Source organism: Meles meles, chromosome 10 (genome assembly GCF_922984935.1).
Source record: "Meles meles chromosome 10, mMelMel3.1 paternal haplotype, whole genome shotgun sequence".
NCBI lineage: Eukaryota > Metazoa > Chordata > Mammalia > Carnivora > Mustelidae > Meles > Meles meles.
The window spans coordinates 5,746,547-5,815,915 of NC_060075.1; the positions used below are offsets into that span (position 1 = coordinate 5,746,547).

Genomic DNA, 69,369 nt, shown 5'->3' on the forward strand with positions numbered 1-69,369 from the left:
GGAGAGGTTGCCGAAAGATGTTGGATCCGTGGGTGGGGGCCCCAAACCCCCAGCACCAGGAGAGCGGGAGCGGGTCGCCTAGGACCCCGCGGCCGCTCGCACGGGTGAACCTGACCTCTGCGGGAAGCCCCATCGCGCCGCTCTTCCCTCGCTCGCCCGCCGCCACCCCACTTGCGAACCGGGGCGTGTGTGTAGCCTCCCGGCGAGAGCGGACTAGGAGCGCTCTGCAACAAGGGGGCACCCCAAAGTCCCCCGAGGACCTCTCTGGCAGCGTCCTTAGGCTGGGAGCCTGGAGCGGGGCAGACTCGCCGGGTAGAGGCGCGCAGCCGCCAGCCCGAGTGAGCTCCGGGGCGTGCGCGTCTCACCCCACCCGACCCTGCGTCCACCTCCCCCGCCTCGTCCCGGCCTTCGGTGGCCGCACGGGGCAGCGGGGACAGCCGCACGTGCGCGGGTCCCCGGCGTCCCCGGGGAGGGCGCTGCGGCCGCGCGCCGTGGAGGGTCCGGAGCGCCGGGTGCCGGGGTGGGGCAGCGGGGTGGGGGCTGGGGCGCCGGCCGGAGAAGTGGGAGGGGACAGGTTGGGGGGTGGTCTCCGAGGAGGAGCCAGGCTGGCCTGTATTGTTCCACACTCGCCGCCCCCAGCGCGCGGCGCCCGGCCGCAGGGCGCTCTGCTTGCCGGGGTGCCCCGGCCGCCGGACCCCGCGACGAGGCCCGAACCTTGCGGCGCGCGGGGAGACGCCTCTGCCCGGGGGTCCCGGCTCCGAGGACCGGCCCGCTCAGGTGGGGCGTGGGGAAGGGAGGCAGGCGGGGCCGCGTCTCCTCCAGCGGGAGCGGGAGCGGGAGGTCCCCGCGGGCCGCCCCCCACCCCCCGCTGGTCCGCGGGTCCGGAGGCGGCGCGGGCGGCGCGGGAGCGAGGGCCCCGCCTCACCTCCGCGCACCCCGTGCCCCGCAGGGTCATGGCCGCGGGACGCCGCCGCCGAGAGCCGCCGCGCGGATGCCGGGGCGCCCCTCCGTAGCGGGGCGCAGCCTCCTCGTCTCCCGCCCCGCCGGCCGCATGGGGGGCGGAGGGTCGGCCCTGAGGGTCTGCGCCGACCACCGCGGGGGCATCAACTGGCTCAGCCTGAGCCCGGACGGGCAGCGCCTGCTGACGGGCAGCGAGGACGGCACGGCCCGGCTCTGGAGCACCGCGGACGGCCAGTGCTGCGCGCTCCTGCAAGGTACGCCCTCCTGCCGTCCCCGCCGCCCGCTCCGCCGCCGCGGACCCCAGCCCTGCGGCCCGCAGACCCTGCCTAAAGCCCCGCCCCGCGGCCCTGAGGGGGGAGCGCTGGGGGGGGGGCAGCGTGCGAGCGGCCGAGCGCGCGCGGGGTGGGGTGCGGTGCGGAGCCCGCGGGGCCGGGGTGCCCCCGCCGCGGGGGATCCCTTCACCTGTCGGCCCGGTGCAGGAAGTCGCTGCGATCACAACGGCCTTAAGACTCCCCCGGAACCGCACCTCTGCGTACTCCCCGCGCTAGGCAGCGCCTTCCCCCGTCTCTCGCTGCCCGAGTGGCCTTTGGCCGGACATTTCCTCCAGGAGCCATTGTGGTCACCACCGGCGCTTGCGAGGTGCGGGCGGCACCGAGCACAGCCGTGCCCGGTCCTCACACTGCTGTTAGCCCTCTCGTGCAGACAGGGAAACTGAGGCAGGAAGTAAGTTGTCCCGGGTCACACAGCCTGTGGGGGGTTGAGTTGAAATTTGAACGCCCCCTTCCCCATCTGGCCTTTCTGCTCTGCTCTCTCGTGCCTGCCTGTTTCTTCTGCTGGAAAATGAAGGGTGGGGGGGGGGACGGATCAAAGTTTCTCAAAAGGGGGATGTTAAACCGATTTAGCATATCTGGAAACGATGCAATGGCAGGAGGCATGCATAGTAGGGGAACATACAGTTTGGGGTTTGTTTGGGGTTTTTTTAAGATTTTATTTATTTATTTGATAGACAGCCAGAGAGGGAACACAAGCAGGGGGAGTGGGAGAGGGAGAAGCAGGCTTCCCAGCAGAGCAGGGAGCCGGATGCAGGGCTGGATCCCAGGACTCTGGGATCGTGACCTGAGCCGAAGGCAGGCTGAGCCACCCAGGCGACCCGACATACATACTGTTTTATGAAAGGTTCACAAGTCCGTACATACGGGTTTATATTTGTGTATAGTCACTGGAGGAGGACGGCTTTCATACCCTGGGTCCCTGTCACATGTCTGCAGGCCGGGGCTGTGAGCGCCCGCTCCAGCTCGGCCCCTGGTGTCCCCTGAGCAGTGGGTACAGCCCCTTAGAGCACAAGGTTCTGCACGTGGTTATTTATCACTGCCTGGTTTTTTTCCACCACAATCAGCAAATCCCGGGTGGCCTCCCCAGGCCTTCCAAGTCCTGTAGGCACAGGGAGTACAAATCAGCTTCACTATTGGCTGATACTGACTCTATTGGTTTTATTTTTCATTTTTTAAAAATATTTTATTTACTTATTTGACAGAGAGAGAGAGAGAGCACAAGCAAGGGGAGGAGAAAGAGAAGCAGGCTCCCCACTGAGCAGGGAGTCTGGGATTATGACCTGAGCCAAGGCAGACACTGGAACCACCGGGCACCCCGACCCTATTGCTTTTAAATAAAAGCAGTTGGTGGATATTTCACAGCCCAGAAGAGATGAATTTTGGATTGGCTGTTACTTGCGGCTGGGGGTGATAAGGCAGAGTCAGTTGCAAACTAACACGTATTCCTCTGGCCACCCCCAAAGTCACCCCCAATGTCACACAGATTGACAGGCACTGAACTGAGGCTGGGAAATCTAAGATCTGTCCAAAGTTTATAATCCAATTGTAGTGCTTTTCCAAACATAAGACTCATCTGGAGGGCTTTCAGATGACAGAAATTCCCAGGTCCCAGTTCCAGTGAGAGCCCTGGTGTAGGACTCTAGAATTTGCGTTTCTAACAAGCTTTTGGCTGGATCTGATGCACCTGACCCCGGGGAGCTCCTGGGCCCGGTGTCCAGTGTGGGGGCCTGGTTCGAAGGTGGGTGACCTCCCCAGTCGAGCTCCCCCCCTCTTCCAGGGCGGTTCTGGCCTGGTGGGCACGGGACTCTGCACCCCGGGCATCTCGAGAGCCTAGGCCAAGCCTCCAGAGCCCACGCTCCTGTCCAGGCCTGCTCTGCTACATCACCTCCCAGCTCATGCCCGGCCACTCCCCTTCCCAGCCATTTTGGTGGCCCTCACAGGGACTTGTCCCCTCAGGACACCAACCCCCACGTCTTGGTGAGACAGTGCCTGCCCCTCTGGTGGCCTGGTTGAGAGCCATCCCACTCCAAGGAAAACTGTCAGAGGAAACACTGCTGCCCATGTCCACCAGAACTGCTTCTGCGGCTGTAAGGGTTGACAGCCTTACCCGGAAATCACACTATTACACTCGACTTGAAAAAGAGTCTTTTGCGTGGCCCACAAGGAAAGCAAGTTCTTGCCAGCTCTGTCCCCAATAGGATTTGTTTGTATTAGTGAAATAATAACCAATGCCTTAGCATTTGTTTGATATCCTCTATTTTATTAATATCCCTCAATACACTTACTTCTTTATCCATTATAATTAATGCTCAAAACCGTGACGTGGGTAGAACCGACACGGGTCTATAGATGGGACTGAGCAGGCTCAGATCTGCTTACCCGCACGCGGAGTGTTCGAAGTGTTTTCTAGATAACCCAGCCTGTGAGGTAGGCTCTGCCCTGAGACCAGAGCCGTTACAGGACTTGGCCTGAGGTCACACTGCGGGATTGCATGGACAGCTCCGCCCCCTCTGTGGCTCCGGCTTGCATCAGGACAACCTACAGATCTGCGGGGCTCTCCTGACCCCGCACTCCAGGCTCTTTCTACTCCCGTTGTGGAAACTGCCAGACTGGGGTGAGAGCAGTGTCTGCTGCAGCTCCGGGCCCCTAAGAAGGTTCTGGAGAAGAGCCTCTTGGCGGGGGGCCAAGCCTGGCTTTCTGGGGTAGCGTGGCCGGTGTGGGCAGCTCCTGCCGGGCGTTCTCCTCTGCTCGTTCCTCCAGGGGGCCAGAGGCAGTTGCGGGACCCAAGGTTTTTCTGTGAATCTTGCAGCTTTTTGAAAGTTTACGCCAAGGGATGTGCCGGAAAGGAAGAATAGGACAGTCCCTTGTGGGTGGGGTCTCGGTGGGCAAGTTGTCACCCTTGGTCCTGGGGAGCAGGCTGAGTCACCAGGGCCCCCCAGCTTCCCTCCCTCGGGAGCTCTCTTTTATCAGTCAGCGGGACTGGCTTTCAACTGTAGGCTTACGGGAATTATTCTGTAAAGGGAAGGGTCCGTTTAATGGAGTTATCCCCTCCCCCTTTTTTTCTTGTATCCCTCGGGTACCGGTCATTCAGGGCACTCCGTTGGCTCAGTGAGATAAGCAGCATGTCCCAAGACGACGGTCCCTGTCTTGAGCTGTTCCCATGTCGTAAGGGACCCGGCCTGAAGGTTCCAGCCCACCGGGGCTGTGCCACCAGCGTCCTTGTCTTCTATAGCAGCATCTCCTGGTATGATGGGGGCTGTTTGTTTTCAATTCCGCGTGAACAAACGGCACCCACCCTGCTGTTTGCTGGAAGCCTGCTGGTGCCTGCCCGATGACCCCTGACCCCTACCTGCCACAGGGAGGGGGCAGGGAGGCAGGACAGCCCGTTACTAGTCGTGAGCCCGGGCTCTGGAGCTGGGCGGCATTGGGCTCAAATCTCATTACTTAACTTCTCATGCCTTAGTTTCTTTATCTGTGAATTGGGATGATAAAATAGTCATCCAGTCTTATGAGGTTATGGGGGGGTGGGAAACCGGTCAGTAAAGAGTTCCTGGCTCCTGTTAGTGGCCTTGCCCTCCAGGCTCACATCAACAAGCCCAGCCTGAGTCAGAGCATCTCCTCGACACGGCGTCCGGCCAGCCCCAAACTCTCCGTCCTTTGCTCCTTGAGGCCTGATTCTGCCGTTTAAGGCTCAGAAGGGCTAATGAGTCCTCCCGTGTTTACGCGGGCAGACGGGCTCTGGGGGGAGCCTGCCCTCCTCCCTCCTGCTCCAGGACAATATTAACTCTAGTAGAAAACTTGTAGCATCAAATTGGCCATCTTAACCATTTTTAAGTGTATTGTTTGAAGATGGTAACCATTGATAACCTTCTGCCATTACCAAGGCCCATCTCTAGAACTTGTCCATCCTGGAAAACTGAGACGGTGTCCCCTTCGAACAATAACCCCCTTTCTCCCACCCCAGGCCCTGGCGCCCACCATCCCGCGTTCTGCCTCTGAATCTGACTGCTCTGGGGACCTCGTACAGGCTCACGTCACTTAGCAGGATGTCCTCAAGGTTCACCCGAGCTGTTGTGGGTGTCAGGATTTCCTTTGGAAGGCCGCGCACTGGGCTGCTGTCTGCCTCTTTTGGCCCATTCTTCTGGCCGCAGACACTTGGGTTTCTTCCACGTGATGCGGTGAGAAATGCCGCCATGAGCTTGGGTGTGCAAATACCTCTTCCAGACCCCGTTTTCCGTTTCTTTCGTAGAGACCCAGAAGTGGGCTTGCTGAGTCATCTCCTATGTACTTGTTTTTCAAAGATTTTATTTATTTATTTGAGAGAGAGAGAGAGAGAGAATGCACATAAGCCAGGGAAGAGGCAGAGGGAAAGAAAGGGGCAAGCAGATTCCCTGATTAGCAGGGGGCCTGACATGGGACTCGATCCCAGGACCCTGGAATCATGACCTGAGCCAAAGGCAGTTGCTTAACCGACTGAGCCACCCAGGCACTCCATGCAGTTTGTTTTAAGCACGGATGTGACTGACGGAAGCACAGGCAGGTAATTCATTCTTCAGCTCTCCAGCGGCCAGCATCTGCAGGTAGTGAGCTCCCCGTGGGTGCCCACTGAGGAGGTCACAGAAGGAGGCCGGAGAGCTGCCTGGTGGAGGGTGTGGGCCGAGAGGAGCGGGGTTGGAAGGACAGGCCCTGCGGTGGCACCAGCCACAGGAGCATCCACCTGTCCTGGCTGGGAGCTCGGGGCAGGAGGCTGAGTCTCCCATGGCTTTGTCAGACACAATTTCAGCCACACCTTCCACGCCCGGGACGTGTGGCCTTCACTGCTGTGGCTTGCTGACATCACACACCCAGCTGCAGTCCCACCAGGCAGGAAACAAAAATGGCACCCTTTACACAGGAGCCCAAGGCCAGTTCCATAAAAAAAGACCCTCGCCAAAGGTGGGCACGGTGTAGGGGATCCCCCGGACCCGTGGCTGGGACCCACGGGGCTCTCAGGGCTCCCAGACCTGGAGGAGCCAGGCCCGGAGCCTTCCCGGCAGCACGGAAATGGCTGTGGAGAGGCCTCCCTCCAGGGAAGTGTGACCGTGGTTTGAGGTTTTAGTGGCTGTGGGCCAAGAGATGCTGACCCAGGTCTCCTGCGGGGCTCCCAGCTGTCTGAGCCCTGCAGGCGGCGGGGGGGGGGGGGGGGGGGGGGGGTTGGTCAGGGGATGCCGCAGGGAGCAGGCTGGAGAGGAGGAGAGGGACAGCAGAGGGAAAGGAGGCCCCACTCTTCATGCCAAGTTAGTCGAGCGAGTGTTCCAGCTTGGCCGGTGCCCACGTCAGCCCACCTCTGTGGTCGCAGACCCCGGAGGCCCGTGGCCCAGTGGCTCCTCTGGCACGTGGAGGGGCGCTTGGACCCCCAGCTTCCAGCGAGGCCGAGGGTGTGCGGCCGGGGAGGTGGGGAGGCGGGGAGGGCCGACGGCCTTGGCAGAAAACCCTGAGCCTCAGCATGTCCTTTTGAACATAGTAACTGCATCTTATCTGCATTCTTTCTCCCTTCAAAAATGTTTATTTTTAGTTGGGCTTTTTTGCTTATTCTACCCAATTCCAACAGCTCACGGGGGTGGTGCTGTGGTCCCTGGAACGGGATGCGCCCCCCCCCCCTTGTCCCCAGCCTCCCTCCTCCGTCCCTGCCCCGGGGGACCCTGTCTGCTGTGTGCCGTGAACCCTGTTGCACCGTCTGTGGACTGCGGTCAGGGACACGCTCTGCAGCCTCTGCTGGCTGGGCTCGAGCCGGGGCTCGTTCAGCGCGGGTTTTCAGACGCGGAGTCGGTGCCCAGCATGCAGAGGAAGGGCTTGTCCCTGGGAGGCCCTTGGCCGCCGCACGGAATCTCAACCAGACTGGGGCTGGCCCCCGAGGGGCAGAGGGTCAGCCTGGCCCAGCTTCAGAGATGGTTTTTTTTTTTGTTTTTTACATTGCAGAAATTCTTTTCATTATTGACTCTTTAAGCCTTTGTTTATAGGTATTTATATACATGTCTCTGTGTACGTACGTATTTTTAAGGTTTATTTATTTTAGAGAGGGTTGAGGGAGGGGCTGGGGGAGAGAGAATCCCAAGCAGACTCCATGCTCAGCACCAAGCCCGACGTGAGGCTCAATCCCTCGACCCTGAGATCACGACCTGAGCTGAAACCGAGTCACCCTTAACCCGCTGCGCCCCCCCAGGTGCCCCTACGGGTATTTGTATTTGTATCATATACATCGTTTCCCCTACTTGCACGCGTCGTACAGTGGGTCCACATCCCTGGGCTAGTGGCTGTGGCTTCGCTGAGGACGGGTGCCACGGCTTACCGGCCACTCCGCTTTCCAGTGCTTTTCTTCGCCTTATACACGCACAAGGCAGGTCGCCTTCTTGCTGTCAGACTCTGGAGGCGGCCCATGCCCCTGCGGACGCCTCTCCTGGCTTGGCTGCCCCTGGATGGCGCAGCCCCCCCCACCATGTTGAGGACTGTGGGGGAGCTGTGTGCAGGGCCGGCTCCTCCGCACCCCACTGCCCTTGGGGCGCCGGGCTACCTTCCAGCCCTGGGAGCCAGGGGCCTCCTCAGACGCCGCTGAGCACCCCCATGGCAGCTCTGGTTTCAGGGTAGTTTGTTGACAATCTTAAAATATTTCATAAACATTTTGGGATTGGCAAAAAGTTGGGCTGTGTTTTGCCAAACATTTTGCCCTCAACTTTGAAACTGACGTGTATTTTAAGGAAACCTAATCTGCGTCATCTCCCAGTGTTTACTTACTTCGCACAAACGTTTTCTTAGAGGCCTGGTACATGCTCTCCAAGAAGACTGGAGAACATGTCTTCCTGTTTTTTTTTTTTTTTAATTCTCTTTCTTAGAACGCAGGGAGTTGGGTTCTTCCAAGAGTAACTGAGCTAAAACCCCAGGGCCAAAAAGTGCCCATCAGCTGGAAACTGCCCAGAAGATTCTAAATCCCTGTCTGGGGACTCCTGGGTGGCTCAGCCGGTTGGGCATCTGCCTTTAACTCTTCACAATCCCGGGGTCCTTGGATCGAGCCCCGCATCGGGCTCCCTGCTCGGTGGGGACCCTGCTTCCCCCCCTCCCTCTGCTGCGCACTCAGCTTGTGCACACTCTGTTAAATAAACAAAAGCTTTCCCAAAAAAATCCCTGTCTGATACCAGACATCTAGACAGAATTTTATAATTCAGTTGTGATCTTTAACATAATTAATATATCCTACTCGTGTGGATATTTGAATTAATCAATATCATTGTCTGTGAAATGGATCTTCAGTATAACATTCCTTTGATTCAATTGATTTTCTGGTTTCTGAGTCCTTTTTTTTTTTTTCTTAAGGATTTTATTTATTTATTTGAGAGAGAGAGCATGAGAGGAAAGAAGGTCAGAGGGAGACGCAGACCCGCCGTGGAGCTGGGAGCCCGATGTGGGACTGGATCCTGGGACTCCAACACCATGACCAGAGCCGAAGGCAGTCGCTTAACCGACTAAGCCTCCCAGGCACCCCTGGTTTCTGGATTCTTTTCAAATATACTCAGCTTCAGTTTGCTATCAGGACTCGTTATCAGGGGGAATAAAAGGTTGTTATCGGGGCGTCTGGGTGGCTCAGTCAGTTAACCGTCTGCCTTCGGGTCAGGTCTTGATCCTAAGGTCCTGGAATCGAGTCCTGCATTGGGCTCCCTGCTCAGTGGAAGCCTGCTTCCCTCTGTCTCTCTGCCTGCCGCTCTGCTTGTGCTCTCTATCTCTCTCTGTCAAATGCATAAATAAAATTTTAAAAAAAGTCATCTGAGATGGAAACATTTTTTTTTTAATATACATAGAAGAGTCCGTGCAGGTATAGAACTAGTCCAGGCATAGAGAATCTTTGCATATACGGGCCTGTCTGACCCATAAATGCTGATTTTAGATTCTAAGCAGATTTAGATTTTATCATGCAGGACTTTAAAGGATTTTGTTGTTGTTTTTTTGTTTTTTTTTTTGTTTTGTTTTTTTTTTTAAAGATTTATTTTTTTGACAGATAGAGATTACAAGTAGGCAGAGAGGCAGGCAGAGAGAGAGAGAGGAGGAAGCAGGCTCCCAGCCAAGCAGAGAGCCCGATGCGGGGCTTGATCCCAGGACCCTGGGATCATGACCTGAGCCGAATGCAGAGGCTTTAACCCGCTGAGCCACCCAGGTGCCCCTTGTTGTTGTTTTTAAAGTAAACTATAACCAACGTGGGGCTCCAGCTCACGACCCCGAGATCAAAGTCACAGGCTCCGCTGAGCAGGCCAGCCGGCCGGCCCTGAACCAGAGCCGTGTGTACGAGGACGGGCCCTGCTCTGACTGGGAGCTGAGTCCTTCCGGGGCTGCTTTATAAGCCAGGCTGAGAGTCAAAACACCGATCATCGCACCGACAAGGTGGGCGAACAGGTGCCTTTGGCCGAGCCCCGGCTCCGTGTGGCCCTCGGTCTGTCCCTAGACCTCCCCCCTCACTATGCCTGAGCCTTATCCACCATTTCTGCCAAACGCCTAAATTCCGGCCCTAGGGGCCCCCTCCTGCTTTGGCATGGGCCATCTTCTTCCCCCAAGCTCTTCCCCCCTCCCCTCCCCATGCAGGCCCTGCGTGGACCCTGCATCACCGCGGCCCCAAACAGCCGCCGTCCGGCATTCACGCAGTCTGCGCACCCGCCCCACGAGACGGGGACGAGGAGATGGGGGTGTGCAGCGGTGACTCAAGTGGCAGCACCAGGAGCTAGGTCGGGCATCTGGCCCCGAAGGCCAAGGCCCTGGGCCTCTATACTCCCTGCCTCGGTAACCGTGACAGTGGCTTTATTCAGCCGCTGAGTGAATACAAACAGCGGAAGAACCTGGAGACAGACTGGTGAAGAAGGGGGGAGGAGGAAGAGGAGGGAGAGAGAGTCGGAAAAGGACAGAAGGATCCGGGAGGACAGAGAGGGGGCCTCCTGAGTTTCTCCCAGCACCCCGCATCTCCTGAGCCTCCCAGACCGAAATCGGCCTCCGATGGGCTGGTGATCCTGAGCTCGTCTCAAACACGCCCCAGCCCTGCTTTCTTCGCGAAAGGCAGACGAGAGCTGCCGCGCCCCGCGCCCACGGCTCCCCTCGTCCGCAGGGCACGAGAGCTACGTGACCTTCTGCCAGCTGGAGGACGAGGCCGCCTTCACGTGCAGCGCTGACCGCACCATCAGAAAGTGGGACGTGCGCACGGGGCAGTGTCTGCAGGTCTTCCGAGGACACACGTCCATCGTGAACAGGTCAGTGTGGCGGGGGGAGGGGCCTGGGGACAGGGATGTAGGCCGTGTGGCCCCTGCCCCTGGAGGAACTTAGCTTCTCTGGGGAAGCCCACGTGCAGACGCGTCTGAGGCCGCGGGGAGCACAGAGGATGGGGGGCCCCGGACGCATGAGTTTCAGGCACGACATGGGCTGCCTGTGGGGGGTCGGCAGGCAGAGGTCGGGGAAGGGAGGCCCCACCAACACATCGATGAGCCCGGACGCCCCCCTTGGGGACCCGGGCAGCTCACTGCCCACTGCTAGGCCTGGGGAAAAGCTATAGAGGCCACAGCTCCTACTGATGGGGGCTGATTCCAGAGGAAGTGGCCTAATTAGTACCTGATGGTCAACCAGAAAGGGTTGTTGCGAAGACGGAGCCCAGGGTATTTTTAAACCTCTTCTTTCCATGTTGCCGTTGAAATTTCCCACCCCCTCCTCCTCAACAACGTTTGAATTTTTCCTTTCCTTATTGAATTTGGGTCTGAGCTGAGCCATGAAAATTCCTTTGCTGATCAGATCGATTTGACACCATTTATGTAACCTGCAGTGGCCGTCTTAGACTCCCAAGGGATGGTCCAGTATGACCAGGGGTCTGGGCACCTGGCAGGTGCACTCAGAGCTGTGCACCCACAGGGCAGGAGCGAGGTACCGACCCTCCGCAGAGACGCGAGTGTTGTGCTGGCTCGGGTTGCCTTTCAGGGGACAAGGTCACCTTCCCGCGGCCGAGCTTTTCCCCGGCCTCCTTAGCTGGAGCCCGCAGGGTCCCAGGGGCTCAGGGGTGAGCCCACGAGATGGTGCAGGACGTCCCACCTCCTGCTGGTCGCTTCCCGACACCCTTCCTTGAGGAAGACTGTGACTGGGGGAAGGTGTGGGTATGTGGGAGTCTCGTGCCATGAGACGGGGCGGCGGGGAGAGGCCACATCTCAGGGGACAGGGGTGCCGCCCAGCTTGTGACTGGAAACCCTCAGCAGCTCCTCAAAAGCAAACCTGGGTAATCGAGGCCGGAAATTATGCTCTGTGGGGTTGCGACTCTCCTGGGCACACACGCGCCATACACACATGTCCACGCGCCCCACATCTGAGGGGTTGGGGTCCCAAATGGACCGTCCTGGGTGGACACTAAGTCTTGCTTGGCAGCTGGATTGCATTACTGAGTAACCCGTGCCCAGGGAATTGACGGCTCTGTCCCCACACTTGTGACCCATGCCCGGTGCAGCTGCCCCGCCCCTTTGTGGGCTCCCCGGGGGGTCGGGGGGGGGGGCTCAGGGCTTAACAGGGGCGTGTGAACAGAGCCTTTGATGTTAAGCAAAGTTCTATACTGAAGACAAACGCGTGTTTCCTGGGAAGAAGTTCTTAGTACTCATCTAAGCGAGACCGAAAGTCCTGAGTATTTGCTGCCCGGGAGGCCCCTCCTCTCCCCATGGGTGCGCACAGAGCTCCGCTCCGGCCACGAGGTTCTCCCGGCTCATGGAACACAGAGGACACCAGACAAAGGGCCTTCCTGACGGCCTGTTAGGCACCCCTGTGTGGTCTGACCCCTGCCCCTACTCCTGCGAAGTTTGACCCCTGCCCCTTACCCCTGCGTGCTCTGACCCCTGCCCCTACCCTTGCGTGCTCTGACCCCGCCCTTAGCCTTGCGTGCTCTGACCTCTGCCTCTCCCTCTTCCCACCAGGATCCTGGTCGCCGACAACCAGCTCTTCAGCAGCTCCTACGACCGCACAGCTCGAGCCTGGAGTGTGGACAAGGGACAGGTGGCCCAGGAGTTCCGAGGCCACCGCAACTGCGTGCTGACCCTAGCCTACTCCGCACCCTGGGACCTGCCGGGGGCTCCCTGTGCCGAGGAGATTGGGGGGCTCCTGGTGACGGGCAGCACGGATGGCACGGCCAAGGTGTGGCAGGTGGCCAGCGGCTGCTGCCACCAGACGCTGCGGGGCCACACAGGAGCCGTGCTCTGCCTCGTGCTGGACACGCCCAGTCACACCGCCTTCACCGGCAGCACCGACGCCACCATCCGCGCCTGGGACATCCTGAGCGGGGAGCAGCTGCGGGTGTTCAGGGGGCACCAGGGCTCTGTCATCTGTCTGGAGGTGAGATCCTCCTGGCCCTCCCTGTCTGCGGGTCGCCCCCGGGTCGCCTTCTGAGCCGCCACCCTCCCCCGAGTCCTAGTTAGCCTGGGCCGAGGAACAGGGTGCTGCAGTCAGGGATGGCGTACACGACAGGGACAGATGGTCTCACCGCTCTGGGGCTGCAAGTCCGAGATCCAGGGGTCGGCGTGTAGCTGGACGTCTTCTCACGGCGTCGCCCTCTGCATCCAGGTGTCCGCTTCCTACGAGGACTCCAGTCCTATGGGTTAGGTCCCACCCCGTGACCTCATTTTAACTTAACTATGTCCTCAAAGACCCTGTCTCCAAATACACCCGCCCTCACGGATGCAAGGGTCACAGCCATTGTCAACATAGGGATCCCGGTCTCTTTACGTGTTAAGGGAAGGTTATGTCCACCCAGAAACGCTGGTCCCTCATTCCTCAATCCAAAAGTTCTACAACATGAAGTTGGTTTTTTTTTTTAAGGCTTGGCACCAAAACGTCCTTGGCGGTGAAGCCGGGCCCGCACAGATAGGAAGCTCGCTGGAGCTCACCTGACCCCATTTCCTGGGACTAGGCATTCCTTTGCTGTAGAAACACGAGTGTGTTGCTCAAATCCCAAAACTCCTGAAATACATCTGGCTCCAAGGTTTTGGATCAGGGATTCTTTTTTTTTTTTTTTTTTTTTTTTTTTAAGATTTTATTTATTTATTTGACAGAGAGATCACAAGTAGACAGAGAGGCAGGCAGAGAGAGAGAGAGGGAAGCAGGCTCGCTGCTGAGCAGAGAGCCCGATGTGGGACTCGATCCCAGGACCCTGAGATCATGACCTGAGCCAAAGGCAGCGGCTTAACCCACTGAGCCACCCAGGCGCCCTGGATCAGGGATTCTGAGCGTGAAACCCACCTGGTGGTCGTGGGGGCTCCGTGGACTAGCAGTGGGTGTGGCCCAGACGTGAGCCGCGTGCGTGCCTGGTAGCTTGCGCTGTGGTTAGCCGTCCAGCAGATGCTGCCTGCGCTCATATGTGCTCATTGTACGTGTGAGAGGCTCAGAGAGGGTGAGCCACTTGCCCAAGGCTTCACAGCGGGTGAGGGGAAGCACAGAAAGGTATGATGGGGCCTGCACCCTGCGGGGCTGCGGGAACCCCCTCCGGCAGTCTCTCCCCCGAGGCGGGATGTCCAGAGCCCACCTGTGTTCTGCAGCCTGGCCTGGTGGCTTCATTCCCCTACCCCGAGAGCATCCGCGGCCGGGAGCTGAGCAGGGAGAGGCCCACGCCCCAGCGCCCTCCACAGCAGAGGCTCAGGCCTGCTTGGATGGATCGCATAGCAGGGAGATGGCCCCTGAGCCCCATTCCCCCAGAGCTGTCTTGGCTGAGGGAAGTCTTGCAGGTCCTGTCCTCTGTGACATGCCCCCGTCAGGGTCTGTGTGCTTCCCCATGGGCCTCGGGCGTCCTCTGGCCTCCCCGAGCTGCCTGGCTGTTCCCCGTGGACGTCCTCGCAGGAAAGCAGCCAAAGTGAACAGTGAGGTCTTAGGCAGCCAAGGACAACACGCTTGGAGCGTTTCCCGGGCCTCTGCACTCGTGATTTATACTTTGAAATGGAGCTTCTTGGTCACTTGTAAACACAGTGCGACAGGCCCCGCGTTGTTGGGACACACTGTGCGGTGAGCAGGAGGCATCGTCCCTTTGCCGCAGCCACCGTGGAAGCTTAGGGCCCCCCTTGCGGGGGCTGAGTGGCACGGAGAGGCCCAGGGGCCCACGGGGACCTCCAGCCCACAGGCCACACTCACCAGCTTCCTTAGTTTCAGGTGCGTGAGTCTCAGTGGGCAGTTGGGGAAGCCTGGTCCCTGGAGGCCTGGGGCTGCCTCTGAAGTGACGGCTGTTGGGGACGGTCAGGACACACGGGGGCAGGAGGCCATACGTGTTACCCGAGATCCCACCGCCTCTGCTGTAGTGAATGGCCCAAAGCCAAGTCTGACCTGGGCTGTGGCAGGGGTGGAAATACAATCTGGACTGGTCAGAGCCTTGTCCTCCAGGAATTTATAGGGAAACTGGGGCAGCCACGGGCCCTGGAGTGGAAAGGGGCTCAGAGTGTGGTCGTCGTCGGGCGGGTGTGTGCTCGAGGTAGGAAGGCGTGAGGCAGGGTAAGGACGCCGGGGCCAGCCTGTGCTTGCTCCAGGCCTGCCGCCTGGTGCCGCAGCTGAAGGGCCTCCTCTTTCCTAGGCCTCCAGGGGTCCCTGGGCCCCAGCACTGGCACAAAGAGCTCCCTCCAGGGCTCCCCGCCGCCCTCCTGGCGCGGCTTCTGGTTCTCCTCTGCTTTGCTGCTAACCAGAGGGGCTGGGTGGGGACTGTCCTGGCTGCTGGGGATTTGGTCTAGATGAACCTGCAGAATTATTTTAATAGTCTTTGCCCTTCCCTTGGACTCCGACACTGTCTGTCTCCGCCAGGGGAGCTCCTGCAAGGGGCCTCCCCCCACGCCCCATCCCTTCTCTCCCAGGCCCTTGCCTTCTCTCCTGTGACCCCCAGCAGGGGTGTGAAAGCCACTCTGGTCAGCTGGGGCAGGCGGGATGTGGGGGAGCCCATCCCCAGGGCTCTTCCCTCCCCACCAGGGCAGCCCCGGGAGCCCTTTCCTGGGCCGGGACCATCGTGGGAACCACTGGTGCGGCCGGGCCATAGCTACAGGCGGATTCACGGGAAACTTTCAGGCACTGACGGTTCTTCAGCAGCAACTGCGGCTGAGAAACGCTGACGACAGGGACGAACATTCCGTGGCCCTTGCTCCTAGCGCGCGGAGCACTCCCAGGCCTTCTCCCGCCCGCCAGGGGAAGGCTCCGACACGATGCTTCTCTCCCGGTGCCGGGGAGCCATGGGGGCCGTGGCCGAGGGCAAAGCGGCGGGGTTCTCGGGTGCTGGAACGGGCCGTTGGGTGGGTCCCCACGGCGGGGTCTTTCCCGCTGGCCCGCAGTTCCCAGGGAGGCCGACACGCGCCCCTCCCCCACCACACGGAGCGGTCTGGGGGGATCCGAGTCACCTGCTGAGGCAGCGGCCCGGGTCCAGCGCCGCCCTCCCTCCTCCTCCCCCAGCTCGTGAACCGGCACGTGTACTCAGGCAGCGCCGACAGGACGGTCAAGTGCTGGCTGGCAGACACCGGGGAGTGCGTGCGCACGTTTGCAGCACACCGGCACAGCGTGAGCGCCCTCAGATACCACGCGGGCACCTGTAAGTGACAACGGCCCACTGCCCCCCGCTGCCCCCACCTGCCTGCGCTGCCTCTGCCCTTCTCGCCTCGCCCCCACCAAATCCTCCCGCGCTCGGGGCCTCTGCGCCCTACTTCTACCTTCTTCCCTCCTGAGCCTCAGCGGCCCTTTGGGGTGGCCAGCAGTGAGAGCGCCAAGCAGGGGGAGCAGCAGGGGGAGAGGGAGAAGCAGGCTCCCCCTGAGCAGAGAGGACCCGGGATCCTGACCTGAGCCGAGGGCAGAGGCTTAACCAACCGAGTCATCCAGGTGCCCCCCCCCGCCCCCCGCACCCCAGGGTTATTGACAAAGAAGGTCCAAGCAAGGGTGTGCGGCTTCCTCCCCAGCTTCACCCCACAAGAACGAGAAGCAGCCCAAATGCTCAGGAGCCCCAGGGTTAAGAGGGTCTCATGGACATATTCTCATTATTCAAATGAGACCCTGACACCACTTAACTCCCACCAGACTGAAGGGCCACGTGGGTTTGGCTTCACCTGGCATTACATTTGGCAGATAACAGTTAACAGAAAGCCCAGATAACTGTGCCTCGAATGAAAGAGTGGTTCATTTTTCTCAGGTAGAATTTCTGAGGCTGGCGGTGCAGGCAGGAATGGATGGTTCCACAAAGTTGCCGGGCACCCAGTTTCCTTTGATCACTTTGCTTTATAGCCTTTAGCACACGTCTTCTATCTTTTAGGGGGCCTCATAGTTTAAGGTAGCTGCTGAAGCTCCAGCCATCATATCACATTTTAGGCAGACAGGAAGAAGAAGGAAAGGCAAAAGGATGTGTCTCTTAGCTGAGTGAGTCCCGTTAAAGATCTTTCTTGGAAGCCCTACCCAAAGACTTGGCATACATCTCTTTGCTGTCTGAAAGAGAGACTGACTAATAAAATCTCTTATCTGGGGATATTGCTGCCAGCATTAATCAGGTTATTTTGGAAAGAAAGAAGGGCAGAATGGCTTATCGGATAGGCAACAAGCTCTCTGTCCCACAGGTCTCAAACTGACACACCTGAGCTTTGCTGGCTCTGTCCTGAGGCCTGGCTCATGTGCACACCCCAGACACACCCAGAAGACAGACACTGTTCCAGGAAGCCCCCCCAAACCTCCCACACCTCACCATACATACATGAGAGTGGGGTTCCCAGGTTCCTGACCATCTCTTTCCCAAAACAATCCCCAGTATTAAGTTTTGCTGTTGGCCCCCTGTCCCTGCTCTGTTCTCGCCCTCTCTCTCTCTCTCACACACACACACACTCACACTGAAGGAGCAGATGGGTGGGAGGGAGACAGCACAAAATTCAAGTTGACTTCACAGCACGGGTGTTAGATGAAGACAGAATGTGGATCTCTGAAAATAGAGCTTGAGATACCCTCGGGATTTAGGTGTCTGACACGGGAAAATTATTTTTTCCTTCTTCCTGGGTCCAAGCCTGTTAAGTGTGATTCTGGCTCTGCTCCCAAGTCAGGACCTCTGGTTTAAAAAGATTAAAGTCGCCCAGAGCGCCACCCCTTGGCAGCAGCTGGGATGGGCCCCACCTGCTGCCTGCTATTAAGGAAACTGGCCGGTGGCCATTGCCAACAGGCTGTGGGGGGTGATCGGATTAAGTCCTGACCCCCTTCCCCTCCACAGGACGCCCAGCAGCCACACTGGGTTGGGGTAGGGGAAGCAGGAAAGGAAGAGAAGAGACCCAGGAAGGAAACCCCCCCTCTAGAGACCCGTTCACCGGTAGCTTCAGCAGCAAGTCTGGGAATAGGCAGGCGAAGCAGTAAGCAGGGTAAGGAAGACCTCCCTGAGGCTGGGGACCCCCATGGCTTGCTCAGGCTGCTGGGTGGGTGCAGCAGATGCTGTGGGGACCACACCTGGGGCCCTTCTCTCTGCTGCCCCTCAGGTTCTCTGCCCTAGAGTGTTTTCCCGTGAGGAGCAGGTTGGAGGAGGGCTGGGAGCTGACACCCCCAAGAGAGGCCCTCAACCAATGACCTGCCTCCCTCTCCCAGGGGTCTGGCTCTGAGACGTGGTCTGCACCTTCTCGGAGGCCCCCCACCTGTAGTCACCTGCTAACTCCCCTGTATGGACATCCTTCCTTCCTGTTTCTCTCCCCACTTCGTAGAATGCTAGGCCAGATGAAGTACTTGAACTCCAGTCCTAGCTCCAGGGCCATTTCTGGGAGAACGCAGGCTGGGACCCTAAGTAGACAACGGAGTTCTTGTGGTCAGCACTCAGTGTGGTCCCTAACCGGAACAATCGGCGGCAGCTGGAACTGCTTAGGCAAGCGGGCTCGCAGGCCCCGCCCCAGACCTCCTAAGACGGAAACTCAGGTGGGCTCAGCAATCCGCCTTAACTGCCATCCAGGTGACTCAGGTGCTCACTGGAGTCTGAGAACTCTTGAACTAAGTTCTAACGTAGGAAAAGGCGCAAGGAAGGCTGAATCCTGGCCCTTCCCAGGGAGAGGCTGGGCAGGGGCGCTCTAGCGAACGCCAGAGGGTCTAGGCTCTGTTTGGAGGGCCAAGTTCATTACTGAGGATGGGAAGGAACAAATTTCTAGTTGGTCCTAGTCCCAGTAGGCAGCTTAGCTGTTGAGGGGGAGGGAGGGGTAGATGACTTCCTCCCCCCACCCCAAGGCAGTGGCTTTAGAGCAGGGAAGCAGCCCTCACCAAAGGCTTCCACCAAACGGTCTGAGCGAGGGCACCTGGGCCGAGGTGGTACTCAGGAGGCACAGGAGCCCCGGAGAGGGCAGCGGCGGGCAGGTTCAGCAGCCGCGGTCCTGCAGAGCACGGGGAGGGGGTGGTCCCCGTGAGTCCCCAGGCACGCAGCGGGAGAATGAAGGTGCCGCCTCCTTCCTTGCAAGGGGCTCCCGCTAGTTCCCATTTGAAACTTATGACCTCCGGGTGAGGCGGCGGAGGGGCCCTGGCCCGCCCCGCCGCACCCCTGCCCAGGCCCAGCGGCGCCCTGTGTTCACAGTGTTCACGGGCTGCGGGGACGCCCGCGCGCGCGCCTTCGACGCCCAGTCCGGAGCGCTGCAGAGGGTGTTCCGCGGCCACGCCTTCGTCATCAACTGCATCCAGGTAGGCGCTCGCGCCGGCCCGGGCTCTGCCTCGGCGGGGAGGGGAAGGCCGCCCGCCGCACCCCGAGGCCGGGCTCCCCCTGCGGAGAGGCCGCCGGCCAGGTAGGTACCGTTCGCGCCCACGAGCGAAGCTGCGGGCCCCGCGGAGGGGGAGGGCGGCCCGGGCGCCCCCGCAGCGCCGCCCCACGCGCCGCCCCGCGCCCGCAGGTGCACGAACAGGTGCTGTACACGGCGTCGCACGACGGCGCGCTGCGCCTCTGGGACGTGCGCGGCCTCCCGTGCGCGCCGCCGCCGCGCCCCGCCGCCCCCGCGCGCAGCCGCTCCCGCCTCTTCAGCAACAAGGTGGGCTGCGCCGCCGCGCCCCTGCAGCCCGCCTGAGCGCCCCGACTCGGCCCGTCCTCGGTGTCCGTGGATCCTGAAGCCCCCTCCCGCCCCGTGGACGGCGACCGTGCTCGCCCTCGGGGACCACGTCTCCGTCCGCGCCGCCCCCGACCGCGCCCCACCCCCCGCAGAGCGGGTCTGCGCCCGGCCCAGCGGGACCCTCCCGACCCAGGGTCTGCGGCCCCACAGCCCCCAGAGCCCGAGGTCCCCAGAAGCCGAGCCCGTCGGGGGGAAATGGGGTTTCTTCAGAAGGCCGCCCAGCAGCGGTTGTCATTCAGTTCGGCAGATTGTCTTGACGCTGGTGAAGACCCGAAATACACGTCCTTCCACGCGCTCTGGAGTATGTCTTTTGTTCTGCAAACTCAGCGGCCCGGCGGCGGGAGGAGGGGTTCCCGGAACCCGGGCTTCGCACACCCGGCCCGGGCCTGCCCCTCCTCGAGGGGGCAATGAGGGGCGGCGGCCCGATGACCCCTAGGGCCACTCGTGTGGGGAGTGGCCACGGGAGAGGCCCCTCGGCCTGTGTGAGTGACGTCGGGGAGCCGTCACCCCTGCTCGGAAGCCCCCAAGTCGGCCTGAACCGAGGAGGGCTCCCGCCCGCCCCGTCTGGGTCTGGAGTCGAAAGACCCGGGCAGTCGCCTGCCGGCCGCGTGCACAGCGCGGGCGCCCCCGGCGGGACGCGGAGAAGGGGTGGGCCATCCCTCAGCGGAGCAGCTGGAGGGGCTTCCTGGGGGAGGTGGGGCCCGGGCTCCGGAAAGGCCCCGAGGGGAGCCGCCCCCAGCTGCCCCCTCGTCACCTGAAGGGGGCGCGCTGCCAGCCCTCGGCTGGGGGCGAGAGGAGAAGCCGCTGGGCGGTGTCCGCGGTGGAGGGCTCGGCATCTGGCCAAGGCCAGAAGCCTCTGGTGCGGAGGAGCGGGCCGTGCACTGCGCTCACCGACAGCTAGTGCGTCCGCGTGGTGCGCCAGGAGGGGGTGCAGGTCCAGGCCTGACGGGTGGGGCCCTTCCCCTCAGGCCCATGAATAGGTCCGTGATGGGCACCTGGGGCCGTGAGAAGAAGGGTCGCCTACCTTCGTGGCTGCGCGCTAGGCCACAGCCTGGGAACACGGGGTCCTCCCCAGAAAGGGAGGCTGCGGGGGGGGGGGGGGGGGGGGAGAGAAGCAGGCGAGGCCGCGTCCTGGGGCTAGGTCTCGCACGGGCCCGGGGCTGCCTGGCCGGCCTGCGGCGCCCACAGCTGCGGCTGCAGGGCCATGGCCACCGGCGGGGCAGCCGAGGGCAGCCCAGGGAGCGCCGGCACCGGGATCACCTCGAGTACCGGTGCCCGGATTTGTGCTGAGGCCGCAGAGAGGCGGCTGGAGTAACCAGACGCTCCCCGACGCTCCCAGCTGCTGCGCGGTCCTGCCTCTCCTGTTGCCCCTCTGCCACCTCTGATCCCCTCGTCTCCTCCAAGCGCAGCAGAGACAGACACGGGCTAGGACACAGCCGGGAAAGAGCCCCGGGGCGAATGGGGACACAGGAGCTGCTAGAGATCTGCTCTCCCGCCGGCCTCCCCTGGACCTGGACAGAGTAGGAAATGGAAACCTGGTGGGTTTTGGGGTTTTTTTTTTTTGGTTTTGTTTGTTTGGTTTTTTTTTAGATTTTATTTATTTGACAGAGATCACAAGTAGGCAGAGAGGCAGGCAGAGAGAGAGGAGGACGCAGGCTCCCTGCCGAGCAGAGAGCCCCATGCGGGACTTGATCCCAGCACCCTGGGATCATGACCTGAGCCGAAGGCAGAGGCTTTAACCCACTGAGCCACCCAGGCGCCCCTGGTGTGTTTTGTTTGTTTTTTTGGGTATTTATATAGCAGAGTACATTCGGGTAATTTTCATTTCTCCAGCACACAAGGCTCTGTCAGATGTTGACGATGTTAAGACCAGATGACCAGGTATTCTTTGCCCTTCATAAATACAGCTGGATGGGGGTGGGGAGGGAGGACATGTGGGCAGGAAACAGGCAGAAGGTCACCAAAGCCAAGAGCTCACGGAACGTCACGAGAGGGAGGGACAGCAGATCTGCAAAGTGCAGACGCCGGCGTCTCACTCCTGCTCAGAGTCCGTGAGGGCCTGGGGATCCGGCCACTGCAGCCCAGACCCCCTGCCTGCCTTTCAGGGCGCTCTGCGCTTGGACTGGCAGTCCTTCCCGCCTCATCCTCTGCCCCACCCCGCCCTCTGGTGGGCCTAGAACAGCCGTGACCTCATGGATACGGTACACGTGGCCTGTCCTACACCAACTATTACATCCTCGTTGGTCCCAGGTCTGGAATGTTCTCCTCGGAATCTCCAAGGGGAGCCCCTCCAAGGCCCATGTCCTCTGGGACTCCTCCAGCCTCAGCAGTCCCGTTTACTTGGGGACACTTTCATCACGGATGCCCTTTGCTACTTCTCCTGCCCTCCGGAGCCCGGAATGGAACTCCGTCACTGCCTGCTTTCACGCAGCGGCTGGAGGCAAAGCCAGGACCAGAGCCTGCCTCCCGGCGCGGGACGGGCAGCCCTCCTTACGTGAGAGCTGGCCTCTCGGTGTCTCTTCAGGAGCACGTGAAGTGAGGTCAGAGCCCTGCTGGTGAGCTTCTGCTTTCTAGCCTTTCCAGGATCATTAAGGACGCATCTGGGAGCTCGAAGCCACGCCCGGCCCAAGGCCAGGACAGTAACCCGTTAGCCAGAAGCTGCGATTCGGCCCCAAATCCGAGAATGACACGGTCCCAGAGAGTCCCCCTCATCACCTCGTCAGCCACTTCAACGCCAAGGGTGCAAACCCTGTCCCCTCCTGCGCCGGCTCCTTCCCCACCATCAGCTCCAGCTCTGCTGTCCCCGCTTCCTCTTTCTACGAGAGCCGAGAGCCGGCAGCGATGCCCGGTTTCTTCGCAGAACTCCTGCAGCAAACGCCTTGGATCTGAGCAGGCTCGAGGCGGCCCGGGCGCGCTCCCTCAGAACACTGGAGGAGTCTCAGCGACTTACTGCGAAGTCAGGCCGACGATTTTTGAGTGTTTTCCACCTTTTATTTCCATGCGTATCCTCCATTGTAAAAGTTAACAGAAAAGATTCCCACCCACTCAAACCGGACCGCTGTTCAGGCTTTATGACAAGGGTTAGTGAAAAAGTCACAGCATTTTAGCCAGCCCTTGGCGCCAGCAACGGGGCCACCTACCCTCCATCGCAGGAGCTTCCGGCGACCTCTGGAGGACAGGAGGAGGGTCAGGGACACATCTGGCACCGCTTCAGCACACTGCTGCTGCCGGCTGCGTCCTGGGGCTGCACCGGGCTCTCATGTCACTCCCGTCTCCAGAGCGATGTTCAGCGCCGGCAGAGGGCTTACTGGGGCCATTAAGAGGCTAACTACGTCTTCAGAAATTAGTAATGTGACTCAGGTATACCCAAAAGCCCCCACACATCTGGCGAAAATAGATCTTAATCTCGGATAGCTATCTCAGTGAGCAGTGAGTTTCATAGGACAGTACAGCGTCTGAAAATGCTGATTAAAAATTAATTGCTTTGGTTAGCATTTAAGACTTCCCCATTTAATGAAAGATTTTATTTTTGTAAAGAATTTTGAAGAGATATAAATTCTCCACTTCAACCTTGAATTTCAAATACACGTTTTACTAAACTAAGCGTGTAGGACACGGACGTCCAGCCTGCCACAGTCTGGTACAGCTACTGTAGCTGATCCCTTATCCTCAGCCTCCAGAGAGCTTGGAATGGTTGAAGATTTGAAGGACATTTCAGGGAGGGGCCCGCGAGGCCAAAGCAGGCAGGCAGAGCTGCAGCGCAGGAGGCAGGAAAGCCAGCAGTTAGCTCGGCGGGGCAGGAGAGCCGGCAAAGTGAAAAGGAGATGGACGGGTGCTTCCCCCCCATTAGCTCCTCCTGGAGACCCTCCCCAGGGGCCACCTACGCTCCAGAAGTAACTGCTCTTCCCATTTCTCAGTAAAAAGAAACCAAGCAGAGAAGACCGGGTTCGGGCTGCAGCACCTGAAGGCCGGAAGGCTGCCGGGAGGAAGAGGACCAGGCCAGAGGCAGCGCCTTCCCCAGGCTCAGCACTAGGAACCCGCACCCGTCCCTCCCCAGCCCGCCTCACCCTCACAGCAGCCCCTGCTCCCCGCTGCCCCTCCTACACCCAGGGAAGAAGCATTCCTGCAGCAAAATTAGATGAAAAGAAGGAAAAAAAGACCTGCATTCGACTTTTCATAACGATAGAATTTATAAGCAGAAACTCAGTACGTATTTCTGCTCATTATTCAGTTTTTCCTTGTTGCCGACTTTATGTTTTCTACATAGGATAAGTACTCTGCAATAATTATTTCTTCATCTTCCAGAGTTGAGTCAAGGTAATCTTCTTCGTGTTCCGGAATATCTTCCAGTATTTCATTGACAGCTTCTGTCTCCATATCCTCATCTGTTGAGGCACTAGAGGTACCTGCAACGGAGTAGTGCGGTCACAGCCAATAGGGGAGAACAGAGGGAGGACAGGCCACAGAACGATGGAGCTGACCCCCATCCCCAGGGCCCTGGCCACACCTGTGGTGTCGTTCCCCACCCCCCCACCCCCCCCCCCCCCGATTAGCACGCGGCCCGCCAGTCTCCCAGCTCTGAGAGCCCAGACCTACCTGCGGAGTCGGAAGGGGACGTGGACGGCGTGGAGGAAGCGTCTTCGGCCGCGAGCTGCAGGTCCGGAGGAAGACTCCCCCCGTTGTGGGCCAGCGTCTGGGCCGCCAGCTGCACGTTCCCCCTGAACACTCTCAGGGCGGCGTCGGCTGCCACCGCGTCAAAGCCCATGTACACCAGCTAGGGGAGAACACGGGGCTGGGCCACACTGCGCCCACCCCCGGCCAAGCGCTCCCGCCTGTCCCTCAGCCACGTCCCCCAGCCACGGAGAACAGCCTTCCAGGGAATACGCTTCTAACCCCCTGGCGTGCGCACGGCCCCGGCTCCTGCCCCACCGCCCCGCGGCACAGCGTGTGCCCGCCCGCCCAGGAGGCATCAGGAAGCCTGTGCCCAACCCACCCGAGCCCAGTCCTCGAAGAGAGGCAGCGGCTCGTGGGCCGGCGGGACGAGCTCCTCCCGGTGACCAGGGCCTTCAGAGAGGTGGTCCCAACACACCTGGTGCGCAGGTCAGGGAGGGAAGTGGGGACAGAGCGCCACGGTGACATCCTTTGAGGTCACCGGCAGGGACGCGCGCTGAAAGCGGCAGTCGTGTCTCGTACCGGGACACGCGAGCGGAGGAAGGGCTGCAGAGAGAACTGGCAGCTGCTCCGCCTCCTGCTCTCCAAGGAGAGCCCGCCGGCTCCCGTCCCACCTGTCGCCACGGCTGCGAGCCTGGCTGGCCTCCTGGAGGGCCTGAGTCGCGCCTGGAGCCCTGTCCTGCCGCCAGCCTTGTCACCCTCGCCACGCCCCCCCTCACCCGCAAGCTGCGGTGGCGGGCCGCAGGTACGTCCTCCTCACCTGCTCGATGTTCTCCTGGGAAGGACTTTCTTGATGGCTGCTGGTTTCAGGATCTGAATCATTTAACCACCACATCTGAGGATTACTGAGAAGAATCTAGAAACACACAGGAATTTACTCATCGCTCCCACCAGCTCACTGACTCTGTGCTGGGCGGACACGGCCAGAGACACACCAGCAAGTCAAGGGCAGGACACCGTGGGGGCACCGGGCAAAAGGCGCAAAGGAAGCAGAGAAAAGGGACCCCCGAGCCCAGGTGGCAGGGGGAAGCTGGCGTTCAAAGAAGGTTTCCTGCAAAGGGAACACTGAGTTGAGGTCTGGGGAGGAGCAAGACGACCAGAATAAAGATCCCTTCTGAGGAAGCAGGAAGGGACCAGAGCTGGGGGGAGGGGGCAACCAAGAAAACAGCCCTGTGTCAGAGCTCAGCCTCTGGGGCGACAGGTCATGCAGGGCGATAAAGGCTTCCCAGACCCTGCAGGGCTGACCCATGGCATTTCTCTTTGGAGAGTGTCAGGAGCTAGATTTAAAATGTCAAGGAGAGCAGAGCTTTTTGACCGCTGATTTTCATACCACACAACACCTACTCTTACCCTTACGAACCCTCTGGAGAATGTCCCTTTAAATACTTCCGGATTGGCGGCATGTGTCACGGTGCAACTCATGCAGTCAGGCCTATGGCACAGCCTCATCAGTCCCCACCCCAGTTAGAACTTCCTGCCGTTATATTGTTCCGACCCAGGAGGCCACACTCGATACTCAAATCCATTTATAAATTATACATTTATATATGCGTGTGCGCCTATATGCACCCAACGATATAAACATGAACATTTACTTGTGGAAAGTTCTGAGGAAGGGACAGGCGGTCTTGAGAATAAAAGGCCAAGGCAGGGCAGGCTCCTCGCTGCAGGCAGGGTCCAGAGCAAACTCCTCAGCAGGGCAGATAAGGGGACCCCTGCCCACCTGGCCCCAGCCCCAGTGGGCACAGTCTGGGCGGCTCCCCCCAGCTCCCAGCTTTCTTGCGCCTCCCCCCCCCCCCGCCCCCCACTGCCCTGTGTCTGCCCGGAGAGGCACCCGTTGGCCCAGCCTACACATGTGATAGTCTACAGCTCCGCGTCCCCCTGCCCGCCACGTGCCGCGCTCCCACACGGTGGTCTGTCCTCCTCTGTGTTGTCTCCCCAGTACTCTGTGTGCTTCCTGAGGCCAGCATGTGCAGACTGAACCCATAAATAAAATGATATTCAAAGAGAACATTTTAATTAAAAGAAAACCAGCCCACAACGTTCACCACTATGCTCCACATCACTGCTAAACTCTCGGTGTTGCCGACGGACACCTTACACACCGTTCCCCCCCATGGCCTCCGCCACTCTGGCTCTATCACTGGGTTCGAGAACGGGAGCCTGACCCTTAGATCCAGACTGGGACCGAGCAGAAAGGCCCAGGAAGCGGGATTGCACACACCACGGAAGGACACTGGAGAGGAGCATGAGCGAAGGAGGGGCCCCCTGGCCAGCAAGCAGGGGCGCTCGGGGCAGGCCGGGGGTGGGGACTACCTTCAGGGCTTCATCCAGGTTCCCGCCGGCCTGATGCAGGGCCTGCTTGGCCGCGTGAGTGGAGTAGCCCATTCCTTTCAAGGAGTTGATACTCTCCAGCCGGCGTCTTTTCTTCTCTTTTTCCTCTTTCCTTATCTGGGCCAATTCCTTTAGGAAAACAGCAAAGTCACGGAACTGGAAACTGAGACTCTGTAAGAAGGCTGCTCCATCCACGCTCAGTAGGATTCTGGGGGTTGCCAGGCAAAGTGGAAAACAAAAGAAGGGGCTGAACTTCCCTCCGCACGGCTCCCCAAATCACCAGCAAGAGGGCTGCGAGGGCAGGGGGCCCGGCATTGCTCTTGGGGCAGGCCAGTGGGAGCTGGAGACCACCCTCCGGGCTGGTCCGTCCGTTTGCCACTACCCAGCACCACCGCAGGCCACCGAGAACAGGGAGCTCATCGCTGCCAGAGAAGCGGACGGGCCCTCTTCGGGGAGGGCAGAAGAGCTTCCTGCATGGCTGGGAGGGCTTCTTGGCCCCTGGTTAATTCCCAGGGATCTTGGTGTGGAGTCGGGATGGGGGTTGGGGGATGGGAGGGCAGTGTCCTGGGTGATACCAGACCTGGAGATCTACCCACCTGACTCCAGGTACTTCCTAGGCCCTGTGAGACTGTTTAAAACCTCCAGAATGCTCAGTGTCAGGAGACAAAGGTCATCTAAGTCCACAGTTCTTGACCCTGAGCTCAGAAGTGCCTTCTGTTGCTGCAAGAGCCTGAGAAGGGCTACAGAGAGTTCTAGCCGCTTCTCTCCCATCCCAACTCCCATCAGGACAGTTCAGAATTTAAGAAGAAATGTCACTGGAAAAAAACAGATTTTGGGGGTGCCTGGTGGCTCAGTCGCTTAAGTGTCCGACTCTTGATTTCGGCTCAGGTCATGGTCTCAGGGTCCCAAAGCCCCGGCCCCCACGCCCCCACCCTGCCATTGCCGCGCCCACTCCAGAGCCACACAGGCCAGCGAGGTGACTCCACCCACAGTCATACCCACCGTGGGGTGAGCTGCCTTTCCCCCGCCCCACCCTCTGCTTCCAATTTCAGTTCTTCCATTCATAGTCGGGAAGAATCATGCGGAACATTCACACACACGGAACGGTGCTGCCGGCCAGCGGCCACGGGACTCAGGCTTCCTCTCACCCAGATCCGACACGAAGTCGGAGCCTCGGAGCACTGTTCCTTCAAGTACGGACGCCTAGCTCGCCCTCCTTTTAATCACGTAGAGACACCCGAGCAACGTTCTTGCGATGTTTCCCTTTACGCTAGGAACCGGGCGAAAAAACCAGACGGGGCAGAGGACGGGGGTGCCGCACTGGGCTGTGCCGCTGAGGCGGCGGCGGGCACCTCTACGACCGGCGTTTACGGCTAGAAGGGACCTGGGAGAAACTCCATCCCAGCTCAGAGAACAGTGGCCCCACTTCGCCGTACCCCATCATTAGCTCTGTCTGGAACCCAGCTCTTCTACTGGAAAATGAGCAATACTGGATACGGTAACATGCCCTCCGACTCCACAATCTCACGTGTTTTTAATCTGCTCATCTGTAATTGTTTCGTAGGATCGTAGTTTTGTACCTCTGCTTTCGTACTGTCAATCGTTCCTGCGACCTGACTCACGTTTCTAGCTAAGGATGCCATCCCAAACCGTAACCGTGGCTCCGCGGAAAAACAAAGCCCCCGCGAACACGGCCTCCAGAAATCTACCATGGTGAGGGGAGAGGGGGACAGGGGACATGCACGGACAGGCCACCTGGATAATGTACATGGGAGCTACGGCCACCACCACAGGGAATAAAACTAAGGAAACTGCACAGCCTGGAAATTAATGCAATTAAAAAGGACAAGTTTCGGGGCACCTGGGTGGCTCAGTGGGTTAAGCCACTGCCTTCGGTTCAGGTCATGATCTCAGGGTCCTGGGATTGAGCCCCACATTGGGTTCTCTACTCAGCAGGAGCCTGCATCCCCCTCTCTCTCTGCCTGCCTCTCTACTTGTGATCTCTCTCTCTCTCTCTCTGTCAAATAAATAAATAAAACCTTAAAAAAAAAAAAAAAAAGGACAAGTTTCTCCTGTTTCTTCCCAGTCTGAATAGAGAAGTAAAAAGCGCTCCCTGTGATTAGAACTACCACAGAACAATCTCTTTCTCTTCCTTCACACCCAAGAGCTATCGCATTTTGAAAACAGGCTTACTATCGCCTCACGTTTCACACCTACACCAAGGCCGAGACCCGGTGTCGCCGAGACCCAGTGTCACCAAGACCACACTAAGATACCTCTCTGCGGGCGCGCCTGGGTGGTTCAGTGGTTTAAGCCTCTGCCTTCGGCTCAGGTCATGATTTCAGGGTCCTGGGATCCAGCCCTGCATCAGGCTCTCTGCTCAGTGAGGAGCCTGTTTCTCCCTCTCTCTCTGCCTGCCTCTCTGCCTACTTGTGATCTCTCTCTCTCTGTCAAATAAATAAATTAAAAAAAAAAAAAAAAGATACCTCTCTGCGGTTGGTGATGTGGGCTGCCGCGTGGTCCACGTTCCCGTCACAGGCCCTGAGGCCGAGCCGGGCTTCCTGGGCAGTAAACCCCAACTGCAACAGATTGTGAACTTTCGATGGATCGATATATAGCTCTTTAAAGAGCTGGCGTGCCTACGGACAAGAGAAAAATACAAGAATCCTGTAACTTTAACAACATTAGAGCTTAACACAAAGCTAAAACCCGGAAAGAATAAGCTTGTACCCGGTATGAATTACAGTATGTCAGATCTTATTTTTTAATTTGACACAGAGAGGGAGAACAAGGAACACAAGCAGGGGGAGAGGGAGAAGCAGGCTCCCCGCTGAGCAGGGAGCCGATCCCAGGGAGCCTCACTGAGCGGGGCTCGATCCCAGGACCCCGGGATCATGACCTGCACCCAAGGCAGACCCTTAGTGACTGAGCCACCCAGGCGCCCCCGGTGTCAGATTTCAGGCAAACACTCTGAACTCTGCTTATTATCATCTAGCTAAAAAAGAATACAGACATCACTCTGCCCATGCGGCGTATGGTAACGTAACAGAAGGAAACAGGCTAAGTAGCCGCGATCTTTTCTGTTTTTGTAACAAAATCCCCTGAATCGGAGCTGTGCACGGGGCATTTCTCGCTGTCTCCCGCAACTGGGTGTAGCTAGGTGGTTAAGTCTAGGCCAGTGGCATGTAGCAGGAGTGACAGCCCCAACTTCTTGTCCTTCCAGAAGGGACCCAGCACTCGCTCTCGTGCCCCCTCTGCTGGCTGGAAGAGGACTGGCAGGAGGGGCGGGGGCGGCTGCACACAGGCTGCGGAGCTGCTCCCCGGCTCCCTCCTCGCGGCCAGGTGAGGCAGGGAAACCGCAGCCAGTTAAAGCAGCACCTCACCCGCTCCCTAACAGATGCAAGTATGGTGCCGGCGTGTGTGAGGCAGAGGGCACGGGGCCAGATGTGTGTTCTCGCTAGTCACGAACTACTGAGTTGATGAAATACTGAGTATTCGGGGGAGGAAGAAAAGCAGGTGAGAGCGGCTGCGACTCTGGCGTGTTCACTTTCTTACCTTGTTGAGATAGTCACGAGCCTCTTCGCCATTTCCACTGTGATAATTTCGGATACCTTGAAGCAAGTAAAGTCTTAAAAACAATACCTTCTCTTTCCCACAGTTCCCCTAAAATTATTGGGGGGAAAAAGGATAAAACTGTCTTATTTCTAATTACAGATCTGTAACATTCACCCTTGTAATTCCCTTCATCTTTACAGGGGCAAAAGAGCACTCCTCAAACGTTTCTATCTTCACGTACCACTAAGGGCAAAAGTAAAGATCCCAGAGGACGAGGACATCCCTCGTCCCACCAGGAAGAGATGGTGCCAGGACCCCTGGGTGCCTGGTCCTTCCGGTCAGTAAGGAAATAGACCAAAGCCCAAACCGGGGATGCTTTATGCTGCCCTGAGATTTCCAAGCCGAATTCTGATGACTTGTGGAAATCCCCTTAGAAAAATCCTTATTCGAATCACAGCTCTTGAGCTCTGACTCACTCATGTCAACAGCTACCATTCAAAATGTCTATTTTTTTCTGCATTTAAACCTTCCACGAAACTCTACTGAACACAGTCACCAGCTCTCTCGGCCGGGGCGATCATCGATGGGCTTCTAGGGCTGAACAACTTGGTCCTCTGGTTCCACCCCGCCCAGACCCAAGTTACAGCCCAACTTGCAACACGTTCCGCAATCCCGTGAGAGGACAGCTGGACGAGCGCTGTGCACACGACTACCGAATCACCTCTTGGCAGCAGTCGGCATTTGTTATCAGGAATAAACTCAAATGGTAGAAACGGGCTCAGTGATACATAAAACAAATCAGAGTAACATACTTTTATGTGGACCAGTCTCTGGTGGTTTTCTCCGTAACAATTCTTAAAGCATTTCTGAGCCAAGTTTAATTTCTTTTCCGCATCGTCAAGGCATTCCAGCTGTTCCAGGCGGAAGTAGCACCACACGATGTCCAGCTGCAGCACGGCGTAGTTATCCACGGTGTCTAGCAGCTCCCTGCAACACTCGCTGCGGGAGCGAGAGGAAAGGACGTCACAGGAGAGGAGCATTAAAAACCTTTTCGTGGATCGCTGCAAGTCTTTCCCAGGTTCTGCTGCTATTCCCAAAGACCGACTGCTCCACCGCACAGACCCCAGTGTCTACGAAGGGAGCCGTATTCATCATCGGAATTCTCCCAATGGGAAAAAGGCAGTTAGGGCTCAGGAATAACGGTTTAACACACACACACACCCTCGCTACGCTGGGAGCGAGGTTCAGCAGGGAGTGGAGAATTGACCTCACTGCATCAGCAAACAGGAGGTCAGCAAACATGAGGCGGCCATGTCTTAAAGCAAAGGTTTCCAGGCCTGACTGCAAGTCAGAATGAGCTGCAAGTGAGGAATTTTCTTCTTTCTTTGGTCCACACTGGAGCTGGGACCCCATCCACATCAAACCGTAACAGAAGCCTCTGGAGAGCCAAAGTGGGGAACCAGTGCTTTAAAGAACCCCACCCCCAAATCACCACTTGCTGTGAATGCCTCCCCTAATGAAAACAAGACATTCATGTGCAACCACAGTCAAGCGGGGAGGAAAAACGACTAAGGAAATGCCAGGTTCTAAATGCTTAGCTGAGCTGGGGGCCAGGTGCAGGCTGGATGTTACTCCGCAGCTGTCCCCAGCCCCAGAGAAAGGGGACGACAAGACAAGGGAATGTTGGCAAAGATGGACATCAAGCTTATTTATTCTGCTTTTAAAATGTGCTTTTCAGAAATTCATAATGCATCCCTAGACCTCAAGCTGGAACTTTGTCAACAAAAAAGGAAAGGTCTCGCCTGTTTGTTGTCATGGGTATTCTATTAAAGGGAAGACAGCTCTTGTACAAACTGCAGAATCCACGTGCCCTCAAGCTTCCCACCTTGCCTATCAAAATCCACACGGAAGAAACAAGGGAAAACCAAAGAAATGTGATGGTGTCATTTACACTGTGAAGCAGGAGTCTCCTGAGTGCGGGAGAAATACACCAGAGCGGGCTTTTCCGTCATCTGTCCCATCCTTCAGTCATAGTGTCTGCTCTCTGCGAAGGTCGTGTAAGGGGCCCACTGTATTTTATATACGTGCGTGCACAGGCCCCTGCCTGGGCAGGGGACACTGTCTCTGAACTGCCTGCTCAGCCTGAGAACTTGCCTTTGAGGACGAGGAAAAACTCTGTGGACTGTGGTCTGATCTCACATTCTAGACTCCTTTTCTAGGAGAGAAGACGATCCTGCCGTCCCTAAGAAAGCAGGGGACATTTTGTCACAGTTTTCGAGCCCCTACCTGTGCATGTGGGCTCATTCGTGTTTAATACACATGCAGAGCAAGGCAGAAACTGCCTCATTTCAGGTAAAAATAGAACCACGTGTGAAGCTCAGCCCAGAAGGGACTACCGGGCAGCATGAACAAGCAGCACGGGTCTCAGACTAGCGAAGGACATGTCGTTCTTTAGTTTCGAAAACACTTTCTCTTCAGGTAGAGGCCTATATAAAAGGGATCACGAAATCAACACTTCAGAGTTAATAATTTTGAAACTATCAGGCCTGTATTTGAACCTGATCATGTCACTCAGAAAAAACATAGTTAAAGCCCTGTATAAAACTAGCTTAGAGAATAATTTTATTAGCACTACCTTGGCCTATGATTTTAGTAGCTTTCACACTCAAGAATCAGTAAGTTTTCATGTTAAAAACATTAATTAAATAAGCAACATTAAGTAAAGCCTGCTGAGTCCAGCTTTAGAAAAATTAAATTCCATTTGAGCTAAAGTCAGTTAATTAACAGAAATGTATTCTATTTGCCTTATGATTTTAAAATTTTTACGTAAAACAAAGGGATCAGTTTCAGGAAAGGCAAACTAAGCTTACGTATCTCCGTTCTTTTTTCAGGGAAGGTTGACTAAAGTCATTTTCAATCACTGGCTTGAAGGAGTTGATCACAGTCCACCTCGGTGGTGATTTTCCTATTTCTTGTACTGGGGGCTCATTGCGGTTCTCTTTTATCTGGGGGTTTACAGTTTTTAAGCAACTGGGGAAAATTCTGGTTATTATTTCTTAAGATTCTGCGAGGGAGCCCGGCTGCCTCCTTTTTCAGGGACTATAATGATCCACATACCGGGTCACCTGAAACCGCCTTACCACCTCGGGACGTTGTGTCCGTCTATCTTTGCTCAGTTTGCTGCTGGAGCATTTCTACTGGCCCGTCTTCACACGGACTCATCTTCGGTGCCGTCTAGTCCGCACCGGAGCCCACCCAATGGGCTGCGCTTCGCGTCTCCGCAGTGCAGGTGCAGCTCTCCGGTGGGCGTTCCACGTCTACCTAACACGCCCCGTCGTCCTTCCTCTACCTTCCGGAACGTACGGAATTCGGTTTTCGGTTATAGCAACTGTTTCAATGTCCCCGCCGATGGGCTCTATCTTCCATCTTCCGTGTCACTCCCTTTCCATTCTTTACTATGGGTTGCATTTCCCTGCATCTTCGCATGACCATTAACTTTTCACGGTGGCCGGCCGTTTCCGTGTTGTGATAAATACTACTCTGTCTGGGATGCAGGTGATCCTTTTAAGGCTTGTTTTTAAGCTTTGTCAGGTGGGACCACAGCAGCCTTGAGAGATAATCTTGCCCTACTGCGGAGGCAACACCCTTCTGAAGCCTCCCTGTGACGCCCACAATCAATCAAAAAGTTGGTCGCTGTGGTTCTGGCTCTGATCATCGCCATTATTCTTAGCCTTCTGAGCGCTAAAGATTGCTCTCTGCGCCTCTTGGGTGCTGACCTCCCCTGCTAGGGTGTTTCCTCACATGCAAGTGTGGATTGTTACTCAACAGAATACTCCAAGGAGACCTTTTGAAGCTCTGGGACCTGCTCCCCCAGGCTGCTCTCCCCTCTCCCGCTGCGGCCTCCCTGGACTCCCAGCTCCATCTCTGCAGCTCCGGGGAGAGCAGGAGACCCCACCTGGCTTTCTCGTCCCTGCACTGCAGTCCAGGGGCTCCCGAGGCAGCCCCAGGAAACAGTCCCAGGGCTCCCCTCACTTGTTCCCCCGCCTTAGGGATCGCTGTCCTATACCGCCAGAAAACGGAGGTGTTCGCACACTTTGCTCCAATTTTCAGTTGTCTGAGGCGAGAGGATATATGGTCCCTCTTGATCGCTCTTGGCCAAAGCAGAACTCCCACTTTACGTTGTAAACAGGGAAAGAAAGGACGCTTGGTCATATACTACACACCATTCCCCAAGATGCAGAACGAAGTCCTTTGAGACCTGCCAGCTTACTTGGAGGTAGGAACGGAAACAGAACTGAAGTCTCTTCCACCCTCGTCCCTGACCTGCGCCCGCGCCGATCGCCTCTCCTGAGAGGAAGCGCTCACGCTAAAATGATGCTAGTAAGTCAGCCTGACTAACGAGAGCTTCAGGGAAAAAGCGTCATTCTCTGCGGAGGCACTGACAACCGTGACTGGGTTACTGTATCTACGACTCACTGAACATGGTAACGTACTGGGAACGGAAGACATAGTTATTTTTATTCAGGGCTTCCTGGAAACCTGAAAATTATTTCGAGAATTTGTCTGGGATAAGAAGGTTGAGAAAGGCTCACAGAGACAAATCAAAAGCAACCATGTCTCAGTAACTGCTGAAGGAGGGACACCTGAATGGCTCAGTCAGGTAAGTGCTCAGGGCATGATCTCAGGGTCCCAGGATCGAGCCCAGCATCGGGCTCCAAGCTCTCTGCCGCACCCCGGCTTGTGTGCTCACTCTGTGTCAAATAAATAAAATCTTAAAAAAAAAAAACAACATAGGAATCCACTACACCTGTCTTTATGTATGTTTGAAATTTTCCATAATAAAAAATTACAATTATGGAAGGAAATGAAAAATGCGCCTGCATTTGACGGACCTAACTTCGAGCCTGTGCCATGAACAGCCGAAGAGAATGAAGGCAGCACGGAGCCAGAGATAAAGAAGTGGAGAAAGAAAACCCGAGAGGAACCAAGCCCTTGTTCTAATTTCAGATTTGCCACCTCCTTGCCAAATATCCTTTTTTTTTGCTTAAGTTAGCTTAAATTGGGGTTTGTTCACTTAAAACCCAAGGTGCTTGCTGCTAATATGCTTGGCAAACTATAAACATTTGTATTTATCCTCTTCAAGTGTACAGTAGGTCTTGGGGTTTCATCAAAATGGAAAAGAAAATAATCCTCAAGCTGTTAACTTCTGACCACTTTTAAATACTGAGGCTACTTCTCAAGCTCCTCTGCCAGGATTACAGTCTCTCGGCACCATTTCCCTCAAGAGGAATCAGGAGCCCCTGGGAACTGACTCCTGGCTGGGGCGAGAAATGTGCAGGATGAGTCTGGCACCTCTGGACACCAGCCACCACCGGGATCGGTCCAAAAGATGCAGCACAAGACCCACGCGTTGGGCACAAATGGTCAGTTTAAGTAAAAGGTCTGAAAAACGTCAAATGTGTTAAAATCTGAGTTCATATTGATACTTAAAAAGAAAGAAGAAAAGAAAAAAAAGAAGGAAAGAAAAACCTCACTGGTGATATCCCCTTCGGGGAATTCAAGGGAAACACCTCATTTATTCTGAAAACAGGAAAAGAAGAAGAAAGAACCAAGCATTTTATTCTTCCTTTACAAACTGTACCTCATTGTAACCAAAGAGCCAATGAGGAAAAACACTTCTTTTCAGAGGAATCCCAGCAATAAATGCAGGAAAAATAAGGTGTCACTGTTTGCAGCCCCTAATGAAGCAATGGACTTGGGAATGATCATGACACCCACACTGAAGCCACCCGGGGAAGAGCTGACGGAGACCGCGGGACGGACCGCGCAGGCTGCTGACTCGCAGAAAGAGCTGCTACGGGCGGGCTGTCCAAATAGAACAAGTGTGTGCTTATGAAATTCCTTACAGGGAAGAGAGATGAGCAATCTGAAGGGATAAAGTAATTCACAAACTGGTCTACACTGCAACTACTCTCTTCACATTCACGACTGTCTTGGGCGGAAAGCTGAAGCCTGACGCGCGCAGGCAGAGAGACGGCGCTGCGTGTAACCTGGACTATCTTCCTTAAGGCAGGTACCACCAAGTACAAAAGTGCCTACCAGAAATATTTGTCAGCATCCAAGAGACACGGCAAGGCTATTCCATATTCTTTTCTTTTCAGGAAAGCTCTGCCCTTCTCATGATATCCCATAGCTAACATAAGGGCCTAGAAAAAAATATGGAATTAAAAAAAAACATTACTTTAAACTGTAATAAAACAAATTATATGAAAAGCATATCAAGTCTAAAGAAATCGAATAAAGATTTTTTAAAAACCCAAGATCACAACTCAATCTAAAAGCTAAAATTAAGAAAAATATAATCAAAGCTTCATTTCATTTCAATCCTGAGATCAAGCACTCAATTTAACGTGGCTGACAGGGTCATAACCCACACCTGTCTGTCTGTTTCCATCAGTTTATTCCAGTATCCGCTGATTTAGATCTATTTCTAGTATTCAGTAAGACTGAACAAATAAAGAGCAGCCAGTAATGCTTGTATCCCTTTGAAAGAAAGCAGCTTTGCGCAGTGGCAGTATCGTAGCCAATGAGGTTTATCCGAGGCGCGATTATTGCTAATTGAAAACTTTTCCCTTTGAAAGAAAGCATTCATGAGGCATCTGGGGGGCTCAGTCAGTTAAGCACGTGACTCTTGGTTTCAGCTCAGGTCTTGATCTCAGGATCATAAAACCAAGCATTGAACTCCGCAATGGAGCCTGCTTGGGATTCTCTCTCTCTCTCTCTGCCCTCTCCCCTGCTCATGCGCGCTTTAAAAAAAAAAAAAAAAAAAGCATTCATTTGACTTTCTAGTTTTTGGGTTTTAAATAAAGATTTGAGAGAGAGCGAGAGTGAGCACACGCACCAGCAGGAGAAGGTCAGAGGGAGAGAGCGAGCAGGTCCCCCACTGAGCAGGGAGTCGGGGGGGAAGGAGGGGACACGAACACACACACACACACACAAACATGGCTCGATCCTAGGACCCTGGGATCATGACCTGAACCAAAGGGAGATGTTTAACCAACTGAGGCACCCAGCCGCCCCTCACTAAAACTAGAGTTTTAATCAAGTCTTTTTCTGAAGTATCCGTCAACTCCAGTATTCCTAAAACAATTTTTAAAAGGCAATCCATGGGTGCCTGGCTGGCTCAGTCAGCAGAGGGTGCTGTTCTCGATTTTGCGGCTCTGAGTTCAAGTCCCACATTGGGTACAGAGCTTACTTGAAAAAAAGAAAGAGCAATCCAAAAATGTTTTTAAGTTCATTAATATTTAAATTTGAATTTTCATATAATCCAGTTTTGTAAAGGTTTCCCAAAAAGTCTGGATACCATTTATTTTTTTAAAGATTTTTTTAAATTAAATCACACCCAACATGGGGCTCAAACTTACAACCGTGAGATCGAGTCACACACTCCACTGACTGAGGCAGCCAGGTGCCCCTGGATATCATCATTTAATATAAGAGAATTGTAGGCAAATAATTACCAACATTTTAAAAATAAACAAGCATCAATCCACTGATAGCTACCAAGTTCTCTTATTAAAACTTAACTTTAATCCTTCATTTCCAACCATGTAAGTCATGGAGTGAAGTCTACTCTAACTTGTCCTTTAAAGACAGAACAATTAAAATGGACTTGACCCACAGTCATCATAGCTCTTCCTTATCGGAAGCTACTGGACCAGCTCAGATACTGACCTCTGGGTCCCAGCTGTAGAATGCTGCTGCAGAGACCCCCTGCGATGTGTTCAAAGATAAACCACCTCCTGCCTATTCCAAATTACTGGAAAGGCGGGGAGGGATGGCACAATCACCTGTCCGGCTCTTTCCCAAATTACACACGCCTCCTCCTGCCCCCCCCCCCCATTCTGATCTATCCCTTAGAGGACATGCCCTCTGGTAAAAAACAAAAACAAAAACAAAAAAGCACCCAAACCAGCACGCCACGGGGAGCTGCCTGTGCAGAAGGCAGCAGATCACGTCACCTGGGAACGTTCAGCCCTGCTGCGGGACATGCCACGGAGCCATTCTGTTCTACGGCACTGAACGTCACAGGCTGAGTTGGGGGACGCAGGTGCGTGTCACGGGCTTCCACCCTGTTTAGAAGCTCCCATGGAAAACGGTTTCTAACCCTTTATGACAGTCCAAGACAAAACAGCTAGAAAACCACTTCTGTTCTGACAGCAAATCAAAGCTTCAGCCGTGATTTCTGAAGTACTTACCTTTCTTTCTGACGGAGGAATTCTGATTGATCTGCCCGTCTGGTTGGCTATGTCTAAATACGGTGTGGTTTCTGGGTCCACCACCATCTCAGCTGCAACAGAACCGAAAGGAAGTCCGCTAATCCCACACCAGAACGCAGTGAGGGGGCGTTACGAGTATTAGACTGTGGGGAAGAAAAGTCCCTGCGAACTGTGACCACAGCGCCCCTGGCCTTCCCGCCCCGTGTCCCTTTCCAGCCTAGAGGGAAAGAGAGCGCCCAGAGCTCTGTGCACCTCTCTCCGCCAGTATCTCCAGGCCTCTCTTGGTCCTCTGGATTCTCTTCTCTTTGAGCTCGGCTTCATTTTGCTCCTCCTCCTCAACCTGGAAGTGTTTCCTCACATCCTCTTCAGACTGTTTGAGTTCAAGCACCATGGCTTTCACGTTGTGTGTCACGCCTTGTTCCTCAAGGGTTTTCCCTGTAAAAGTCGGAAATGCCTCTCACGAAAAGAGCCAAAAATACACTGTATACTGGTGACGGGCCATTCTGTTCAATGGAACTCCTAAAGCCGTGCGAGTACTCGCGAGCCACCACGCCCCAGGCTCGGTGAGCACCCGCCGATGTCTGGCTGCATAATTCTGTGACTGGTAAGTGGAGGGTAATATCCATACCCTCTAACTGGAGAAATAATCCCCCCAGTTCGCAGCAACAGCTGAGAAGGCAGAGTGCAGCGGGGAACTGTGAGGGGGAGCGCACTGTGGCAGCTAAAAGCAAACCTCTCCGGTTCTTCTGAACTTTGTGGTCCTGGGTAAAGCACTTAACAGCCTTAAGCACTTACACATAAAATGGTAATCAAGACTGTGTCAGACATGATGAAACAGAATGAAAGTATATTCGCCAAATCAGAAGTTGGTTCTATGAAAAATTAATAGAATACACAAACCCAACAAAAATTAAGTCAAAGATGCAAATAAACCACTAAAATGAAGAATAAACACAGATGCATATAGATTTTAAAATAATGAAACAGGGGCGCCTGGGGGGCTCAGTGGGTGAAGCCTCTGCCTTCGGCTCAGGTCGTGATCTCAGGGTCCTGGGATCGGCCCCACATCGGGCTCTCTGCTCAGCGGGGAGCCTACTCCCCCCCCCCACTGCCCCCGCCTGCCCCTCTGCCCACTTGTGATCTCTCTCTCTGTGTCAAATAAATAAAATCTTTTAAAAAAATGAGATATTATAAACTGTAAGTATATAAATTGGAGTATTTTTCTGGAAAACGCCATTAAATTTTTTTTCCTTGAGAAACCTGATAAACATTCTAACATTTATGAAGAAAAATAAAGATACACCGATGGCCAAGTCACCTTGATAAAGAAGGGCCAAGAACAGGGCTCATCTTACTAGATTTTAAAACTACAACAAAACCACAATCATAAAAAAAACTCTATAGGTGAAGGTGGTCAAAAGATAGAAACTTCCAGTTACAAAACAAGTCCGTCCTGGAATGTAACACACGGCACGGGACTGGAGTTAATACTACTATATTGTATATTTCAACACTGCTAGGAAGCAGAATCTGAAAAGTTCTCATCACAAGAAAAAAAACTGTCTCACTATGTGAGCTGACATTATTGTGCGCCCTCCACAATATATACAAACACTGAATCGTTATGTTGTACACCTGAAACTAATATAATGTTATCTGTCCATGATACCCAATTAAAAACCTCTACGGCTCTGGTCCAGGAATAAACCTACAGGTAAATGGAAAGATGGGAAGTGCGGAAAAAGACGTCTCATAAAGGAGGCACCACGGGTCGGTGTGGCAAAGGCAAGTCTAGGAGGGAATGTTAGAGAAGCTGGATCCTCTGCCTTTACTTATACATAAAGGGGGCTGTGGACAGACTGCAGACCTCATGCAGGTTAGGCTAATTAATACACGAAAACATAGAAGACTGTGAGGCCCTGGGCTTGGGGAAAGACCTTATTTAAACACAAACGATATAAGGTGGAAATTGACGGCTCTGATAACAACGAAATCAAGGGTTTCCACCCAGTGAAGAAACACCAGGAACGGAAGTGTCACAGAGATGAGAGGACAGTGAAAAGCTACCCAAGACGTCGGAAACAGACGATGGGGAACGGCTGGCAGAGAAGGCAGGCTAGGGCCGTGTGCAGGCTGCGTTCCACCAAGCTAGGATGTGAACCTGCCTCCCTAAGCCCTAAGAGCCAACTGGAAACCGGGCAGTGCCTACCTGAGCGGCTCCAACAGCTAACTGGTCGCCCAGGTCCGTTCGTGCCTCCTGCAAGTCCATTCCCCTGCCGCACCCACAGGGATGATTAAAACCAAAATGTATCGAGTCACCCCCCCCCCCCCAGCATCTGTGGCTTCCTGCCTCTCTTGAGAGGAACCTTCTAATACTGCACGAGTTCACAGAGCCCAGGTTTTCTACACAACAGCACTACGGCCATCGGGGGCCAAGCAAGTCTCTGTCGTGGGAGCTGTCCTGTGCCGTGTGATGGTTCAGCAGCGTCCCTGGTCTTGACTCCGAGTGACAGGAGCGTAAGCCTCCATCCCCACCCCACAACCAAGTCACGATAGCCAAAAATGTCTCCACACGTTGCCAAAGGTCCTCTGGGTGGCAGAACTGCCCGTGGTTGAGAACCGCTGCTGTAACCTTTTCACTGTGGCCTCTGTGTCGCCCTCCGTTTAAAAAGCACTGCCCACCCCTCAACTTTCTACACTCGGCTGTACTGGACCTTTTTCAACTGCTCAAATTCATGTCAGGGGGCTCCAATATGAGGCTCTCTCATTCGGAACACGTCCCACTGCGTTCACTCAGCTTCAGCCCTGCTGCCTTGGAGAGAACTTACTGGAACCCCCATTTCACTCTGAGCACACCTACACTCCCGTCCTGTAACATTTCCTCAGATCTGCAACGAGCGTCTTTTCTCCCCACCAGCACAGAACACACAGTAAATACCGATTAGAAGGGTTGTTTCTGCTTTATGTTTCTATTTTAATCAGCTCTACAGGAAGCTGTTTTAGAGCGTACATGCAGGAAAGCCACTAGAAATTTGTGAATAGAAGAACAGTGAGAAAAAAGACGCAGTCATTGTATTAACGAGACAGAGAACCTGCACTTCGCCATGGCATACCGAGTTGAAGCTGTTTCTTGTTTATGACAATTTTGATGTAATTTTCTTGGAATCCAAAGGTTTCCGCAATTCTGGAAAATAAAACCGGTACAGGCTGCAGGTAATCAATGTATTATTATCCGATAAATGGAGTTTAATCATGACCACTATTTTATACATTTCATTTAGGAATGCCCAGTATTTCAATGTACCATCTCCCAAACACCACCTCACGATAAAGCCAGCTTTCTAGACCGTTACTCGAAACTGTGTGAGAGACAGTGTTCTTTCTTCAACTATCTGCTGTACTACTGGTTTCCTCGTGAAGCGGAGACCACACGTGGGGAATGTGCATCGCAAGAGGACGGCCCTCGCCGCGTGTCTGGAGAAAATCCATTCTCTAGGCTCCTGCAGTCTCCTAGGAGAAGCCCATAACAGAGGCTTGTTCCAGACAATCTCCTCCTGTGCACTGAATGAATGGTGCTTCCTGAATCCATCCCTAACAGCCCTCAGGTAGACCAAAGAAAACGAGAAAAATCAGCTCCAGAGCCAGAGCCGGCTAGTGCTGGAGGTACTGGAAACACTGAACGTTTAAAACCACAGACGTGGATGACACAACCGAACGGTCTCAAGAGTGAGACTGTCACCAGTATGTGACAGGAAGGTTTTCTTTTTACAGATGGGCCAACAGCCTGAATGTGGCGAAAACACTTGGCTGAATGTCACAGCAAGTGATGAACGCACTAAGAAAATTCAAAACTAATGATCTGGTCATTATCTCTGTTTATATCATTCACGCACTGATTCAAGCGCGTTACCACGTACCTGTTAGGTGGGAGGCACAGAGCTCCCGCCGGTCTCAAGTTATGCCAGGAAATGAAGGCAAATGGTGCCAGTCTTGAGTTCTTGCTCTGCCCTTAACTGCCAGTGTGAGCCTGATCACGTTCTGCAGTGGCCACGCCTCAATTTTCCTTTCCACTAAGTGAGGAGAACAGTCCCTGCCCAGCTGTCTAACAGGACTGTCAAAGGACCCTGCGAGCCAGCACGAGAGCGCCGAGAGCAGCTGGGGCTCCGGGCAGCCAGATACTTACTTCGACCTCAGTTCTCTGCCAGTGATGTGCAGGCGGGTCTCCAACAGGTTTTTCCTATCCTATTTAAAAAAAGGCAAATAAAAGAAACTGTACAGAAAGAACTCTATGGAAGGAACTGTCTGCTACGCAAACGTCAGTCAGGGAAAGACAAATACAGTATGATTTCGCTCATATGTGGAATTTAAGAAACAAAACAGAAGATCTTAGGGGAAGGGAAGGGAAAATACAACATGATAAAAACAGAGGGGGGGGCGAACCCTAAGAGACTCTTATCTCCAGGGAAAAAACAGGGTTGCTGGAGGGGAGGTGGTTGGGGGATGGGGTAACTATTGGGGGATGGGCACGAAGACGGGCACGTCATGTGATGAGCACGGGGTGTTATATGCAACTGATGAATCACGAAATTCTACCCCTGGAACTAACAATACACTATATGTTAACTAAACTGAATTAACGTTAAAAATTTTTTAAAAAGAAAGAAAATGTACTTCGGCGTGACACTTTGTGGTGCTATTACTCCGTCTAGAAAATCAGGAAGGTTGGTATCAATGTTAGGGACTGAAATGAGGCACGCGGGGCGGAGAAGCTACCGCACACGACCTGGCACGTGCTGACCCTGTGACCCAGCAGCCCTCAAGGGCGTAAAAGTGTGCACCCCAGGAAGGGTGTCAGCCTCTGCGGGGAAGCAAGACGTTCAGAGGGGTTTGTGATGTGTCTTCACTCATGGAAGCTGGCCTACAGGACACAAGGGCCCAGCCCACCACCTCGGCACCACAGCCACTCTCAGGGAACTGTGCCCCCTGAGCAGGGAGTGGACAGAGACGCCATCTTGGAACCTCTTCATTCCCCCCTGGCTGGGCTCAGGAAGCAGAATCACTGCAAAAGCCTAGGAGACCATGCAAACCTGCTCAGATTCCACACTCGCCAGCCAGCTTTATGACAGGTGGTCTGGCTTCCCAGGTGCTGCATCCTAGCAAAGAGGCCTATATTCGTATATTTTACCCTTTGAATTCATGAACGGGCATCCTGAGGTAGATACGTACATAATTTTCTCTTTCTCATACAGTTCTGTATTTTTCCTAGACATTGTTTCAAATTTTAATGAGATAAAATTTACATTTCATAAAGCTCATAAAGCCCTGTTTAAAATATGAGTCAGTGGTTTCCATTATTATAAAGTTACACAACCATGATCAAATTTCAGAACTTTTTCATCATCCTCCCCAAGAAATACCGTATTTTGTACCCCCTATTCTCTCCCTTTATCCCTCAAGCCCAGGCAACGACTAATCTCGTCTCAGTCTCTATGGATTTACTCATTCTAGACGTTTCGTACGAATGGAACTATACAGCATGTGGCGTTGGTGTCTGGCTTCCTTCCTAACGTTTCTGCGGTTCCGCCACATTGACAATGCGTCAGCACTCCGCTCCTCTTCATGGCTGAAGGATGTTCCAGCGTGTGGCCACAGTGCATTTATCTGCTCACCCACTGACGGACACTTGGGCTGTGTCCACCTTCTGGCTAGGCAGAGCTAGACAGAGCTCTTTTGTGAACAGAGCTGCTATAAGAATTCATGAGCAAAGCTTCTGCACAGACACGGTTTTCATTTCTCTTAGAGTGAAACTGCTGGGTCCTGTGGGAGCTCGACACACATATTTATGTATTTTCATATCTTCTGAAAATGATTAACACCGATCAGTGCTCAGAGGCCAGCAACCCTTGGGTACCCTGCCCCAATGCCATTTCTGGACTTGAACTACTTAGGACGTGGCCCTGACAGGAGGTGGCCCTGCTTGAGCACTCAGCTGACTACCCTGTAGCCTCCAGCAGCACAGAAAAGAGGGAGACGTCCTTCCTGATGTGTCCTCCTGTGCACGGTCTGGGAAAACCGGAAGTACTCTTTTAAGTCCCCATTATTCTAAACGCTCATTCAAACTCTAGAAAAGGTAAGCATGTGATGCGTGGCTTTGTGAAGTTTGGGAGGCCTAAGAGGGACAAACCTACCTCGTAAATGTTCCAGTTTAAAAATCCCAAAATTAATTTTGAAGTTGATAAACATTTAGCATGTAAAGTAACTTAAAAGAACTTTTCACTTTGGATTATAACTTAAAAAAAAAATCATAATTTATCACTAAGTCAACAAAGCATAGCTACACGTACTCCTTTGGGAAAATCACTCACTTTTCTTAGCCGTGGAGGTAAAAAGACCTCAATTGTAGCAATTCCTGTTGTTTTATAATTTTCATTTCCTGTGCCGCGCTCGATTGCTTTGCAACGTATTTCTTCGATTATCTTTTCTACTTCATTTTCACAACATTCTAGCCTGTCAGAGTACTTCTTAGCAAGGTCCTATGAAGCAAAATCAGAAAAGAGATCAATGTAGTGCCAACTCAAAAAAGAGGCACAGTACAGAACAGTGTAGGAAGGACTCTAAGGCAATGGGGCACCTGGGGGGCTCAGTGGGTTAAAGCCTCTGCCTTTGGCTCAAGTCATGATCTCAGGGTCCTGGGATCAAGCCCCAGCCTGATCCCTGCTCAGCGGAGAGCCTGCTTCCCCCTCCCCCTCTGCCGGCCTCTCTGCCTATTTGTGATCTCTCTCTCTGTCAAATAAATAAATAAAATCTTTAAAAAAAAAGAATCTTAAAACAAAAAAAAAAGAAAGAAAGAAAAGAAAAGAAACTGCTGACTGGTGGTCAGCCCATCAGAGGGAAATCCAGATGGGCTTGGCATCTAGAGAGATACAGAGGCTAAAAAGGATCCAGGGAAAAATAAAAACAAAGAATAGGAAAACACACCCAACAGAAGATGTGAAAATAACTGGGATTGTTCTAGGGGTAAAGGAAAAGTGGGCCATGACTTATGTCACTGTAATGCATTATAAATTACTTTAAGGAACAATGAAGTTATCAACTCCATGGGAGGAAACCGGAAGAAAAAAAAAAAAAAACCACAAAGAAGACATTCTCATTTTTCTAACTTGTGAGAACAAGTCAAATTAGACTTAAATAACTTTCTTTCTTTCTTTCTTTGACAGGGAGAGACACAGCAAGAGAGTGAACATAAGCAGGGGGAGTGGGAGAGGGAGAAGTAGGCTTCCTGTTGAGCAGGCAGCCTGATGAGGGGTTTGATCCCAGGACCCTGGGATCATGACCTGAGCCTAAGGCAGACACCTAACGACTGAGCCACCCAGGCACCCCTTAAATAACTTTCTTAACAAAAAATTCTCAATCACTGGTACTGGTCGTGAAATCATTCGCTAGAACAACTCAACAGAACTCAGAAGAATGCTATACTTATAATCAGAGTTTGTAATGAAGGACACAGATGAAAATCTAGGTGAAGAGGCACACAGGTGGGGCCTGGGAAGGTCCCGAGTGCAGGAGCTCCTATCCCTGAGGAGTCAGGGCGTGCCACCCTCTCAGCACATGGGTTTGTCTGCCAATCTGGAAGCTCCCTGAAACCCATCGTTTAAGGGCTTTTAAGAGCTCCATTACAGTGGGCATGATTGATTATATCAATGGCCTCCGGTGATTAACTCAATTGCCGGCCCTCTCCTCTCCCCAAGGTTGAAAAGCAGGCTGAGAATCTAATCTTTTTTCTCCTTTCAAGATTCTATTTACTTATTTGAGAGAGAGCCAGCAGAACATGAATGGGGGGAGGGGCAGACTCCCACTGAGCAGAGAGCTCAAGGCAGGGCTCCATCCTAGGACCCTAAGGTCATGACCTGAGCTGAAGGCAGCCGCTTAACCAATTGAGCCACCCAGGCCCTAAAAGTCTCATCTTCTAATTGAAGTTTGGTCTTTTTGGCCACCAGCCCCATCCTGAAGGTATTACCAAGAGTTGCCTCATTGGAACAAAAGATGCTCCTATCCCCCTGACCACTGGGGATATTCCAAGGGTTTTAGAAGCTCCGTGTCAGGTACTGGGGACGAAGACCAAATAGCTCTCTTATTATGCCATACCTAGCTTCAGAGACAAGGGACTATAACAAGCAAATTCAGGAAAAAGGTCACAAGATGGGTTGCAAAAAATAAAAAGTGAGGCCTGTCAGGAATGGGAAAGACAGGAAGGAAACCTCTTCCCTCCCAAGCGCATCACTGTGTCACAGCACTGAACAATGTGATGCCCTTGTGACAGTCTTTAGTCCCTGATACTGTCCAATCGTACCCAATCATTCCAATCCGTCGTTCATCTCAGGATACTTGGACAGAGAAAGCAAAGAAGTACATGCTATACTCCAATATAAAAGAGTTCTGTCAAAAATGATTAATGTTTTTGTCTGAAAAAGCAGGCAAACTTCAATTTCTAGAAACCTCATTCACATAAAATAATGCCATTTCTGATGTTGCCATAAAAAATTGAGATGGAGGGCGCCTGGGTGGCTCAGTGGGTTAAGCCGCTGCCTTCGGCTCGGGTCATGGTCTCGGGGTCCTGGGATCGAGTCCCGCGTCAGGCTCTCTGCTCTCTACTTGGCAGGGGGGCTGCTTCCCTCTCTCTTTCTCTCTGCCTGCCTCTCTGCCTACTTGTGATCTCTCTCTCTCTCGCTGTCAAATAAATAAATAAAATCTTAAAAAAAAAAAATTGAGATGGAAGGATTAGAAAAGTGTATTTTGGACAAATGAACAGATAGCCATAGTATAAAAAAAGCTGGGGGAAGGGAGACATTGTTTTACAGCAAAGCACACGAGCAAGGAGAACAGAGAACCAACCAGCTGTTCCCCGTGAACACGTAATGCACGCCTGCAGGGCCACTAATACCGCGCAGCAGCAGGGTAAAATCAGTTCCCACGTTACTAATCTCATGTAACACTGTGAAGGTCTTAAAAATAGTATGTGCCTGGGAAATTAGAGACCATTCTCATATGAATAAAATCTTACTAAACAAAAATAAGTCTGTCAATTCTAAAGTGGGTACCTGCTTATCACTAATACTTTTGGTTATGCCAAAAATTTACACAGTTAAACCTGGAAATTTCCGGGAACTTCAGAATCTTATTTACCAAGGAGACATACAACACTATTTATTTATGTCTTGAAAGAAAATACCTTCAACGCCAAACCGCCTTCTTTATTTTCATCTGTATATGGAGGTTTCCAAAGTTGAATTCTGTCTTCCCTTAAGAACTGGGTCAATTTTGCTTGGAGATATTTCTTTTGCGCCATTCTTGAAAGCAAAACAGTACATAAGCAAAACCCCACACAACATTTCAAAGCATTTCATCACTTACCAAACATGCTGATGTGTTCCATGTGCTAAGAAGAACTCACCTCCACACCTCCCTCTCCTGTTTAATCTAAATCACTTTTTTAAATTTTTTTAAAGATTTTATTTATTTATTTGACAGAGAGAGATCACAAGTAGGCAGAGAGGCAGGCAGAGAGAGAGAGGGAAGTAGGCTCCCTGCTGAGCAGAAAGCCCGATACGGGACTCGATCCCAGGACTCTGAGATCATGACCTGAGCCAAAGGCAGCGGCTTAACCCACTGAGCCACTCAGGCGCCCCTAAATCACTTTTTTAAAAATAAGATTTATTTGACAGAGAGAGCACACAAGCAGGGGGAGCAGCATGCAGAGGGAGAGGGAGAAGCAGGCTCCCCATTGAGCAGGGAGCTCAACGTGGGGCTTGACCCCAGGACCCTGGAATCATGACCTAAGTTAAGGCAGAGGCTTAACTAACTGAGCCACCCAGGCGCCCCTCTAAATTACTTTTAGATTAGGTTTTAACTAGCTCTAAATGTCTCTAAAATATACACATTCTATATATATGCTAAAATACACTATATACAGTTACATATAATATGTTACATAAAATTTGTATTTCAAAGTTGCTAAAATGTAGCAAGGTTTATTACACCTTTCTATTTCTTTTTTTTTAAATGACACCTTTCTATTTCTTAAACTATTATTCTCTGACCTAAGAGAAAAGATCAAATGAGAGAAAGATAAGTCCTTAAAGCTGTTAACTTTCATAAACAATTCAACATACATACGTAAACTCTCCTGTATTTGTATCTTGATGAGTTTAGCACGAAGATCAACCACCTTGGCAGGGTAAACATAAAAGCTGGCTGGAACCACGAACTATCAAAATATTCTCTATATCTGAATTTTTAAAATTAAAAGGTTTTGCTAGAAAAGTTTTATATATTTTGCAGTGAGCACACAACAGCAGATCTATGTACTATTCGAATCTAACACCAGTTGGATCATCACTTTACAGCCGAAAACACCCAAGCCCCAGAGCTGTAAAATGACTCAGCCAAAGTCACAAAGTTAGGCAGTGCCATAACTAGCGCAGGGATTTCAGCCTACAACACAGGACTTTGCATTCTGTCCCACAATCCTTTGCTGCTTGTCTGCCCTGTGTATGTAACATACACAGTTATGTTTATGTTACATAAACATATAATAAAGTTAAAATAAAAACATACAATAAAGTTATGTGTATGTAACATACACAAGTATGTAACCTACTTCGGGAGTCTCTCCCGAAGAAGCCCCCGGCAGCAAAGGAGATGAGTAGACAACTCCTACTCCTCACTAGCGTTGCGATTCAAAGAAGTGGGGAAGGCTGCTGGAGATGTCAAACAGCCAAATCAGAGGAGTTAGAAAAGTAAAAGGGTAATTAGCTTCTAAATGATGAAAACAAGTTCTACAGAGTAAAAAATAGATCTAAGTGTTCACATAACCTTGATAAGCAACTTTCTCTTTTTCTATATAGAGCCTGCAGTATTCCACACCCCCAAAACCCAGCTCACCTAATTTTTTAAATCAAGTTTGTTAATTTCAATGTATTCCATAAGTGAATATTTTATTTAAGCGATTTTATTTATTTGACAGACAGAGATCACAAGTAGGCAGAGAGGCAGGCAGAGAGACAGAGAGAGAGAGAGAGAGGAAAGCAGGCTCCCTGCTGAGAAAGCCTGATGCGGGGCTCGATCCCAGGACCCTGAGATCATGACCCAGGCCAAAGGCAGAGGCTTAACCCACTGAGCCACCCAGGTGCCCCCATAAATGACTATTTTAAAAGAAAGTTCAAATCTATTTCATATCGGTCTGGGGGGAGAAAGAGGGTCATTAGGGCAAGGAGGAGGAAAGGGTGTAAGGAACAAACACGACAAGAGGAGGCTGCTGTGCACCCAGGTGACCCACGAGAAAACACCCTGGATCTTCAACCACTAACAAACTGCTGCTCACATAGAAAAGCACGAAACACAACTTAGGCAACCACTATACATAGTTCCCTACTCACAAATCTTCATGAATTCTGGATAAAATACCAATGGGGAGGGAGGATCATTTCATGGGCTTCTTATGCATGGACTCAAGCTCTTTTTAAGATCTAAAGGCCCAGGGGCGCCTGGGTGGCTCAGTGGGTTAAGCCTCTGCCTTTGGCTCGGGTCGTGATCTCAGGGTCCTGGGATCGATCCCCGCATCGGGCTCTCTGCTCAGCGGGGAGCCTGCTTCCTCCTCTCTCTCTGCCTGCCTCTCTGCCTACTTGTGATCTCTCTCTGTCAAATAAATAAATAAAATCTTAAAAAAAAAAAGATCTAAAGGCCCAAAGGGTTTCACAAACGCAGTGTGCATCCCACACTCTACCCACTGACCAAATCAACTGAACAGATGCAGGTCCATAGGCATGAGACTTAATGTTTAAAAAAGATTAATCTGGGGTGCCTGGGTGGCTCAGTGGGTTACAGCCTCTGCCTTTGGCTCAGGTCATGATCCCAGAGTCCTGGGATCCAGCCCCAGATCGAGCCCCATGAGCCCCACGTCAGGCTCTCTGCTCAGCAGGGAGCTTGCTTCCCCCTCTCTCTCTCTGCCTGCCTCTCTGCCTATTTGTGATCTCTGTCAAACAAATTTTAAAAAGAATCTTTAAAAAAATAATAAAAAGATTAATCTGCTGTTTTGAAATTTACAAAAATGTCGATTATAAACAGAATAAAAAGAGGATACATACTTGAAATCAAATCAAAAGCAGAAAGTTTAATAAACTTTCCAGTTTTAACTGGAGTTTCCAGTTTTAACTGGAGAACTGAAAGTTTCATTATGCATGCCATACAATGTTTCATATTACAGTCAAAAAAGCAGTGATGTATGTCAATTATTTCTCAATAAAACGGGGGCGGGGGTGGGGAACGGGAGGCGGGAGGAAGCCCAGAAATTCATTAATATTACTGCTCCAAACTGAAAGTGAAACGTTGTTAACTGCTCCTTTAAAATTTTCGCTTTCACTTTTGTAATGAATCATCTATGGGGACTTTTACCCAGAGCTTTTCAAATATACATACATACACACGTATATTCAAAACACACGGTCTTTTCTCTTAAGCGGAGTAGTAAAAGATTCTCGTATTAAAAAATAAGAGTAAGGGAAGGAGATGACAAATGCGGAACCAGATCATCAGAGAAACGCAGAATCGACCACATTTTCTCATTAAATAGCAAAGAAAATCTAGCTCTGACTGCAAATACGAATCCCAAATGACATATCTGGAATAGCAGTGTTAGCATCCAAGCTTTTTGTCTCGCCAATGAGGTTTACTTAGTGAGTCCGTCTCTTCCTCGGCCTCCCCCAGAACAACTCCCCAGAAACCCCCACCACCCGGGCCCGGCCCAGCGCAGACCTAGGGCCGCGCGAACCGTCGGCGCGTCCCCAAGCCCCAGGCAGCCTCCGCGCTCGCCGCTCGCCGCCCACCGCCCGCCGCCCACCGCCCGCCGCTGTGGCCGCGCCCCGCCCCGGGAGGGGGATGCGTCGGGGTCGTGCCGGGAACCCGGGCGCCAGACAGCGCGGGTGAGGCCCGGGCCGGGAACAGGACGCTCCGCCGCCGCCTCCTCACCTGCGCCACCACCGCGCCCGCCGCGACCCGCGGAGTGCCCGGATGCGGCAGCGGCCGCCGTTTATTTTCATTCCGGGTGAGGCTGGCCCCGCCCCCGCCGCTGCGGCCGCCGCACCCACCTCGCGCGGCCAGTTAGTGGGCGGGGTTAGAGGGCGGGTTGGAGGAACATGTTGTGGGCGGGGCTAACATGGGGCGGGGGTTGATGACTGTATGGGCTGGGCTAAGACGGGGCGGGGCGGGGTGGAGCCGGGTGGAGGGCGAGGGGGCAGGGCCTACGGGAGGCCTCCAGCCCGGGATTCGGCCGGGGCGGGGAGATCCCCGGCCACCCAAGCCAGGCGGGACGGGGCGGGACCTCAGGCCCGGCCCAGTTTGCTCGACTTCCGAGGAAATGCGCCCGGCTTCGTTTCTCCAAAAGCCTCGAGAGAAGCCCGCGGACCTTCTAGGAAGAACCCTTTCCCCCGGAGGGGGCGTCGTCCCCTGAACGCCCGGGTTTTCCTCCCGCTCTCCATCGGGCCGCCCTCACGGTGAAATTAGGTTCCTTCCCCGGAACTGCCCGGCTCCCCGCCCGGGCCCCCGCCCCGCCCCACGGTCTGCGACAGCCGCCTGCTCCCGAGCGCTCCGCCCAGGCTGTGTGCGTGCCAGTGCGGCCGTGCCCGGGCTCCGTCCGTGTGTCTGGGTGAGACAGTGACACGCGTGCGCGCAAAAATTCCGGGCGACGTGTGCAACGCTCTGGGAGCCTGGGCACAGCCCAGAGAGCTCTGAGAGGCGATAGATGAGGCGGACGGGGAGATGGAAGATGGAAGTCGTCCATCTCAGACCTCAGCAAGTCCGCTCGTTTGAGGCTGTTGGCCCTTCCTTCCTGAATCCCGAAACGTGGCTCCGGGGACCTGCTCTAGCCCTGGGGTGGGCGGGGCTTCCAAGCTGACACGGGTGCCGCGGGCACACAGCCCCTCCAGCAAGCGCGCGGGGGTGCCTGGGCAAGCTAACCAAGCTCTGCATCAGTGCGCGTGATAATGATAACACTGTCGACCCGGCCACGGAGGCTAAAATAAATCTTGTGCGAGGATCTGTCTGCCCCTCTCACCAGGGTGTGGCAAACAAAGGCGGAGGGAATGTGGATAAAATTAATCTCCATATAACCTGCAGCCCATCGACAAATACTTGAGATAGGCAGACTGACATTCCTCCAGGATCCGGACAGTCTTCTTTAACATATGAAAGTCCTTTAAGAGCTTCCCTCATCTTTACTTCTCCCAACCCCAAGGTATAAAATCACTTGCTCATAATCCTGGGGCAGCAGGTCTTTCTGTCCTTGGGTCTTGTCCCGTGGACATTTTGCACCTAAGATATCTCAAGAATTCTTTCTTGACCCAACCCCCAGGACTCGGTTAGCCCCAGCTGTGCATTTCCAAAAATGATGTATCGGAGCTAGAATAACACCAGGGGGCCCTGGCACAGACCATGTGAAAGGGGCTCTGCACACCCTTAAACACCCCCTATCAGGAGAGGTGAGGCAGGACCCCTCCTCCTAGTGCCCTTCCATTCTCTGATGGGAAGTCTTAGGTGGAATGTGCGCCTAAATCCATCTTAAGGAGGAGAAATGCGTTCCCAAAGGTGCTGTGTCTGCCCGTGTTCCCGCCGGTTATGGAGAGAACATCGCACACACAGGGCAGTTTCTGTCCCTTTTTTCTCATCTCTCTGCTGGGAATCATTGACCAAGGGCCCACCAGTGCACATCAAACTGGAGGATTTCTGTGTCTGTCCAAATAAGAGTCTTCTATCTCAATAGCCTCCTTGGGGCACACAAATACTTAGAAAATCTTTGGGATTAAAGTTCTTTGTGTTGAGGGGATTCTGGGTGGCTCGATGGGTAGGCCTCTGCCCTTGGCTCAGATCATCATCTCAGGGTCCTGGGATCAAACCCCGCATTAGGCTCTCTGCTCAGCAGGAGCCTGCTTCCCACCACCCCTCCACCTCCGCCTGCTTCTCGGACTACTTGTGATCTTTCTGTCAAATAAATAAATAAAATCTTTTTTAAAAAATTTTTAATCGAATTATAAAAATAAATAAATAAAAGTTCTTTATGTTGAACCAAATCAACTGCTTAGTCAAAAGACAAACAGCAAAACGGGGGGGGGGGGTGGAATACTGGCAAATCACATCAAAGACAAATCTCTTTGCTATATAAAGAGCTCTTACAATTCAATAGGAAAAGGACCAAAATAGAAAATTGGGCAAAGGCTCTGAAAATAATTGTTCCCTGAAGAGGAAATACAAATGGTTTATAAACATATGACAAGTTACTTAACCTCACTCCAAATCAGATACATATAAATTAAAACTATACATGGGGCACCACGGTGGCTCAGACAGTTAAGCATCTGACTCGATTTTGGCTCAAGTCATGATCTCAGGGTTGTGAGATCGAGCCCCCCATCAGGTTCTGTGCTGGGCATGGAGCCTGCTTAAGAATCTTTCACTCTGTCTGTCTGTCTGTCTCTCTCCCTGTCTGAAAACAGAATCTAACTACAAAGAGATACCACCTTGTGCCTATCAGAATGAAAAAAAGTGTGACAGCCAGTGAAGGCAAGGCTGTATGGAAATAGACACCCTCCTTAGTTACTCCAGGAAGGTGAAATTGGCAGGTCTCCTACAAGGGCAATAATATGGCAGTAACTATCAAAATCAAAATGCATATTGTCCTTGCCCCAATAATTCAACTTTTATCACTCTTGCTGTATTTTATTAACCTGCCTCCTTTCTGTTATTCCTAACACTGACATTTAGAGGTTTGACTGCAATTTCTTAAGATGCAGAATTCTTCCTGATTTGTCTTTTTGTTTTTGTTGCTATGGGTTTCGTAGTAACAAGGAATCAAGCAACTTCTGCTGGAGTCGAATTAGAAAATCCTTAAACATCCTTTACGTGAAAGTGAAATTTCATGCTGAATGTTATCAGCTCTTGCTGGAGAAGTAACAGGAAGTTTCAGCAATTCAGCTTTATTTAGAATTGCTTCGATCAGAACAACATACATGTGTTGGGTGAAGTTGTGCAGTAAGCTAATTTTTTAGAGACGAGGAAGTGGATTTAAAAAGAAAACCAGTTCACCGCTCCGCGGGGAGCCTGCTTCCTCCTCTCTCTCTGCCTGCCTCTCTGCCTACTTGTGATCTATCTCTCTGTCAAATAAATAAATAAAATCTTTAAAAAAAAAAAAAAGAAAAGAAAACCAGTTCATTCTTGATTTTTCTATTTATAAATGGAAATTTGGGGGAAGTGGTTACAAACTGGAGTTTTCAGAGAATTTGAATCATGACTCACACTTTCAGTCTGGTAGGTTTTCAATCACTGATAACCTTATTTGGAGACGTGGTCATTTTATTTAGCATCTTAGCTGGTTGAGAAAAACATGGAAGGACAGAGTAACCAAGCAGGTGATGAGGAAGCTGTGTTCCCCCCGACTGGGAATACTTAATTTCATTCCCCCTGGAAGATGAAAGTTGAAAGAAATTTTGAAAATATCAGATATGAGAGTTCCTCTGATTCCCAGGAAATGTGGGCTGGGAGATTGGGTCGTGGGGTTGAGCCCTGCATTCAAGCTGGGCTTTGCACTCAGTCGGGAATCAACTTCAGGATTCTCTCTCTCCTTCTAACCCTTGGGCTCAGCTTTTCACCTGACTCAGGAAGAATCCCTGTGAAAGCGCGTGGTCCTCAAGTTCTGCGTCCTGGTTTCAAATCTCCCAGATGTTTAACCCAATGACCTCTGTTCATCTGTCTCCCAAGAGGTGGGTTGGTGAAAAGAAAAGAAATAAGGGCAGAGGTAGTAAAGTAAATCAAACCATGGTATTCATACTATGTTCAGAATAATCTGTGCTTTATCATTTGACCTATTTTTTAAAAAGATTTTATTTATTTATTTGACAGACAGAGATCACAAGTAGGCAGAGGCAGGCAGAGAGAGAGGAGGAAGCAGGCTCCCCACTAAGCAGAGAGCCTGATGCGTGGCTGGATCCCAGGATCCTGGGATCATGACCTGAGCTGAAAGCAGAGGCTTTAACCCACTGAGCCACCCAGGCACCCCCTTTCACCTATTTTTAATGTTAAAAAGAATTTGGGAGCGCCTGGCTGGCTCAGTTGTTAAACCTCTGCCTTTAGCTCAGGTCATGAACCCAGGGTCCTGGGATTGAGTCCTGCATCAGGCTCCCTGCTCTGTGGGGAGCCTGCTTCTCCCTCTCCCACTCCCCCTGCTAGTGTTCCCCTCTTTCACTGTGTCTCTCTCTGTCATATAAATAAATAAAATCTATTTAAAAAAAGAATTTGATATACAATATTAGTTTTGTGATTTTAAGTCCAAGGGTGAATGAAAACTAAGGTGGACACCGTGGCAAGAAAGTAGCTAAGCATTGTCATAGGCTTATGGTTCCAGAACCTTCTGTGGAATGCTAAACTACTTTACTTTGTTTCTTCACTTGATTCCAGAAAACAATGACAAGTCACATAGTATGCATGACAGTTAAAAGCATAAAATCGTCAGCTCAGGTCATGATCTCAGAGTGGGGAGATGGAGCCCTACGTCAGGCTCCACACTCATTGGAGAGTATTTTTGAGATTCTCTCTTTCCCTATGCCCCTCCCCCCACTTATGCGCTCTCACCCTCTCTAAAATAAATCTTAAAAAAACAAAAAGCCCGGGAAATCCGAAATTTCCATCATCCCTGCTTTCTAAAAAAAAAAAAAAAAAAAAAAAAACCTATTGCCTAAAACTTCACAGAATGTCTAATTTAACAGTTGTATTTTCTTTAAAAAAAAAAAAGACTTATTTATTTGGAGAGAGAGCAAGCACACAGAGGTGGGGAGGGCAGGGGAAGAGAGAGAATCCTGAAGCCGACTCCCCACTGAGCCCCAAGCCAGACGTGGATTCCGGCTCAATCTCAGGGTCCTGGGACCAATCAAGAGTTGGTTGCTTAACTGACTGAGCCCCCCCCGGGCGCCCCTTGTCTCCTCTTTTCAGCTGGTTATCACATATGCTTTGTTCCCTCATGAGTTCAAATAAAATCTTTAACACGCATTTTTTTTTTTAGATTTTATTTATTTATTTGACACAGAGAGAGAGACAGCGAGAGAGGGAACACAAACAGGGGAAGAGGGAGAAGCAGGCTCCCCACTGAGCAGAAAGCCTGACTCAGGGCTAGAACCTAGGACCCTAGGATCGTGACCTGAGCCAACTGAGCCACCCAGGTGCCCCTACACATGTCCATTTTTATATCTGAATAAGAGTCATGATTTTACTTTTATTCTGAGACTTTGAAGAAGAGGGTAGGGCAAAGAATGAAAAGCACAGGTCAGCTAAGTCTGTCTGTTTCTATAAGGAAAACAAGAGCTTAGGGCGCCTGGGGGGCTCAGTTGGTTAAGCCTCTGCCTTCAGCTCAGGTCATGATCCTGGAGTCCTGGGATCGAGTCCCACATGGGGCTCCCTGCTCAGTGGGGAGTCTGCCTCTCCCTCTGACCTTCCCCCTTCTCATGCTCTCTCTCTCTCTCAAATAAATAAATAAAATCTTTAAAAAAAAAAAAGAAAACAAGAGTTTATCTAGAAGTGCCACCCCTTAAACTTCCGACCTGAGTAGAAAAAAATGTCACTAGAAAGTCCACGGACTGAAAAAAAACCAGCCAGTGCTATCTGTGTGTCATCTTGGAGAATCATCGCTTACCCCTTGGAAAAGAATTGGTAACCTATTAGGAAGGAAGAAGAGGGGCGCGCACGTTGAGCGGCCGTCAGCAGCTGCTGGCTCCGCAAGAAGTTGTTTAGGCAAAGCTTCGGGTGGGTGATGCCTCCTTCTCGTTCCCAACTTTGCTTTTCTTCACCCTCCAGCCCCCACGCCCCGACCCGCGCCCACCTCTCACGAGTACTAATTACCTCGCTGTGCAGCCTGCTGCGGGAGTCAGCCCAGCGATACTTAGTGTGTTACCCCAAAGGGGGATTAAGTAGCAGCCACAGAACTTAATAAAGAAAAGCAGGTTGGTAATGGAATTGCTGTAATCGGGGATAGTCTTGCAAGGGAGCCTGCGGGGGGAGCCAGGCCAGGAGAGGGGAGCACATCCCCTTAGTCCCTACTCTGCTGATTGATGCCTACATCACCTGCACAAAGAGGCAACCAATCCCGAGAGAAGATTTGCTGAATAATTTAGGAATACTACTTTTTTAAACGATTTTATTTATTTATTTGACAGAAAGAGACAAGAGAGAGAGAGGAAACACAAGCAGGGGGAGTGGGGAGAGGGAGAAGCAGGCTTCCTCCTGAGCAGGGAGCCCAATGCGATGCGGGGCTCCATCCCAGGACCCTGGGATCATGACCTGAGCCAAAGGCAGAGGCTTTAACCCACTGAGCCACCCAGGCATCCCAAGACCTTACATTCTTAATGACTAATGCTTACTCATTGTTTTTATTGCTTCATTGTTCCTGTGTTTGTTTTTATTGTTTGCAGAATACACAGATGAGTTTGCACCATTTTGGGTAGAGTGTAACTCTAATAAGAAAAATTAAAACTAACCCAAAAGTTCATCAGTAGAGGACAAGGTGCAGTAAATGAGACAATGATCTTACTTTGGAACACGATAGCAGCCATTGGAAAGGACAGCGTAGATTTTCATACATGTGGGACAGGGGAAGGTCCAAAATTGTAAGAAGCAAGTTGTAGAACGGTGTGTCTATGGAAGTTCTATTAAAAATACTGTGTGAGCGTGTATGTGCGCTTACAAACACACGTCTGTTTTTCTCTAAGACCGTTGAATCCGGAAGGGTGTTCACCAAGAAGGATTGAGAAGGGGTGAATAGGGACTTTCGTTTTTACTCTGTATACTCCAAAACTTTTCATTTTGACAAGTATGTATTACTTCTAGTTTTAAATATTAAAAAGGGAAAACATAGCAAAATAATTTATAACATGATAACAGGTTCATTTTGCATTTGATTCTATATGATCATTTTAAAGATTTTATTTAGGGGCGCCTGGGTGGCTCAGTGGATTAAGCCGCTGCCTTCGGCTCAGGTCATGATCTCAGGGTCCTGGGATTGAGCCCCGCATCGGGCTCTCTGCTCCGCGGGGAGCCTGCTTCCTCCTCTCTCTCTGCCTGCCTCTCTGCCTACTTGTGATCTCTCTCTCTCTGTCAAATAAATAAATAAAAATCTTTAAAAAAAAAAGATTTTATTTATTTGAGAGAGAGAGAGAGAGGGAGCATGAGAGGTGGGGAGGGACAAAGAGAGAGGGAAAGAGAATCTCAAGCAGACTCCCTGCTGAGCACAGAGCCCCACTCGGTCCCACAGTCCTGAGATCACCACCAGAACCGAAATCAAGAGCTGGATGCTTGGGATGCCTGGGTGGCTCAGTGGGTTAAAGCCTCTGCCTTCAGCTCAGGTCATGTTCTCAGGGTCCTGGGATCGAGTCCTGCATCGGGCTCTCTGCTCAGTGCGGAACCTGCTCTTCTTCCCCGCCTGCTTCTCTGCCTACTTGTGATCTCTCTCCGTCAAATAAATAAATAAAATAAAAAAAAGAAAAGAGTCGGGTGCTCAACCAACTGAGCCACCCAGGCGTCCCTTGATTCTATATAATTTTATTTGCTATCTTGATGTGTGGAATTCTTGTCTCCCCAAGTAAATTATCAGCTCTTTGAGGGAAGATAGTGTCTTAAATTTCTATTTCTTCCGCCAGTGCCTCGCTCAGTGATGAACACAGCAGATGCTTCGTTAACATTATTAATAGGTAACAATTCCCTAGGAACGCTTACTTGATATTTGTATCCTCTGATTGCTCCATAAACGTCAAGATCAATCTATTTCTGGCACGTTACGTGAGTGCAGAAGTATGCAGTGTCTCTGCTCCCCACTGCATATGCCCTTCCCAGGATACGAACACAGTGGCAGACCACAAGGGACCATCTCTCCTGGAGAGGACCTCACCAAAAGGGACGGCCCATTGGTTCCAAGAAACTGCAACATGGGAGGTAAGCGAGGAGGGAGAGGCCCACCAGATTGCGAGAGGATGCTGGGTGAAAACAGGTCCAGCACTGTCCAAGAGGACAGGGAGGGACATCCCAGGGAACACTCAATAGTGACCACAGAAGACTAGACTTCAGATTCTAGGAGATTAGAAAGTTTGTTTTGTTTGCAAACGAATAGCAGGGTAGATAACCTGATAACCACGTGCGGGGAAGGACTGTAGCGGGGTCTGGATGTCCCTGCCCTGGTTCAGGTAGAAAGAGATACAGACCCGGCTGAAGGTGGTTAATGGAGGGGCCCCTGGGAGGCTCTGTCGGTTACATGGCCCGCTCTTGGTTTTTCGGCTCAGGTCATGATCTCAGGGTTGAGAGACGGAGCCCGGCCCCGCTCTTGGTTTTTCGGCTCAGGTCATGATCTCAGGGTTGAGAGACGGAGCCCGGCATGGCACTCCCTGCTCAACAGGGAGTCTGCTTGAAGATTCTCTCTCTGCCCCTCCTCCCTAACCCCCCATCCCCGGCTTGTGCTTGCATGCTCTCTCTCTCTAAAAAAAAAAGGTAGTTAATGAAGAGAAAGAAATGGATGCAAATGCTTTTAAGGGAAAGTAATTTACAGTGGCTGATGACTACCTAGATGCAGGATGAAGGAGCAGGGCCCGTTTCACCTACCTGGAAATTTCAGTGTCGTGTGCTTTCAGGCGTAGACAATAAGCAAATTCATGCCTTCATGGGACATAGCTCAGAGGCTTTTATCTGGGCTTTATTTTTTTTTAAAGATTTTATTTATTTATTTGACAGAGATCACAAGCAGGCAGAGAGGCGGGGAGAGAGAGAGGAAGGGAAGCAGGCTCCCCGATGAGCAGAGATACCAATGCAGGGCTCGATCCCAGAACCCTGGGGTCATGACCCGAGCCAAAGGCAGAGGCTTTAACCACTGAGCCACCCAGGTGCCCCTGGGCTTTAATCAGCATCTCTACGTTGACCACTCTCACACAGGTGTTCTTAGCTGTAGACGCTCACGCAGGTGTTCTTAGCTGTAGACTCTCACGCAGGTGTTCTTAGCTGTAGACTCTCACGCAGGTGTTCTTAGCTGTAGACTCTCACGCAGGTGTTCTTAGCTGTAGAGCCCAAAATCCATTCTGAGCAGTGGACGCAGGAGTGTATTTGGTCAGAAATGTGTCTTACTCTGGCAGATTGGAAAAATAGAAAAAACCTCATTCACCTCATTGAGGGAGGCATTTCCAATGAAAATTGCCTTTTTGTGTTTAACAGTTACCAAAATTTGCAACATACTTCTGTTGATTTAATGAGATACATGTTTACTAATAATGGCAATGATAACCCTAGCCCGAAGAAACTTTTCAGTACTTGGAGACTCATGGTCAGAGGATACAACATTTCCTCAAATTTTAATTTATATTTTTGTTGCTGAGAAGTGTGATAGGGACAATCCCTACAAGACTTCCAAAAATAATATATATTCTACTAGGATAAAATTAGATGAGGGAAGTGAATGGGAAGATAAGTTTATGAGGAAAAAGGACGTTAAAAGAGAACTTCATGTACCTTTAAATGGTGGGTATCGAATTGTATGGTATTTAGATATGACTGAACGTAGAGCCGAGAGTCACACAATAGTTTTGTTTTAAAAAATATAATGACAGGGGTGCCTGGGTGGCTCAGTGGGTTAAAGCCGCTGCCTTCGGCTCGGGTCATGATCCCAGGGTCCTGGGATCGAGCCCCGCATCGGGCTCTCTGCTCTGCAGGGAGCCTGCTTCCTCCTCTCTCTCTGCCTGCCTCTCTGCCTACTTGTCATCTCTGTCTGTCAAATAAATAAATAATACTTTAAAAAAATTTTTTAAAAATATATAACGACACTAGATGGGGAGTTGCATCTCTTGTAGCCATTTAAACCTGCGAGGAAAAATTTTAGGTGGAAAATAGAAATTTGTGAGGGGAAAATGGTGCCGGTGTCACGTGACTCAGCTTCAGAATCATTTTTAGCTTAGGGCTCCCTCTCGTGATGAGATTCAGAATTTGTATTGGCTCGCAGCTCAGGAGAAGTATCTCTTTTTTTCTTTCCTCAAGACAAGTATCTAGAAGGATCTAAGAGTGCTGGATTCTGCAAGCAACCCCCTTCTGGTGTATTCTCTAGAACCATCTCTACAACACTTGAGCTGAATAGGATTAGGACCCCTTCATACTGACCCATTGTGTCCTATTTCCCCCTTGGCTCCCTTCCCCACAAAAGCAGGGAGGGAAAGAGCAGGACAGAATGGTCCCTGCACTCCTCACCAGGCAGGATCCTTGATGATTGTTCATTAATCTGACACATGTTTATTGAGTATCTACTATGTGTAACCACGATACTCCATGATCTAGTGATAGGCTGCCAGCCACTAGTAAAATCTGCCCTCTACTTCTCTCTTTGGAAAAGTTTAAAGAGGGGTGCCTGGGTGGCTCAGTCTGTCCGGCAGCCGACTCTTGACTTTGGCTCAGGTCATGATCTCGAGTCGTGACATGGAGCCCTGAGATGGGCTCTGCCCTCAGTGCGGAATCAGCTTAAGACCCTTTCTCCCTCTCCTTTTGCACCTCTCCCCACCCTCTAAAATAAAAATAAAGAAATCTTCAAAAAAAGAAGAAATTCCCTTTTTTTTTTTTAAAAGAAACTCTTAAACCTCTTAAACAAAAAAAGAATCCAATGTTAAAAAGATAAGAAGGGGCGCCTGGCTGGCTCAGTTGGTTAAGCGTCTGCCTTCAGTTCAGGTCATGATCCCAGGGTCCTGGGATTGAGCCCCACATCAGGCTCCCAGGGAGTCTGCTTCTCCCTCTCCCCCTGCTTGTGCTCTCTCTCTCTATCAAATAAATAAATAAAGTCTTTTAAAAATAAATAAGTTAAAAAGGAAAAAGAAAAAGAAAACCACAGGCCCAAAATGAGGTCACGTAAGTTAAGGCCCCAAGGTGGTAAACCAAGACTTAAACCCTAACCCAGCTGCACTTTCAACCCCCAGAAATGTGACCTTTAACCAGTCAACATGGGAATTTCCTGGTCAGCACTAGGATAGACCCCCCCCCCTCCCCTCCACCTTGTCTAAAACAATGGATCCTTTGCCAACAATTTCCTTTTCTCCACTCCCTCTCCGCCTTTAAAGACCTGGCCTTTTTCTGTAGCCCTTTGGTACTCTTGTCTACTTGCTAGATAGGACGCTGCCCAGTTGGTGAATTGGTTAATAACACCAACTAGGTCTTTAAAATTTACTCCATTGAATTTTTGTTATTAAACATCAGCAATGGGGTGCCTGGGTGGCTCAGTGGATTAAGCATCTGCCTTTGGCTCAGGTCATGGTCTCAGGGTCCTGGGATAGAGCCCTGCATGCAGAAAGCATGCATCTCCCTCCCCCACTCCCCCTGCTTGTGTTCCCTCTCTCTCTGTGTGTCTCTCTCTGTCAAATAAATAAATAAAATCTTAAAAAAAAAAAAAACAAAGAAACAAAAACATCAGCAAAAACAAACAACCATAGGATTTTACCCCCCAAATTAAAATAACCCACATTTATTTTTAAAATTTAATTCAATTTTATTTAAATTTGATTAATTAGCATATTATTAGTTTCAGAGGTAGAGTTCAGTGATTCATCAGTCTTTTTTATTTTTAAGATTTATTTATTTGGGGCACCTGGGTGGCTCAGTGGATTAAGCCGCTGCCTTCGGCTCAGGTCATGATCTCAGGGTCCTGGGATCGAGCCCCGCATCGGGCTCTCTGCTCCGCGGGGAGCCTGCTTCCTCCTCTCTCTCTGCCTGCCTCTCTGCCTACTTGTGATCTCTCTCTCTGTCAAATAAATAAATAAAATCTTTAAAAAAAATTTTATTTCTTTATCTATTTGACAGAGAAAGAGTAGGTAGGCAGAGGGAGAGGGAGAAGCAGGCTCCCTGCTGAGCAGAGAGCCCGATGTGGAGCTTGATCCCAGGACCCCGAGATCATAACCTGAGCCAAAGGCAGAGGCTTAACCCACTGAGCCCCCCAAGTGCCCCTCATCAGTCTTATATAATACCCAGTGCTCATTCCATCATGTGCTCTCCTTAATGCCCATCACCCAGTTACCCGATCCCCCATCCACCTCCCCTCCAACAGCCCTCGGTTTGTCCCCGAGAGTTAAGAATCTTCTTTTGGGTGCCTGCCGCTCCCCTTGCTTGTGCTCTTTCTCTGGCAAATAAATAAATATTTTTTAAAGAGTCTCCTTTTATTTTTCAAAGGGTTTCTTTATTTGAAAGAGAGCATGAGAGAGAGAGAGCCCGTGCACAAACAGCGTGGAGGGGCAGAGGGAGAGGGAGAAGCAGACTCCCTGCTGAGCAGGCAGCCTGATGTGGGATTCGAACCCAGGACTCTGGAATCATGACCTGGGCCGAAGGCAGACGCTTAACCGACTGAGGCACTGGGGCACCCTAGTTAAGAGTCTCTTATTGTTTGTTTCTCTCTCTGAATTCGTCTTATTCTATTTTTCCCCTCCTTCCTCATAATCCTCTGTTTTGTTTCTTAAATTCCACACATGAGTGAAATCATATGATAACTGGCTTTCTCTGACTTAGTTCACTTAGCGTAATATCCTCTAGTTCCACCCACGTCATTGCAAATGTCAAGATTTCATCCATTTTGACAGCTGAGTACTATTCCATCACACAAACATACCACATCTTCTTTATCCATTCATCTGCCAATGGACATCTAGGTTCCTTCCATAGTTCGGGTATTGTGGACATTGCTGCTACAAATATTGGGGTGCACGTGCCCCTTCAGATCACTACATTTGTATCTTTGGGATAAATACCCAGTAGTGCAATTGCTGGGTCGTAGGGTAGCTCTATTTTCAATTTTTTGAGGAACCTCCACACTGTTTTCCAGAGTGGCTGCACCAGCTTGCATTCCCACCAAACAGTGTAGGAGGGGTCCCCTTTCTCCACATCCTCGCCAACATCTGTCATTTCCTGACTTGTTAATTTTAGCCATTCTGACCTTGGCCCCAGCCTGCTGCTGAGATTGTCAGGAATTGTGGAAGACTTTGATCACATGTCCCCAACACGCTCATCTTTATTTTTCATTTTCATTTTTGAAAAGAGTCTATTTTTTTAAAGTAATACCTATACCCAACATGAGGCTCAAACTCCCAACCCTGAGATCAAGAGTCCCATGCACCGTCAACTGAGCCCGCCAGAGTCCCCCACTCCCATTTTTAAAGAACAGGCTCTTGGGGTTCTGTTCCTGCCAGGCTTACCTGTGCGAAGAATGGGGAGAAGGTCAGATGCCTGTCTCAGCCACCGGGGCCGAGGGGGACAGGCTCTATTTCTCACTCCATTTCTGTCCTCCTACCCCATCACACACACAGACACATGAAAGGGAGAAAGAGCACTGAACTTGAAGGTGATACCCATGTGGCCCCTGAGGCTGTTGAGGACACGCCCCATTACAGGCCTCATATCCCCTCTGTTCCCGGGGTCTGATTAGATGACGTCCATGAGCTCCCTCAACTTTAACTCTAGCTCTGCCCTCAAGGAGCTTATAATCTAGTAGAGGAAACAGGAGATCTATCTTAATTCATGCAATTGACATTTATTGAATGCTGCTAGGTGTTCAAGTTCAAATATATAAGTAACATGACCTCTTTCCTCCAGAAGTTTACAGTCCAAACAATGGTCCAAAGTTGGAGGTGACCATTGCTGAGAAGGAGGTAGAGAATTCTCTGCAAATTCCAGGAAAAGAAGACACATTTGTGTGAAGCTAGGAAGAAATTTTAGTTAAACAAAAATAGACAGTGGCGTGGGCTAGGTGCCCAGTGAGCACAGAGATAGAAAAAATGCCTTTGACATAATGAGCAATATATATTTGGTCTCTGTCCCACTTCCTGGTATGCGACTTCCAAAACCTTGGAATCTCTGCAGTGACAAGTGCTTCGTAGATGTGAAGGAGATGGCTGGGGGCTCCGGGATAAACCTCCCAATGGAGGCCGGTTGCCAGGGGAACCAACTTCCCAATGCCACCCTCCAAGATGGAGGGGAGAAGGGTTGGAAGTTGGGTTAACCATTAGTGGCCAATAATTTCATCCACTGAGCCTAGGACATGAGGCCTCCATTAAAAAGAAAAGTCAGCAGGGTGCCTGGGTGGCTCAGTCCATTAAGTGTCGGCTCAGGTCATGATCTCAAGGTCCTGGGATCAAGTCCCACATTGGGCTCCTCGCTCAGCGGGGAGTTGGCTTCTCCCTTTCCCTCTGCCCGCTGTTCTGCCTACTTGTGCTCTCTATCTCTCTAATAAATAAATAAATAAAATCTTTTAAAAAATCAGTAAGCCCTAATTGAAGGGGTTCAGAGAGCCTCTGGGTTGCTGACCCTGTGAGGATGTCAGGGTAGGGGTGGGTGGGGGTGGGGAGGGCGTGGAAGCTCAGCATCCTTGCCCCGAGGCTGGCCCCACCCATCTCATCAATCTGGCTGTTCTGACTTGTATCCTGTTGAAACAACTGTTAATTTTTTTAAGATTTTATTTATTTATTTGAAAGAGAGAGCGAGGGGGCGGGTAGCCGGATGTGAGGCTCGAACCTAGGACTCTGGGACCACGACCTGAGCCAAAGGCAAGTCCCCAACTGACCAAGCCACTCAGGCGTCCTAGAAACTGGTAATCTAGTAAATATTCTCTTTCCCCAAGTTGTCTGAGTCGCCCCCCCAAATTATCCAACCCAAGGAATGGGTGATGGGAGCCTCTGATGGAAAGCGAGCGGGTCAGGAGCAGAGATGACAGCGTGCACTTGTGATCGGCGCCTGCAATGTGATGGGAGCCTTGGTGCTGGACCAGCCCTTCACCGATGGGTCGTGATGCTCCGTCCAGGACTGGACTGAATTGTAGGATGCCCGGCGGGGATTACAGAGAACTGGAGAATTGCTTGGTGAGGAAAACCCACACACCTGCCTTCAGAAGGGCCGCGTGTGGAATAGTCCCGCCTTTTGGCCCACAGCCAGCATACGAAGGGGCCACATATCTGCATGGCCTGAAGTATTCAAAGAAGTTTCACACAGAAGCTGAGACCTGAGGGCTTCTGGAGGGCCAACGTTTATAAGAAGCTTGAAGGGGGGACGCCTGGGTGGCTCAGTGGGTTAAAGCCTCTGCCTTCAGCTCAGGTCATGGTCTCAGGGTCCTGGGATTGAGCCCCGCATCGGGCTCTCTGCTCAGCAGGGAGCCTGCTTCCCCCTCTCTCTCTGCCTGCCTCTCTGCCTACTTGTGGTCTCTCTCTGTCAAAACAAATAAGTAAAATTAAAAAAAGAAGAAGAAGCTTGAAGGGAAGCTCTCCCATGGGCAAGGGCAGATCCATTTTGGGGGGCCCTGAGACTAACAGAATCTGGGAAGTCCCTTTATGAAAAAGAATACAACGATTACAAATACGATATTAGGGCTGAAAGTAAGTATCGGCTTAGAACGAGAAAAATAATGTTACCGACTTTTCAGAGTTGAAAGATACCGCACAACACAAAATCCTGAAAAATCAAATATCCTCATTAAGTCTCCACTACACCTCCTTGAGATTTTTTCTTACAGTTTTTGGCTGTAAGTCGTTTGACTAGCTCTTCACTGACAAAATCTGATCAGAGAAATTGGGAAGATAGTCTTTCCTCTAGCACCGTCGATACAAATTTAGTGATGTATTAATTTAGAACAGTTTCCAGCAGCTTTGGTGCCACTTCCAAGGGACTGCGTCTCAGCTCATTTCTCCCTGGCTGCCCGCTGTGTGGGTTGTGCGGACCCTGGAAATATGTACCGCCGGCCGGCCGCTGTGCGCAGCGTTGTCAGCAGAGGGCGCTGGAGGGCTGCCGGTGGAGGAGGCTTGCGTGTCCCGGTTTGGCGGCGCGTTGCTCCTGGCAGGATCCTCCAGCACCTGGTCCAGCGAGAGGAGCGTTGGGGCAAGTTCTGAGGCATGACGCCTCCCTGTGGATGGTCCTCTGGCACCCGAGGGCGCAGGTTTCCAGCAAGTGCGGCCGACCTGACACCTCGGGGACTTCTCTGCCATGCACTGAGCCACGCTCTCTCTCCGATCAGGTCTGGATCTCAGCCCTGTAGAGGGACCTCTTCATGGATGTTCTGTCTCCCCCACCGCGATGGCCGGGGCTGGCTCTTCTGAGCCCGTGTTCTCGAAGAATCTTCTTTACTTCTTTCTAGCCCATCCCTTATTACTCCTACACCCTGTTCAAATTAATTCTTCATGTGAAACCTTCCTTGTTCAAACGGCTAGGTGGTTTCCATCTCCTGATTGGACCCTGAGCAAGACGTCTTTACAAGGCATGGCTGGTGATTATGATCCTAAATGTTAAGGATTTTTTTTTTTTTCACATTTGAGGAAATAGCTATCAGGTTTCATGCATGAGTTTGAAGGTTGCAGTGCATTTCAAGTTATTTTTTGCTCTGGACTAATCTTGAAGCCCTTTAAATTAATGACTCACTAATCAAGGTGTTATGGACAGCCTCCTTGAAGAAGTGCGGTAGGGGTTTTATCTTTCTTTGTCAATGTCTCCGTTTCTTGTCAAAATTAGCAAGGAAGTTACATCCTCTCCCAGTGTGTTCATATGATTCATTAACTGATTATCAAACTATCCCCTCGACCTATTCATAGCTTCTATTCAAACCTTGTCCCTCCCCCTGAGTTAATTAGTGCTTTTTATGCAATCTGAAAGTTTTTTTGTCACAATTTGCTTCTCAATGTCAGAATCATTTATATTGATTTTACCTCCTTTTTATCGCTTTGGTTTCAGGTCTCACTAATTTTAAGCTAGATTTAAAGATGGTAAGAGAAGGTATCCTTTATATACATATAAAATCTAGAGTCTATAAGTTCTCACTCATTGTGTTAAAATGTTCCACAACAATTTTTTGAAATTGCAGTTAAAAGGCCATGTTCCAGTCTCACCAAAGATACCATTCCCAGCAAGAAAGGGGAGACATGTTCATTGCATGTCATTGTATACTCTGCTCCAGGAGCGTAGGGAGGACACATGCTAACATCGTTTGCTATGGACAAGTCAGAATTTATAGTTTTCTCTGGGCTGCGGGACCGAAGCTCTCATGGACTTGTAATCCCCCTGACATCGAAAGTTCTTCATCTGTCTTGATACGTCTCTCTTCACAGATCTAGGGAAATCCTTTTATCAGGCAAAAATCCCTCCTACTCTAGAAACAGAAAATGCCAGACACTCTCTGTGGCAGCCACAAGGCAGGCTCAGAGAAAAATCTTCCTTGGGTTAGCCACACCCTCCCGGGCCTCCGTGGGAAGCAGGTGGCTGAAGCGGGAAGGGCTGTGTGCCCCTGACATTCAGCCACCTCCCCTTTCCAGAGGCAGCTGTAGGAGTGGTTCTGCCTGCCCCGAATGACAGAATATGGTGGAGGTAACATTATGTGACATGAAAGGCAAGATCATACAAGTTCCGTGGACTTCTGTGCTCTCCTGGGACACCAGCCCAAGCCAGCCTGAGCAGAGCGACCAGATGAAGAGGCCATGTGTAGGAGTTCTGGCTGACGGCCAGTCTCAGCTGTTAGACCTTATGTGATCGAGGAAGCCTCCAGATGATTCCAGACCTGGCTGCCAAGTCCCCCAGCCTTCCAGTCTTCCTGGCTGAGAAGGAAAGACTACTTGCCGGTCTTTGCCTTGTCTGAGTTCCCAGCCTCTCAGAACCCAGGAGAATCTATCTATCCATCTAGCTCGCTGTCTATCGGGGTAGGCTCCACGCCCAATGTGGGTCTTGAACTCACAAACTTGAACTGAGAGTCTCATACTCTACTGACTGAGCCAGCCAAGAGCCCCGAGAGGAAAATCTTGTGAGGGAGCCCAGTGAGCTAGAGGTGGAGAAGGGGCCTGCCTGAAGGGACAATGATCCTGAGTACCCAGGCGAGTCCCCCTTGAGCTCCTGTTGGGGGGACAGCCTTCAGAGTCAGCCCCTGAGCCACAGAGCAGGACCAGAAAGGACGGAGGATGAATCCAGGGGTGCGGTGGGGACGCTAGGGGAGAAACCCGCCCCATGGGGTGTGGAGTTGAGACCGTGACCCATGTGAAATCCCCCACGGAGGGTCGAGAGCAGGGACAGCAGGTGCCTCCCCAGCAGGCTTTATCGGCGCAAGCCACGCAG

General features: G+C 52.1%; 2 protein-coding genes and 1 pseudogene across 6 annotated transcripts; 2 read left to right on the forward strand and 1 right to left on the reverse strand.

The window, feature by feature from the left end:
- Positions 1 to 541: 541 nt before the first annotated feature.
- Positions 542 to 19,846, forward strand: WDR86 (WD repeat domain 86). 3 transcript variants are annotated; one of them, XM_046021541.1, is made up of 7 exons: positions 542 to 777; positions 950 to 1,214; positions 10,411 to 10,552; positions 12,242 to 12,656; positions 15,735 to 15,870; positions 18,847 to 19,051; positions 19,157 to 19,820. In XM_046021541.1, exons 2-7 carry the CDS (start codon positions 992 to 994, stop codon positions 19,803 to 19,805), a joined length of 1,770 nt encoding a protein of 589 aa, XP_045877497.1. In that variant the 5' UTR covers positions 542 to 777; positions 950 to 991; the 3' UTR covers positions 19,806 to 19,820. The 3 variants fall into 3 exon arrangements, with proteins under 3 accessions (XP_045877497.1, XP_045877498.1, XP_045877499.1); XM_046021542.1 differs by having other exon boundaries at positions 549 to 777; positions 18,847 to 18,950; positions 19,157 to 19,467; XM_046021543.1 differs by lacking the exons at positions 542 to 777; positions 950 to 1,214; positions 10,411 to 10,552; positions 12,242 to 12,656; positions 15,735 to 15,870 and adding exons at positions 16,625 to 17,662; positions 17,996 to 18,203 and having other exon boundaries at positions 18,847 to 18,950; positions 19,157 to 19,846.
- A 2,500-nt stretch (positions 19,847 to 22,346) lies between these two features.
- On the reverse strand, positions 22,347 to 51,339 carry NUB1 (negative regulator of ubiquitin like proteins 1). 3 transcript variants are annotated; one of them, XM_046020317.1, is made up of 15 exons: positions 51,232 to 51,339; positions 47,438 to 47,555; positions 44,574 to 44,741; positions 42,392 to 42,450; positions 41,322 to 41,392; positions 38,461 to 38,643; positions 38,188 to 38,279; positions 36,029 to 36,135; positions 30,742 to 30,928; positions 29,930 to 30,037; positions 28,861 to 29,013; positions 26,357 to 26,503; positions 24,801 to 24,896; positions 23,966 to 24,143; positions 22,347 to 23,775 (listed from the first exon to the last, which is right to left on the reverse strand). In XM_046020317.1, the coding sequence occupies exons 1-15, from the start codon at positions 51,300 to 51,302 to the stop codon at positions 23,597 to 23,599; spliced, it is 1,917 nt and encodes a 638-aa protein (XP_045876273.1). In that variant the 5' UTR covers positions 51,303 to 51,339; the 3' UTR covers positions 22,347 to 23,596. The 3 variants fall into 3 exon arrangements, with proteins under 3 accessions (XP_045876273.1, XP_045876275.1, XP_045876276.1); XM_046020319.1 differs by lacking the exon at positions 51,232 to 51,339 and adding an exon at positions 51,019 to 51,206; XM_046020320.1 differs by lacking the exon at positions 51,232 to 51,339 and adding an exon at positions 50,885 to 50,955.
- LOC123952332 lies at positions 36,487 to 36,684 on the forward strand (annotated as a pseudogene).
- Positions 51,340 to 69,369: the final 18,030 nt, after the last annotated feature.

Bases quoted from the DNA above. Each gene is read 5' to 3' on its own strand.
- WDR86 (XM_046021541.1), top strand. From the start codon at position 992: ATGCCGGGGCGCCCCTCCGTAGCGGGGCGCAGCCTCCTCGTCTCCCGC. The intron at 12,657-15,734 runs GTGAGATCCTCC...CTCCTCCCCCAG, and splicing joins GCTCTGTCATCTGTCTGGAG to CTCGTGAACCGGCACGTGTA. The intron at 15,871-18,846 runs GTAAGTGACAAC...CTGTGTTCACAG, and splicing joins CAGATACCACGCGGGCACCT to TGTTCACGGGCTGCGGGGAC.
- NUB1 (XM_046020317.1), bottom strand. From the start codon at position 51,302: ATGAAAATAAACGGCGGCCGCTGCCGCATCCGGGCACTCCGCGGGTCG. The intron at 38,280-38,460 runs GTGCACAGAGCT...GTTCTGTTGCAG, and splicing joins GGAGATACTGGCGGAGAGAG to CTGAGATGGTGGTGGACCCA. The intron at 26,504-28,860 runs GTATCTTTTTTT...GTTTTCCTAAAG, and splicing joins ACATCACCAACCGCAGAGAG to GAATTGGCCCAGATAAGGAA.